This window comes from Oncorhynchus mykiss, chromosome 8 (assembly GCF_013265735.2).
Source record: "Oncorhynchus mykiss isolate Arlee chromosome 8, USDA_OmykA_1.1, whole genome shotgun sequence".
In the NCBI taxonomy this organism is placed as follows: Eukaryota; Metazoa; Chordata; class Actinopteri; order Salmoniformes; family Salmonidae; genus Oncorhynchus; species Oncorhynchus mykiss.
In genome coordinates this window covers 68,464,713-68,536,801 of record NC_048572.1, presented here as the reverse complement: position 1 = coordinate 68,536,801, position 72,089 = coordinate 68,464,713, and the positions used below count along the sequence as shown (strand labels likewise).

General features: G+C 41.8%; 1 protein-coding gene across 1 annotated transcript; it reads right to left on the bottom strand.

Moving 5' to 3' along the window:
* Nucleotides 1-30,438: 30,438 nt before the first annotated feature.
* LOC118965633 (uncharacterized protein K02A2.6-like) lies at nt 30,439-61,399 on the bottom strand. The gene is made up of 3 exons (XM_036986881.1): nt 60,256-61,399; nt 59,015-59,123; nt 30,439-30,923 (listed from the first exon to the last, which is right to left on the bottom strand). The coding sequence occupies exons 1-3, from the start codon at nt 61,321-61,323 to the stop codon at nt 30,439-30,441; spliced, it is 1,662 nt and encodes a 553-aa protein (XP_036842776.1). The 5' UTR covers nt 61,324-61,399.
* Between the last annotated feature and the right edge of the window lie 10,690 nt (nt 61,400-72,089).

The following is a 72,089-nucleotide window of genomic DNA, read 5'->3' as shown; positions in this document are numbered from 1 at the left end:
GTTTTATCCAAAAATAATATATTTTTAATCAATTACTATATTTGAGTTTAAACATAATATTTGTTGTTATGTTTGTTCTGTCTTTTCTGGTGGATTAAACTGAAATTGCAACCAGCTTTCTATGGCTTGATTTAAAAATAGCAATATTTTAGACATTATTACATTTTCTAATAACTGAAAGTTAGAGGTTGTAATCTGAATAAAGGGGAAAAGGCCATTCTTGAACACAGGTGAGCCATTCTTACTAATCTGCTAGAGAAGCAATTTGCATTTAAGTATGGCTTTTGTATGACTGAAGCCTTTAGTGAGAGGTCCAATGCTTTATTATTTAATCATTTCTGCTTTCCGAGTTCATATTCATTACAGAAATAGGCCCTTTTTATTTCGTCTGGCTTTCCATTGGAAAAATGTTGACAAATATTAATAATATTCCACCCATAAGGCCACTAGGTCATTTGACTGCAGGAAAGGTTGATCTGAGAGGACAGTTCACATCCTCCTCTAAAACCATTAGTGAAGGTAGATAGTGTCATTTTCTGTTCCATATGTTCCAGTAAAGGTACATGGTTTCAACCCACACCCAAACGTAGTAAAGGTACATGGTTCAACCCACACCCAAACATAGTAAAGGTACATGGTTCAACCCACACTCAAACGTAGTAAAGGTACATGGTTCAACCCACACCCAAACGTAGTAAAGGTACATGGTTCAACCCACACCCAAACGTAGTAAAGGTACATGGTTCAACCCACACCCAAACATAGTAAAGGTACATGGTTCAACCCACACCCAAACGTAGTAAAGGTACATGGTTCAACCCACACCCAAACGTAGTAAAGGTACATGGTTTCAACCCACACCCAAACATAGTAAAGGTACATGGTTCAACCCACACCCAAACGTAGTAAAGGTACATGGTTCAACCCAAACCCAAACATAGTAAAGGTACATGGTTCAACCCACACCCAAACATAGTAAAGGTACATGGTTTCAACCCACACCCAAACGTAGTAAAGGTACATGGTTTCAACCCACACCCAAACGTAGTAAAGGTACATGGTTCAACCCACACCCAAACGTAGTAAAGGTATATGGTTCAACCCACACCCAAACGTAGTAAAGGTACATGGTTCAACCCACACCCAAACGTAGTAAAGGTACATGGTTCAACCCACACCCAAACGTAGTAAAGGTACATGGTTCAACCCACACCCAAACGTAGTAAAGGTACATGGTTCAACCCACACCCAAACATAGTAAAGGTACATGGTTCAACCCACACCCAAACGTAGTAAAGGTACATGGTTCAACCCACACCCAAACGTAGTAAAGGTACATGGTTTCAACCCACACCCAAACGTAATAAAGGTACATGGTTCAACCCACACCCAAACGTAATAAAGGTACATGGTTCAACCCACACCCAAACGTAATAAAGGTACATGGTTCAACCCACATCCAAACGTAATAAAGGTACATGGTTCAACCCACACCCAAATGTGCTTTTCCCCCTTTCCGTGCTGTGCTGTATAGGTCCCAGTACAGGAAACCGTTCAGGATGTCTTCTCCATCGCTACTCTCATCTACAGGCACTCCTCCTCCTCTGCCCATCGGCTTAATGTACAGATCGCTCCAATAGATGGTTTCAAATCAGAGCATTACTTAAGTCCTGTTTCTTTCTTTTTTTTTTACCCCCATCGGAGGTAGGGAGAGAGGGAGGAAGGGAGGGAGAAAGAGAATAATTTGTATTCTGACGCTGCACTTCAATTTCACAACAAGGTCAAGGATTATCCCCAGTGGAATGCAGGGCAATCTCAGTTAGAGAGCCAGAGACATGTGAAGGCTGCTCCTTCACTGCTTCCATAGGCACTCCCTCCAACATACTGTAGTATATGGGTACAGCCATGGGAGTTTTATAACTGAGCCATGTCTTGTAGTCAAGCTAAAGCTGGAAACAGATCCAATTGACCAAACAACAAATAGGATATCACTCTGGTTATTTCATATATGATGATATTGGAGTTGGAGTGAGTGGCATATAATGTAGGAGTTACAGTAGTATCAATGTGTTTATGGAATTCTCATTTCCAGAAATAGGGAACAGCTCTGGGTAATGCAATAAAAGGAACATACATGGGTAATGTATTTTCTGCATTTGATTGTGTTATGATGTGCCAAAAATGCAGAAGCAAATTAAATGTAAATGAAGGAATATTTAATTTTCACATCTTATCTGACATTGAATTGATAATTATTTGCTCAAGCAATTCATGTTAATGACAGTGATGTGTTAAATATATGAGGTGTTGAAATGAATGAATGAATGACAAACCGGTTAAGAAATGCACAATAATCTATAAATATAGTTGTTTATTTGCTACTATTTTTAGCTAATGTACTTAAATACCTACTAAAACCTGGATTCATGTAATATTTGCTCTTTTTCCATTCATGAATGTGACAGTAAAGATCTGCCAACACTTTTCACTGTGTTGTCTTCGCACATTAGGACACAATATCTACCTCGTTACATGTCAAGGGATTTCTATTTAAGTTAAGTTAATTGGGCTAAGCACTAGCTCCAAATACACAGGGAAATACTGCATGCTCTCCAAAGACCATCATTTTGGTGGATTGGATGGGTCTATTACTAAGGGGTCCCCTGTATAAGCCAATACAACAACATTCAAAACCCCCTTGACCATCCTAGCTCAGCTGTAAAGAGAGAGAGAGAGAGAGAGAGAGAGAGAGAGAGAGAGAGAGAGAGAGAGAGAGAGAGAGAGAGAGAGAGAGAGAGAGAGAGAGAGAGACCCATTCTAGCTCAGCTGTAATGAGAAAGATAGAGCTACCCTGGACTATCCTAGCTCGGGTGTAGAAGAGGTACCCTTTCTCTGTCTTTGCCTCTGTCTGGATGGATGAATGAATGTCACAGCCATGGTCACAGTCACAGTGTCGTGGGTCCCAGGCTCAGAATGGTGACTGTCACGGGGTGTGCAGAATACAGAAGGAGTCAGATGCAAACCAGCTGCTAAACTATGCAGCCTGTGACCTTTGGTGGACCTAGAAATAACTTTCAACATAAAATCCAAGCCCTGCAAGCAGAATGTACTTCTTTCGGGGCACATCCCACGCCATGCCGGCGGCCCCTCCCGGTGCCATCCAATGAATAAGCAAGTGTGTTACAGCTCACCGTTCATACGTATCTAACCTGGAGCGTTACATATTTAATTTGTCTCTGTATCTACCCATTTGTTCATGAGGCATCAATCACATAGCCCGAGCCTTAGCATAACCCTGTTGTGATTCTTCATTGTTAAAACTATTCATCAAAATAGTGTGAAAACAGCCGAGGATGCTAGTCCATGGAATAATAGAGAGAATAAGAAGATAGACAGAATAAGAAGATACAAATAAGAAGATAGACAGATGTTTTAATTACTGTGTATCTACTAATTCATATGCGGTGTCACTCATTTCAGCATTGTCCTATTGGTTTGTTACAGTGCTAATTATTAGTCACAGGATCAATAACTGTGAATGCTAACCCAATGGAGTATTATAATAATCCACATGGAGTACAACTGTGTCACTGTGGTCACGAAATGGTGTGCACTGAGATGAAAACTATTAATTATATTTCTTTCATATGATGCATATCAGCCTGAGACTGTGATTTCCGGCTGTGTGTAGCTATCTGAACATTCAATGTCACTTTCTGCCGAGACCGAATAGGACTATTTCTCATCCCTGCTGCGAGTTGATATGTTTCAAACAGGACATGTAATCATAGGACACATACATACACAAACATTCATAGGGGCTTTCATGCAGACAGTGGATCAGGTTTTTTTCTGGCACTCTTGCTTTATGTTTTTTTTTCTCTCTGCAAAATATAGAAAATAGGCTTTCATCCTGTTTGTGGCCTAAAAAGATTGCCAAGTAAAAGTAACTGAATGAAGATCAGGGTTAATAATGAAGATTAAGACCCAGATGTATATTTGCTTCCCCTATGCTATCACAGGAATGTTGAATCTCTGCTGTGCAATACATTCTTGAAAAATAGGAAATCGCTAAGTTTCGTTGTGGTGTGTGAATTTATATGTGCTATTAAATGAGTAAACACTTGACATTTCATCAGAATTGCATCATTAAGGTTTTATTTCCCTATGGCTACATCCATTTAATTGCTGAAGAGAAATCACTCCCTCTCTCTCTCTCGAAGAGAAAAGTGTTTTTCAAATGTTTGTTAAAGTCTTGTCCTTTTAAGTGTGAGATTTTGTGCTGGAAGGCTAATACATTTGCTAAAGGCTATATGGCCATGGATCAATGTGCTGCTGATTATACAATGGGATGATTGTATTATTGTCTATAGCTATGGATAAAAAAAAGTGGCCAGTGGGTCAGCTTTCCTGTCTGATGGCTTTATTGTAGTTAGCCATTTTTATGGATCACTTCTGGGGTAGAGTGACCAGCTAACAGCGACACGGGAACACAACTCACCACCGCAGTCCAAAGAACTGTCCGGGTTTCATTCAACCATGGTATTATGGAAGAAATTATTTTTTTCAAAACTGTTCAACTATTGTCTTTCTCTCTATAAGTCAACTAATCACCACATGTTATACACTGCAGTGCTAGCTACCTGTATCTTGTGCTTTGAGTACTAGAGTCATTCTCTGATCCTTTGATTGGGTGGACAACATGTCAGTTCATGCTGCAAGAGCTATGCGGAAGTTGTTATAGTTGCTGTGTAAGTCTACGGAAGGGGGTTAGAACCATGAGCCTCCTAGGTTTTGTATTGAAGTCAATATACCCAGAGGAGGACGAAAGCTAGTTGTCCTCTGGCTACACAACGGTGCCACCCTTCAGAATGCTGTTGAGGCTACTGTGGACCTTCATTGCAAAAAGTGTGTTTTAATCAATTATCTGGTGTGTATATTTTGTATATTTTTATCTAAAAATAAAACGTATTTTTATGAAATTTACTGAGGAGGGTGGTCCTCCCCTTCCACCTCTGAGGAGGCTCCACTGGTGCTCATAAAAAGTTGTGAATTACAGTATAATGCCAAGAGGTTAGTGTTGAGCCAGTAACCGTAACCGAACTGAAAATCTGTCAATCTGCCCTTGAGCAGACCCAAATTGCTCCAGGGTTGTTGTCAACAATGGCTAATACCTGGCTGTGACCCCAGTCTCTGTGTGTGTCTCAGGGGGAGTGGGACATGCAAAAATACTTTTTAATTTCACACCACACAAATGTACAAATTACACACGTGTACATGTGTGAAACAGGACTGATATGAGCTCCCCCTATTGGACTTGAATGTTGAATGGTCAGTTGAATGGTCAAACTCAGCTCCAAAGTATAAACTGAATTGCCTTCATATGGTGTAAATATAGGAAAGGCTGAGGTGATACCAAAGATGGACAGACACCCAGCCAATGACACGTTGACACACAGACAGACAGACGCCTCTTCCTATACTCAGACTACACGCTGCGCATAGGGCCCTGCGGCCGGTAGGGGGCCCCTAACCAACAAAAGTTTTTAGGAACTGAGTTAGGGTCTCAACTTACTGTTGAGAGTTGGAAAAGTAGAATACACATGGTGCAATTTAGTAGCGCATCAGCAGTTTTCCACTTGTTATGTCAATCACTCAGCTAACATTTTTTGGAATGCTAGGTAAGGTAGTCTAGCCAGCTATCTAAACTTTGTTGTAGGGCTCCCTTCCCCATTGATGTCACATCTTCTCCTGCATCTCCCCTCCGACGTACGACGTCGCCAGAATACTAACCACCGGTCCTGGGATCCATCATTACGCACACCTGCCAGTCATCATTACGCGCACCTGTTAATCATTATGATTCACACCTGGACTTCATTATCTTCATTATTTCCTCCCCTTTATATGTGACTCCCATATTTTTTCTCACCAGTATTTGCTTATGCCCTTTGGCTTAGCCAATGCTCTGTCATTGTTCCAGGCATTCGTCAATGAGGTGTTCAGGGACATGCTCGGACGGCAGGTGATTGTATACATCGATGACATCCTGATCTTCTCGACCAACCTGAAAGATCACATCACCCACGTTCGAGCAGTCCTGAAACGCCTCATGGTCAATCACCTGTTCATCAAGGCGGAGAAGTGCCAATTCCACCATAGGGCTGTATCCTTCCTGGGTTACTAAATCAGCCCTCAGGGAGTGAGGATGGAGGACAAGAAGGTAGATGTGGTAAGGTCATGGCCAGTCCCAACCACCATCAAGGGGTTACAATGGTTTCTGGGGTTTGTCAACTTCTACCGCCGCTTCATCAGGAACTTCAGCGCCGTTGTCGCCCCTCTCACCTCCCTCCTCAAGGGTGGTCCTCGTAGGTTGGTGGGGTCTCCAGCAGCCGATGAGGCCTTTTGTCTCCTCAAGAGGTGTTTCACTTCTGCCTCCTTGCTAAAACACCCAGATCCCATGCTCCAAGAAACTGTCCTCCGCAGAGAGGAATTACAACATCTGTGATTGGGAGCTTCTGGAGAGGAAGTTGGTATTAGAGGAGTGAAGACACTGGCTGGAGGGCGCCAAGGAACCATTCGTCCTCCCCACCGACCATCGGAAACTAGAATACATACGGACAGCGAGGAGACTGAATCCGCACCAAGCCAGGTGGGCACTTTTCTTCACCAGGTTCAACTTCACGCTTCACGCTATCACCCAGGTTCTAAGAACATCAAGGCCGATGCTCTATCCCGCAGCTACAATTCAGGAAAGTTCCTGTCCAGAGGGCACCCATAATACTATCCTCCCGAGTCGTGGGTCCAGTGGTTTGGGACGTAGATGTGGACATCCGCAAGGCTGTAGAGAGGGAGCCTGCACGCCGGAATTGTCCTCCTGAGCACATCTACATTCCCACAGGGATAAGGGATTGGCTGCTGACCTGGGCACACAGATGTTGTCGCTGGACATCCAGGTATTTCTCGCACCATCCACTCCATCGCTGAGAAGTACTGTTGGCCCACCTTTGTGCAGGATGTCACTCGGTATGTCAACTCCTGTTCCGTATGTGCTCAAATCAAGTCCTCGGAATGTTCCAGCAGGGACGCTCCTGCCGCATCCCGTGCCTCAGCGACCTTGGTCACATCTATCCATTGACTTTGTAACTGATCTTCCCCCCTCTGATGGTTTAACCACCATTCTAGTAGTAGTGGATAGATTTTCCAAGCCATGTAGATTAATCCCTCTTCCTGGTCTCCCCACTGCTCTCCAGGTCACTGAGGCACTCTTCCAGCAGGTCTTCCGGCATTTTGGCCTTCCGGAGGAAATTGTCTCCGACCGCGGCACCCGATTCACATCACGAGTTTGGATGGCCTTCTTGGAGAAGCTCGGGGTCACGGTCAGCCTCACTTCCGGGTATCGGCCTCAGTCCAATGGGCAGGTGGGAGAGGATGAACCAGGAGCAGGGGAGGTTCCTGAGGAGTCTCTGTCAGGATCGGAAGGGTGAGTGGGCACGATTCCTTCCCTGGGTAGAGTACGCCCAGAACTCTCTACGTCACTCCTCCACTGGGTTGACACCTTCCATTGTGTTTTGAGTTTCTGCTCTGGCCCCATTGACCCAGGGCCAGACCGCAGCTCTGGCGATAGATTAGTGGTTCTGGTGCGCGGAGGAGGTGTGGAGCGATGCACACGTGAGACTCCAGCACACCGTGCATCGTCAGAAGGGACAGGCAGTAAGACCCCTGTGTTGCATCCTGGAGATTGCGTCTGGCTCTCTAACAGGAACTCTCCCACTCCACCTGCCCTGCAAGAAACTGAGCCCCCTGGTATGTGGGGCCGTTCAAGGTAATCCGAAGGGTCAACATGCAGGTTACAACTACCCAGTCACTATCGCATCTCACCTTCTTTTCATGTCTCCCTTCTCAGGCCGGTGGTTCCTGGTCCTCCAGCTGATACTATCCCCCACGACACACCCCAAACCACCCCCACGGACATTGAGGGGACCCCAACATCATCCGGGATTTTCACCTTCGCCGCCTGGACCGATCGGCTCCTCCGATCGGCTCCTCCTCTGGTCGGCATCGTCCTGCGGCTGGAGCCGAGCGTCAGGGGGAGGCACTGTCACATCTTCTTCTCCTCCCCTTCGGCGTACGACGTTGCCAGAATAATAACCACCAGTCCTGAGATTCATCATGATTACGTGCACCTGTTAATCATTATGTTTCACACATGGACTTCATTACATTCATTATTTCCTCCCCTTTATATGTCACTCCCTTACATTTTCTCACCAGTTGGTATTGTTCTTGTCTAGCCTTATGGACTTGTCTCATTACTGGTTTTGTTAAACGTTTCACCTGCACCTGCTTCCCGACTCACAGCTAAGTTATTACAATTTATTTTGTTAGTCACTCTCACACAGATGATGAATGAACATAGCATAAGTCATGGCAAAATGTGTAGAATTGCAGGAAATTAGCTTTAAAATTGCAACATTTTCTCTACTCCCCAAAGCAAAATGGCAAAAACATGGCAAAAAAACTATCCACTGCCAAGAAGGGGGCAGTACTAAAACGTTTTGCCGGTGAGGTGGGGGGGGGGGACCCCGAACATATCTCACTTAGGGCCCCCAAAAGTATAGAGGCACTGCATACAGATACAATCCCTTTTTCTGCTCTCTGGCCTCTGGGTCATAAATTCAGTAGGAAAAAAGTGGACTGATTCAATAAAACGTTAGAACACGTAGTTCATGCTAATCTGATGTTGCCCCGGTGATCATCTGAGGTGTAAAACAGATTTCCACAGTGACTGGATTTCACAGTTCCCAATCTTGGCGGACTCATCCTTCTCTAGGCCATAGTTTTTACAAATGCCTTTTCCCTTAGTTTGACCCTTTTTTACCCTCAATTCTAAGTGCAAAGTAGCATCAAATGCACTGTGGCTCATTGCTAGTGTCTACAACACTCTGTAGCTGGAACTTCACAAGCCATGTCCTTTTTATGTTGAAAGTTATGTGAATAAAAAATGTCACACATTTTCTCAGGGGGCATGTCACTTGGACTCCTTGGTTCATTTGTATTATTTCTTACTGTCTGTCGCAAAGGAGACAATATCATTGCTTTAAATCAAGTGTGTGACGGAATATGCTTGAAAAAAAACACTTAAAGTACCAGTCAAAAGTTTGGACACACCTACTCATTCAAGGGTTTTAATTTATTTGCACAATTTTCTACATTGAAGAATAATACTGAAGACATCAAAACGATCAAATAACACATATGGAATCGTGTAGTAACCAAAAAAAGTGTTAAACAAATCAAAATACATTTTATATTTGAGATTCTTAAAAAAGTAGCCACCCTTTGCCTTGAAACCAGCTTCACCTGGAATGCTTTTCCAACAGTCTTGAAGGAGTTCACACATATGCTGAGCACTTGTTGGCTGCTTTTCCTTCACTCTGCAGTCCAACTCATCCCAAACCATCTCAATTGGGTTGAGGTCAGGTGATTGTGGAGGCCAGGTCATCTGATGCAGCACTCCATCACTCTCCTTCTTTGTCAAATAGCCTTTAGCCTGAAGGTGTGTTGGGTCGTTGTCCTGTTGAAAAACAAATGATAATCCCACTAAGCGCAAACCAGATGGGATAGCGTATCGCTGCAGAATGCTGTGGTAGCCATGCTGGTTAAGTGTGTATTAAATTCTAAATAAATCATTGACAGTGTCACCAGCAAAGCACCCCCACACCATCACCATCCGCTTCATGGTGGGAAACACACATGCTGAGATCATCCGTTCACTTACTCGGCGTCTCACAAAGACATGGCGGCTGGAACCAAAAATCCTAAATGTGGACTCATCAGAACAAAAGACAGATTTCCACCTGTCAAATGTCCATTGCTCGTGTTTCTTGGCCAAAGCAAGTCTATCATCAGATATCGGATGGCCTACTTCTTCATTGCACAAATGAATAACCTCAACCAAATTCCAAAGACTGGTGACATCCAGTGGAAGCGGTAGGAACTGAAAACCAGTACCTAAGAAATATTGTTTGCCAACGAGAACCTCACTGAACAGACAGAGACCTAAAAAAAACAATCTGAACGGTTAGTCCTCGGGGTTTTGCCTGCTACATAAGTTCTGTTATACTCACAGACATGATTCAAACAGTTTTAGAAACTTCAGAGTGTTGTCTATCCAAATCTAATAATAATATGCATATCTTATATTCCTGTCATGAGTAGCAGGAAGTTGAAATTGGTTACGCTATTTATCCAAAAGTGAAAATGCGGTGAAAAAGTGAAAATGAGGTAATTAACCAAGATGACTGGGAATGTGGCCAAATACAAACAGTGTAGTTATTCCCTCCGAAAGGCAATCAAACACATCAGAACAGAGACAAAGTGGAGTCGCAATTCAACGTCTCAGACATGAGACGTATGTTGCAGGGTCTACAGACAATCACGGACTACAAAGGGAACCCCAGCAACATATCGGACACTGAGGTCTTGCTTCCGGACAAGCTAAACACCTTCTTCGTCCGCTTTGAGGATAACATAGTGCCACCAACGCAGCCTGCTACCAAGGACTGTGGACTCTCCTTCTCTATGGCCGACGTGAGTAAGACATGTAAAACTTCTTCAGGCTAGGTTCTATTTTTCTCCACTTCCTGTCTGATTGACATGCCCAAAGTAAACTGTCTGTTGCTCAGACCCTGAAGCCAGGATATGCCTATAATTGGTACCATTGGACAGAAGACACTCTGACGTTTGTATAAATGTTAAAATATTGTTGAAGACTATAACACAATAGATATGGTACGAAGAAATCCAACGAACAAACCTAACAAACCAGAATAGTTTTTTTTGAGAACCCATATTCTTACAATGGAAAGTATAGGGGCATATCCAAATACAGCTCCCATATTGCAATTCCTATGACTTCCACTAGATGTCAACAGTATTTGTTCAAGGTTTCAGGCTTGTTTCTACCAAAACGAGGAAGAATAATGAGTTTTAGTACTGATATACAGACTTGGAAATGTGTGTATGCGCGCACAACGAAGAGGACGCACACCTGCTAATATTGTTTTCCTAATGAACATACTTCTTTCCGTATTGAATATTATAGTTTAATTACATTTTAGGGTATCTGAAGATTAAATAGAACAGATTCCTTTCTCTGCAAGTTGAACAAGTGGACAGAGCTTGAGAGAGAGGCTCTGAAGACTGAAATAGAGTTATCTGTGGTGAAACTACACAGTAGAAAACAGCATCTGTACATACTTGCAGACTTGTTTACGTGTTGCTTTGTGTTTTGTGCATTTTGTTGCCAACCTTACTTTGCTACCTGACAACTTTACCGTTTATATATCCCTCACTCAACTTTTTTTTCATTCAACTTTTTCACTCCGGACGCATTATCTGGTTGTGATTCGTCAGGACCTTCAAGAGCCAAAGCTAAGTAGTAACATTAACATGATGCCTTCTAATTGCAGTCGCTGTACTCATAATATACAGGAGAACGATCGCCTTACGGCGAGGATAGCTGTGCTGCAAGTCCAGCTTCAGACGCAATCGTTAGGCAAGGGTAATTTCAGTGTAGGAAAGGATGAAACAGCGTCTGTGCCACCAGTAAGTACAGATAGTAACGTTAGTATAAATCCCCTCGCATGGTCCCCACAGCCAGACAACTTTCTCATGGCTTCTGGAGGGAAATGCTGTGGGAATGCTCAACCGGTGTCGCTCATTCAGCCGACAGAAACTTTCAACCGGTTTTCTCCTGCGAGTCGGAGTCTGAGGCCGAGCCTTCTCTTGTCTCTACTCCTCCCGTTACGGGGTCTGAGACGCAGAAGCTTCCCACCATTAGCTCTGACAAATTGAAAACCCAAGTCATTGGCGAGTCCATTACCCGCAGTATTAGACTTAAAACGAATCATCCAGCGATCATACACTGTTTACCAGGAGGCAGGGCTACTGACGTTAAGGCTAATCTGAAGATGGTGCTGGCTAAACCTAAATCTGGTGAGTGTCGAAAGCATAGAGATATTTTTATCCATGTTGGCACCAACGATGTTATGATGAAACAGTCAGAGGTCACCAAGCGTAACATAGCTTCAGCATGTAAATCAGCTAGAAAGATCTGTCGGCATCGAGTAATTGTCTCTGGGCCCATCCCAGTTAGGGGGAGTGATGAGCTCTACAGCAGAGTCTCACAACTCAATCGCTGGTGGAAAACTGTTTTCTGCCCCTCCCAAAAGATAGAATTTGTAGATAATTGGCCCTCTTTCTGGGACTCACCCACAAACAGGACCAAGCCTGGCCTGCTGACATAGAAGGGGCTCTAACTCTTCTAGCTCCTCAATGAAATAGGGTGCAGGCCAGGCAGCAGGCTGTTAGCCAGCCTGCCAGCTTAGTGGAGTCTGCCACTAGTACAGTCAGCGTAGTCAGCTCAGCCATCCCCATTGAGACCGTGTCTGTGCCTCGACCTAGGTTGGGCAAATCTAAACATGGTGTTCACCTTAGCAATCTCACTAGGATAAATACCTCCTCCAATCCTGCCATTATTATTATTATCTCAAAATAGGGCTACTTAATGTTAGATACCTTACTTCAAAGGCAGTTATAGTCAATGAACTAATCACTGATCATAATCTTGATGTGATTGGCCTGACTGAAACATGGCTTAAGCCTGATGAATTTACTGTGTTAAATGAGGCATCACCTCCTGGTTACACTAGTGACCATATCCCCCATGCATCCCGCAAAGGCGGAGGTGTTGCTAACATTTAAGATAGCAAATTTTAATTTACAAAAAAAATAATGATGTTTTTGTCTTTTGAGCTCCTAGTCATGAAATTTTTGCAGCCTACTCAATCACTTTTTATAGCTACTGTTTACAGGCCTCCTGGGCCATATACAGCGTTCCTCATTGAGTTCCCTGAATTCCTATCGGACCATGTAGTCGAAGCAGATAATATTCTAATTTTTGGTGACTTTAATATTCACATGGAAAAGTCCACAGACCCACTCCAAAGGGCTTTCGGAGCCATCATCGACTCAGTGGGTTTTGTCCAACATGTCTCTGGACCTACTCACTGTCACAGTCATACTCTGGACCTAGTTTTGTACCATGGAATAAATGTTGTGGATCTTAATGTTTTTCCTCATAATCCTGGACTATCGGACCACCATTTTATTACGTTTGCAATTGCAACAAATAATCTGCTCAGACCCCAACCAAGGAGCATCAAAAGTTGTGCTATAAATTCACAGACAACACAAAGATTCCTTGATGCCCTTCCAGACTCCCTCAGCCTACCCAAGGACATCAGAGGACAAAAATCAGTTAACCACCTAACTGAGGAACTCAATTTAACCTTGCGCAATACCCTAGATGCAGTTGCACCCCTAAAAACTAAAAACATTTCTCATAAGAAACTAGCTCCCTGGTATAAAGAAAATACCCGAGCTCTGAAGCTTCCAGAAGCTTCCAGAAAATTGGAACGGAAATGGCGCCACACCAAACTGGAAGTCTTCCGACTAGCTTGGAAAGACAGTACCGTACAGTATTGAAGAGCCCTCACTGCTGCTCGATCATCCTATTTTTCCAACTTAATTGAGGAAAATAAGAACAATCCGAAATTTATTTTTGATACTGTCGCAAAGCTAACTAAAAAGCAGCATTCCCCAAGTTAGGATGGCTTTCACTTCAGCAGTAATACATTCATGAACTTATTTGAGGAAAAGATCATGATTAGAAAGCAAATTACGGACTTCTCTTTAAATCTGTGTATTCCTTCAAAACTCAGTTGTCCTGAGTCTGCACAACTCTACCAGGACCTAGGTTCAAGAGAGACACTCAAGTGTTTTAGTACTATATCTCTTGACACAATGATGAAAATAATCATGGCCTCTAAACCTTCAAGCTACATACTGGACCCTATTCCAACTAAATTACTGAAAGAGCTGCTTCCTGTGCATGGCCCTCCATTGTTGAACATAATAAACGGCTTTCTATCCACCGGATGTGTACCAAACTCACTAAAAGCGGCAGTAATAAAGCCTCTCTTGAAAAAGCCAAACCTTGACCCAGAAAATACAAAAAACTATCGACCTATACCGAATCTTCCATTCCTCTCAAAACTTTTAGAAAAAGCTGTTGCGCAGCAACTCACTGCCTTCCTGAAGACAAACAATGTATACAAAATGTTTCAGTCTGGTTTTAGACCCCATCATAGCACTGAGACTGCACTTGTGAAGGTTTTAAATGACCTTTTAATGGCATCAGACCTTAGTGCTGCTTTTGATACCATCGATCACCACATTCTTTTGGATAGATTGGAAATCCAAATTGGTCTACACGGACAAGTTCTGGCTTGGTTTAGATCTTATCTGTCGGAAAGATAACAGTTTGTCTCTGTGAATGGTCTGTCCTCTGACAAATCATATGTAAATTTCGGTATTCCTCAAGGTTCCGTTTTAGGACCATTATTGTTTTCACTATATATTTTACCTCTTGGGGATGTCATTCAAAAACATAATGTTAACTTTCACTGCTATGCGAATGACACACAGCTGTACATTTCAATGAAACATGGTGAAGCCCCAAAATTGCCCCCGCTAGAAGCCTGTGTTTCAGACGTAAGGAAGTGGACGGCTGCAAACGTTCTACTTTTAAACTCGGACAAAACAGAGATGCTTGGTCTAGGTCCCAAGAAACAAAGAGATCTTCTGTTGAATCTGACAATTAATCTTGATGGTTGTACAGTCGTTTCAAATAAAACTGTGAAGGACCTCGGCATTACTCTGAACCCTGATCTCTCTTTTGACAAACATATCAAGACTGTTTCAAGGACAGCTTTTTTCCATCTACGTAACATTGCAAACATCAGACACTTTCTGTCCAAAAATGATGCAGAAAAAAAATTAATCCATGCTTTTGTCTAACTTCTAGGTTAGACTACTGCAATGCTCTACTTTCCGGCTACCCGGATAAAGCACTAAATAAACTTCAGTTATTGCTAAATACGGCTGCTAGAATCCTCACTAGAACCAAAAAATTTGATCATTTTACTCCAGTGCTAGCCTCTCTACACTGGCTTCCTGTTAAGGCAAGGGCTGATTTCAAGGTTTTACTGCTAACCCACAAAGCATTACATGGGCTTGCTCCTACCTATATCTCTGATTTGGTCCTGCCGTACATACATACACGTATGCTACAGTCACAAGATGCAGGCCTCCTAATTGTCCCTAGAATTTCTAAGCAAACAGCTGGAGGCAGGGCTTTCTCCTATAGAGCTCCATTTTATGGAATGGTCTGCCTACCCATGTGAGAGACGCAGACTCGGTCTCAACCTTTAAGTCTTTACTGAATACTCATCTCTTCAGTGGGTCATATGATTGACTGTAGGCTGGCCAGGAGTGTGAAGGTGAACGGAAAGGCTCTGGAGCAACGAACCACCCTTGCTGTCTTTGCCTGGCTTGTTCCCCTCTTTCCACTGGGATTCTCTGCCTCTAACCTTATTACAGGGGCTGAGTCACTGGCTTACTGGTGCTTTTTCATGCCGTCCCTAGGACGGGTGCGTCACTTGAGTGGGTTGAGTCACTGATTTGATCTTCCTGTCTGGGTTGGCGCCCCCCCCCCCCCCCCCCCCCCCATTACCAGAGAATTTCAAATCTTTTTTTTGTAATAACATAGTATATGGGATTGATTTTAGGAAATTTGGCTTAATTAAATTGATTCATATTATGGTGTTTCCATTCAGAGAAAAATTGGCAGTTTGTAAATTCAGACCGTTTCGCTCTCGGAGTGCACTCTGGATGTTCAGGCCGAGGAGAAGGGTTGATTTGAGCATTCTGGCCTTACAACGGCAGTCAACCAAACAATCTAACGTTGGCTAGCTACTTCTTGACACAAATGAGACCACTCTGACCAGTTAACTCGCCCTAGCAGAGCTGGTAATGCAGTTTTAATGTTAACCAGAGTGTTGGTGACTGTAAATGTGCTGATGGAAACAATTTAATTAAGCTTTTTTTCCAACTTTTACTGACACCGGCCATATTCAACGGGGGTTGAACGCTCGTAAAGTAATTATTCTGCGCTCTGGTACACTCAGACGAGAGTGCTCTGAAATCCGTGTAGATAGTAGGCTTTTGTGGAGCGATGGGTAATGATGCTTCAAGGGATGCTGTTGTCTATGTGTGCTGAGGGTCCCTGGTTCGAGCCCAGGTAGGGGAAAGGAGAGGGTTCCATTTTAATCAGGAGAATCTCCTCTTTGTAATTATGTAAGTTTGGGCATCAAGCTCATTTGTCATTGATCGCTAGACCAGAAATAGTCAAGTTGACATTTTTCCCCTACTTTTTCATTACGCAGACATAAGCACATTGGACACCATCGAGGAGTGGATGTTTACGTTCTACATCCGCCATGGAGCCCAGTTTCATAATATGACCATGTTTCCCAGCTGCTTGCCGTCGTGTTGAAGTAATCGCAAAAAACGGGCCTTATTTTATTGCATTTTTCACCCTGCCAGCTCCTATTAGTTCTATTGAGCACCGTGGCATCAACTCGCCTTTCGAACGTTCTATTCCCAGCTTATTGTTCCACGTCACAATGCCTGCTTCACTATTGTTGGCAATGAGATCTGATCATGTTGTTTAATAGTTCAAATGTAACAACAAACTATAAACAACAAAAATAATATTGGAACTCTGCGGTATTCCCATTGTCTCCTATGAGGGAAATATAGGCATGTCTGTCTATTTCGCCAAATATCTTGCAATGTGTATATTTAGATTTTTTTCAAGTTGGGTGTAACCGGTGTGAAATGGCTAGCTAGTTAGCAGGGTGCGCGCTAATAGTTTTTCAATCTGTGACGTCACTCGCTCTGAGACATTGAAGTAGTTGTTCCCCTCCCGCTGCTTTTGTGGAGGGATGGATAATGATACTTTGAGGGTGGTTGTTGTCTATGATTGCATTGGGTCCAAGCCCAGGTATGCCCAGGAATGCGTGCGGGGAGGGACGGAAGCAAAACTGTTACACGGGTACCATTTTAATCAGGAGAATCTCCTCTTTGTAATTATGTAAGTCTGGGCAGCGAGCTTGTTTGCCATCGATTGCTAGACCAGAAATAGTAGGCATGTCTGTGTATTTTGCCAAATATCTTGCCATAGGTATATTTAGATTTTTTGGGGGGAACGGTCATATCTCAGTTATTGTTTTTCTATCTATAAAAAATAAGCTGTTATCTTTACTTTCAGAGAGCGAGCTGACCAAGGGGTCGGAAATGTAGATTTTGCCAGATGCTCACTGTCCGAGGAACAGGCCGTGGATGCTTTATTGCTGGCAAAAGTGTCCATAACCAGAGGTAATTAAACTGTTCTGTGTTATTTTTCTCCATCTCTGCCTGTCTTGTTGTACATGAAACCTGTCTCATATGAATTCATTAAAAAACCCTTAAGATGTCAGCTGCCTATTTTCAGATTTACACCACATATATACAGAAAATATCTACTGGACTATCTGTTGCTGCCAAGTCATGATTTCCCTGGGGTTTAGCCTTGGAATAACCAAGTGGTGAGACACATAGCCATCTATATTTAAATGTTTCAGGTACACTCCGATAGGTGTCTGCGTCACATACAGTATCTTCTATTGACATTATCTTCTATTGCTTGTTCTCATGTGTCTGTCTTTCAGCATAAAGTACTCTGTAGCCACTTAGTGTGGACACCAGGTGAGACCACACACACACAATAACAGTCTCTCTTCTTCAATTCATCCCTCTCCCCCCTCTTCCTAAATCCTCTAGGTTATATCAGCTGTTTTGGTCAACCCCTCCCACATCTGAGTTGGCTGACACAGAGGGCACAGCATGATCATAGGTGAGATGTCACTTGGTCGGGTCAACAGGAAGTATTATTAAAGAGATGCTTTACATTGAAATACATACAGAGATGTAGTAGTCCCAGAGTTAATGATCCAAGGTCAGTTTAGCATTTCACCTCCTGATTTAAGATGACTGACCGTGTTAGAATAAAAAAAAAACAAGGCTTAATCATGGTCTCTCTCTATCCATTTGTCACTCGTCTGCAGGTTTGTTTTGATGTGAGACAGGGAGCCAGTCCCGTCATCGCCACCTCACCCGCTCTTAAGATAACCTTCGGGCCAACTGGGGGCCGAAGGCTGGTTAGTAGACACCGCAATTGTGATGAACTGAGAGAATATTAGGGTAGCACTGCAATTCATGAATCATATGCTGTCTGCCGCTGTTCTTACCTCTTTCCCTTTCTGTCTGCTACACCTCTCTCCCCACCTCGTCTTTCTTCCTCGTTTTATAATACACACCATATGTGCATTGAAGTACAGATTGAACTTGTATTTATAATATTACAATTATCATAATTTTAATGCATTTCTAACACCTGGATAATGAACTTCTTTCAATAAAGCGTTGCACATTCTCCACTGGTTGAAATTAAGTATCTCATTGAAATACTATCCTGTGTCCTCAGCTGAATGCAGATGAAGGGAGTTAAATATGCATAGTTTTTTTTCTGTATATATGAATTACAAATCAATCATGTTTCTAGTCTATTTCATAGTTACAATGTGTAATCATTGATGTCCCAGGAGCAGGAGTGGTAAACACTGTTGAAGTGTACAATTGTAAAACATACATGCAGACACAGCATCATTCAAATATTGGAGTTTGATATGACTGAAAAATAATGTCTCAGAGATTCAAACCTGAACCACACCTTTATTTGCCAAGGAAGAGTACATGATCAGTGAATATGTTCAATGTACAGGCTACAATGTGGGAATCTCATACGTGGTAATAACTACAATACATGTGTATATAGGACTTGCATCCTTGGCACAATAAAGTTATTGTATTCTACTCTATCCAGAGGCTTCATTAATGCCATTCAGACTTGAAGTTGATACAAGAACTATGATAGCTGAGGTTCATAGATTGGCAGTTCAGAACCTAACGTTTAGCTAGCTACACATCCATAGGCAAACAGTTATTTGTATCCTCCAATACACAATAAGCAAGTTGTCACGTTCTGACCTTCATTTTCTTTGTTTTGTCATTATTTAGTATGGTCAGGGCGTGAGTTGGGGTGGGCAGTCTGTTTGTTTTTCTATGTTTTGGGTATTTCTATGTTTCGGCCTAGTATGGTTCTCAATCAGAGGCAGGTGTCATTAGTTGTCTCTGATTGAGAATCATACTTAGGTAGCCTGGGTTTCACTGTGTGTTTGTGGGTGATTGTTCCTGTCTCTGTGTTTGCACCAGATAGGACTGTTTTAGGTTTTCTCACGTTTGGTGTTTTGTTAGTTTATTCATGTATAGTTTCTTTATTAAAGAAAAATGAATAACAACCACGCTGCGTTTTGGCCCGCCTCTCCTTCACCACAAGAAAACTGTTACACAAGTAAATAGTTAGCAAGCTATGTTACTTCAGCTGCATCGCAAGGCAAATTTACACAATTGTACATTCAATTTGCAGTAAACGCTTTAGCTAGCTAGATTCTTTAGATCCACTGTTTCACAAGATGACAGCCTGGTTTGATGGTTTTCTCAAGAGTCCCTAAAACATTAAACAACATGAATTACAAATTCATTCTCCTAACACTAGCTAGTTGGCTAATGCTGGCTTGTCAGATAACTTGCTGCATAGCGATTTTGGTAAATTAACTTTATAACAAAAAAATATGCACAAATGTTTGTCTCTACGTTAACATATTCCTCTCTTGTACATTTTTTGCTTGACTTGTTATGACGTTATAACAACTTACATCTGGTTCCACCGTAATGTTTTGTCAGCAATCTTTGTTGAAGAACGACACAAGGCAAGGGTGGCTTGCATCAAAATTCTTCATTGGAACCACTCGACATGATTGGTCATATGAAAACCTTGGGAAACAAATTCATAATGAGTGTCCTAACTCCCCCTTGTGGTGGTCTGGAGCAATGAAGCAGTGACGCTGGGTACCTCTAAGTCCCACGGTGAGATCTAGCAACTTTTAAAGGAGGAACCACTATATACTAGGAAGAAGAGGTGGAGGGTGTGTACACCTCCTGAGTCGGACTAGAATTCCACTCCGATTAACTCTTCTCTGCCGGCTGTGTTTTGGAGCAGCCTCTGGAATAAGTTAACCCTTGTGTAGTCTTAACATTATGTATACTCCCCTTGTCCTAAGGGTCAAAAATGACCCGCCATCACTAAACCCCTAAAATAAAGCCGCTTAATTGAATGAGGAATTCAACTACAAAAGACTAATCTTCTCCCATTTTTTAACCATTGCTCCCACCCACAAGGTGTATAAACAACTAAATAATATATATTTAATTTTTTATTTAACCTTTATTTAACCAGGTAAGACAGTCTGTATACAGGTACCCAGCGTCACGGCTTCTTAATAAATAAGAATAAAATAAGATAATAGAAGATAATAGACGCAAAACAAAAGCATAAAGAACATAAATCAGTCAACTCTAAATCACTCTAACTCTAATGTAGGACAGTATGCGGTGTGTGTGCAGGGACTTTGCAGATGTATTTCTCACATGTGCAGCACATAGTATTTGTTTTACAGTACTTCTTTGGGGGGCAGAATTATTATCTCCTCCTCTTGACTGCCCCAGCTGCAGCCTCAGGTGGATCAGCACAAGATTTAGCCCCCTGAACAGCTTTCACAAGTGCTGCAGAGGCTGCTGTGCGGGGGAGGCGAACCCTTCTTTGGATGTGTGGGGTTGCTGCTCCAGGAACACCCTCCTCTTGTTCTGCTTATCAGGCATCAAGGTAGGGTTGATCTTGTTCCATATCACAAAGGCATTGTATGAGTACACATCAATGATGTTAAAGTAGATGACCAGGGGCCAGCGGGAAGTCATCCTCCTGCAGCTGTAAGTTCCAATCACCTTGCCCACGCCTCCTTTGTTGTGGTTGTAATCCAAAATGATGGCTCGCTTCCTGTCCTCACGATTACTGATCTCAGCCATTTTGTGCAGTGTTCTCAGGAGGACCACATTCTTGTTCCTCTTTGGGAGGTAAGAAACTAGAGTGGTGGTGGGGGTGAAGGCAAACTTTGATGAGAAGGCCTCTCTCCCCCTTGTTGCGAGGAGTGCAGGGGGGAGCTCAGCCATGCCAACCATGGTGATCTTCCTCTTCAGGAGCTGCTGGCTGAGTACATAAGAGGTGAAGAAATTGTCACACGTGACATTGTGCCCCCTCAGTCCATCTGTCATATCAAGTTCTTCTCTGGGCCTCCACTGGTCGGCTTCCTTGTGTATACTTGCATCTCCAAGTGTAGCTGGATTGTGCATCACAGGCCACCCATATATTGATGCCATACTTTGCTGGCTTGCTGGACATATTCTGCCAAGAAGGACAGCAACCTTTTGACAAAAGAAAACAGAAAACAATCACATAAATCAATGATATTACAGCAATACATAAAACATGTACAGTGAAAATCACTTACATTTTAGCCAGCAGCATACCACCCTGAATACCACTGCTGGCTTGCTTCTGAAGCTCAGCTGGGTTGGTCCTGGTCAGTTCCTGGATGGGAGACCAGATGATGCTGGAAGTGGTGTTGGAGGGCCAGTAGGAGGCACTCTTTCCTCTGGTCTAAAATAAATATCCCAATGCCCCCAGGGCAGTGATTGGGGACACTGCCCTGTGTAGGGTGCCGTCTTTCAGATGGAACGTTAAACGGGTGTCCTGACTCTCTGAGGTCATTAAAAAGATCCCATGGCACGTATCGTAAGAGTAGGGGTGTTAACTCCGGTGTCCTGGTTAAATTCCCAATCTGGCCCTCAAAACATCACGGTCACCCAATATTCCCCAGTTTACAATTGGCTCATTCATCCCTCTCCTCTCCCCTGTATCTATTCAACACTTTGTTGCTACAAATGACAACGTGTTCTCAGTCAACTTACCTGGTAAAACAACAGATAAATAAATTACAGATAACATTATGAATTTAGAAAATAAAAATGGACCTCTGAATGGAACGAGTTGCTCATCCACTGTTACTTCAGGCCCAGGGTCATAGAGGTATGGCAGACAGTCCACCCACTTCTCCCAGACCTCTCTCATGGCCACCTGTTTGTCTCTCACACGTCTTGCAGTTCTTGACTCACGGTAATCAAATTGTAGCATTCTTGAGAAAGTATGAAAGACTTTCAGTGGCATCTTGGCAAGGGAAAATTGCCCTTCCACTCTCTGCATGATGTCCAGAGCATGGGCAACTGCATGTCCTGTCGGCCTTGGGGTCATCTTTATGACATTTTGCACTGCCATCCTGCCCTGGTTGTCAAATGTTACCCAATTCAGGAAACTAGGCGCATGTTGCAGTATTTTCACCTCCGGATGACAAGCGTGCCCAAAGTAAACTGCCTGTTACTCAGGCCCAGAAGCTAGGATATGCATATAATTGGTAGATTTAGATAAAAAACACTCTAAAGTTTCCAAAAATTGTTAAAATAATGTATGTGAGTATACAATATACAGAACTGATATGGCAGGCAAAAATCTGAGAAAAGTCCATCCAGGAAGTGGAATTATTTTCATGTTGCTGTTTTTCAACTCATTGCCTATAGAGAATCCAATGGGTTAGGAATCAGATTGCAGTTCTTATGGCTTCCACTAGATGTCAACAGTCTTTAGACATGGTTTCAGGCTTTTATTTTGAAAAATGACGAGTGAACAGCCATTTTGGTTAGAGGACAGAGGAACTTTTTAGACCTGATTCGGCGTGCTCACGGGTTATTTTTCCTTTCTATTGAAAACAGTATTGTCCGGTTGAAATATTGATTATAAAGACAATAAACAACCTGAGTATTAGTTATAAACATCGCTTGACATGTTTCAATGAACTTTACCGGTACTTTTAGTATTTATTCGTCTGCCTGTTGTGACCTCATTGGAGCCATTGGATTACTGAACAAAACGCGCCAACAAAACAGAGTTTTTGGGACATAAAGAGGGACTTTATCGAACAAAACAAACATTTACTGTGTAACTGGTAGTCTTGCGAGTGCAACCATATGAAGATCATCAAGGATAAGTGATTCATTTTATCGCTATTTCTGACTTTACTTGGCTGGAAAATGTTTGTATTTTTTTACACAGGGCGCTGTCCTCAGATAATTGCATTGTACGCTTTCGCCGTAAAGCCTTTTTGAAATCTGACACAGTGACTGGATTAACAAGAAGTTAATCTTTAAACCGATATATAACACTTGTATATTTTATGAATGCTTATTATGTGTTTTCCTGTATTTTGAATTTGGCGCACTGCAATTTTACTGGATGTTGGCCAGGTGGGATTATTTAGGGGGTTTTCTCTGCTGGGATAGGGGCTAGCAATTTCACTTTTGGATGAATAGCGTGCCCAGAGTGAACTGCCTCCTACTCTGTCCCAGATGCTAATATATGCATATTATTATTAGTATTAGATAGAAAAAACTCTGAAGTCTCTAAAACTGTTTGAATGATGTCTGTGAGTATAACAGAACTCATATGGCAGGCGAAATCCTGAGAAAAATCCAACCAGGAGGAAATCTAAGGTTTGTAGTTTTTCAAAGCTTGACCTACCGAATACACAGTGTCTATGGAGTCAAGTTGCAATTCCTAAGGCTTCCACTAGATGTCAACCGTCTTTAGACACATAATTCAAACAGTTTTAGAAACTTCAGAGTGTTTTCTATCCAATACTAATCATAATATGCATATATTAGCATCTGGGACAGAGTAGGAGGCAGTTCACTCTGGGGAGCTATTCATCCAAAAGTGAAAATGCTGCCCCCTATCCCAAAAAGGTTAACTGACTTGCCTAGTTAACTACAGGTTAAAAAAATGTATTAAAAGAAGCCCAAAAAATACAAAACAATACATTAAAACATAATAATAAGAAAATAATATTGCAAAAAGTAGTAGTTGGTTTTTATATACCTACAGGGCTCCTAAAATTCCAAATCAAATAGCTAAATGATCCATGGTATGATAATTTTAAAACAATTCCATGTGTTAGCTTAATGAAATCGCAAAGGCAAACTAGGCAATTTAGGGCAAGAAGGATTTTCGGAACAATTATAGATATACAGTATGTGATATAAAAAACTAATATATAACATGAAAATGTATTGAATATTAATTAATTACAGGCCCATTGTAAATAGTCAACATAATCCATATCTCTGCCCTATTCCGCAAATATCCATTCACATTATAGAATTCCACATTTAATGGATGGTGATGGCTTTGAGGTGGATGTATAGCCTAAAAACAACTATCCATTTCTGCATTAGTAGAAATGTGATTGAGAATCCAGCAGGACTGAATCTGGCCACACTGAAGCCACAGAGGTGTAAAGCCATGGTGTTGGTGGTTGTGGTGGTGATGACGGTGATGGCTCAGTCTTGTTACCCATGATGTTCCTTGATGCTAATACAACACCATCATTGGCACAACGCCGCAATCAATCTCACCTTATAATGACATACGAACCCCTGACTCTCCTGTCTCTCTCTTTCTATTTCTTACGCTCCCCCTCTCCCTCCATCTCTCTCTCTCCCACTCAGTGTCTGTTATCTACTTTCTGACACACATGGTTGATTAGTTTCATTGTATAGCTGTGGGTTTGGGTGGTGAAGATGAAACCGTGTTCCCGTTTCCTTGGCTCCTCATTCTACAGTGGCTAATTATGGTGATGCTTTTGTCAGACAGTTGCCAGCCATTTGACTAGCCTAATCAGTCACAGAGCAGCTACAGGTCACACCACGTCAGACATTTTGTGTCAGCAGTGCAGGTGGAAGGTGAGGCCCATATCAAAAACAAATATCAATACATTGTTAGCGATGATAAGAAAATATATTCTGTACTTGTACTGTACTGTACATTGCTGCCTATTATTCATCAACAGGGTGGTATGACATTTTGAATAGCCTACCTATTTTTTATCTAATGTTGCCTTTATGAAAAGCATGTGTTTAAATCCACTAGTCCCACTCATGTTCTTTCAACTTGAGAGTGAATAGATTTCAAAAAAATATATTTAGCAACTTTATCACTCAGGACACCCTTCTAGCATTGGGGAACATCCCGCCCCTTAAGATTTTCAATGTACCCTGTAATTACACCTAAACTAAATTGTTGTTGATCATTGAGCACACCTTTATTTAGAACGGCGTCCATGTTTACACATTATGTGAATTATTATTATACATACTGAATGTATAATATTACTGTGTGTCAGATACTTCACTGTCTATCAGATACTTATACTGCATTTGTAAATGATAATAATTGGGAGTAATTACATAGTCATGGAACAGTGTCATAATGGAGCAAGTTTTGATCTGTCCAAAAAATTGTGTTCTTGAGAAATCGAGTCAAACAGAAAATGTGTTTAAAAAAGATTATGATAATGTGCACGTGCACGTGCTCATGATCTGTTAAACGATTGATAAAAAGACACCTCCTTAAGGTACTCCAGGCTTAATTGTCTGTCTATCCATTACAGTCTAAAACAGTATTTTATTATTTGGCAGGATGAATAGATGGCTCATAAACACTTGACTTGGTCCAGTCTCGGTGGACTCCTCAACCATACGGATGCAGAGAGGTGGGGTGGGGGGGGTCTTTTGAATTTCATTTCCTTATTTCTGGCACTGGTCTCCTCAATCCCACAGTTCTGGCATCCCTAAGCATCAGGAGACAACAGTGAGGTATACTACAGTACACACTCCTCTTTGTGGTCTAGTTGGCATGGTCACTGGCCAGGAATCGTGTGGCTCCATTGGCTGTGCATGGGGAACCAACCAACCACCAACCAACCAAGTGATGTGTGTAGGGATCCGTATGTGAGATGGGGTGTATCTTTATTCCAAACAGTTTCAAAACGGAACACTAAAATTAGTTTCTATTGGACAAATTCAGGTAGGTCACTCCGTTTCATTCCGTTTGCTTCCGTTTAAGAAACATTTTGCAACAGAATTGGCATAATGAATACACCCCTTATGACTCCGTTGAGAAAGGTTCTGAGTGAACTGGATCTGCCCACGATTCACTATAAGAGGGTTCTGTGTGAGGGAGAAATCTGCAGGCAGGTGAGAGTCTAGCTATGTAAATTAATTGGCTTGCATTAGGCATTCTATGCATAGCCGCTTGCAGTAATTCAGGCCATATTGCAAAACCCTGGGCAATTGGCCATCCCGATGGCCCCGGCAGGCATATTAGTGGAACAAAAGTACCTGCATGGCAATGTTGCATAGGAAATGTCTCTGCATACAAAGGTCCTACTGGTTAAAAACATCAAACTTAAAACAATGTTCAACAACAGGCAACATAGATGGATAGTCAACGGTAAACCTGTAAACAAGGAGCTCAAGCAGGGTTTTATTTGTGGTTTATCTCTGTAATGTTTCTGTGTTTTGTCTATTTTGTTGTGATGGTGATTGATCCTGTGGACATGTGTATTGATAATGATGGATGACCTTGTGTCTTCTCACATTGCCAGACATGTGCCAGATAATTATAACCCGATAATTAAAATCCTAATGTGTGGTTTATCTTTATTACTATGGAAGAAGGACACAGTACACTTGCCATAGGAGGAGATGATAAATTGGAACTAAATGTCTAAAATGTATGACATCTGCTACATTGGAGTACAATGTGCAGTGCACTCTAAAATGTTGCTCTATGTTTAATACACACTGTAAACAACAAGGTCCCACCACAGTCATACAGGAACCAATTACTAGCCTATAATGACTAGGAGGACTTTATTTATTTATGATATGAATTTACAGCCAGAAAGATCATCTCTGCTTTATGGAGGCATTAAAACTGCAGGTCTCTGGGCTGCTGCTAAAGCTCCAGCTGTTAGACAACAGGAGAGGCAGGGATGTGAGGAGGAAGGTTCTGCTTCACTTCAGCTTCAAGGAACAATGAGATCAATTCTAATCCGGCCAGGGAGTGGTCCGAAATGGCACCCTATTCTCCATGCAATACTTTTGATGAGAGCCCGGTGTGGCATTTTGGATATAACACTGGAGCAGGCAGAAGCAGGGTTGACCATCCCTCACAGAACTCTGTGAGCATCCATATTTTATTCATATTGACATTATCGCTGGCCTGCAGTGGGTGGAATACGGACGTAGATTAATATCAATGTCTTGACAAGCAAAGTGTCTTTAGTTAAAATAGTTGGCCAGTTTGTGCTTCTGTTCTAGCTGACTGAAACACTTTCAGCTGGGAAAAGACAAAAAGTGGGGGTTATTCGTTTGGGCTCATTGGACTGGGCTCGGAAACACATGAGTAATGCTCTCCACACCCCCTTGTCCCACCCATGAAGTGGTACGAGCGATTAGAGCGCCATTATCCAAGCACAAGGGAGGTTCAGTGCTGGCCCAAACCAGATTTATGGTTTATGGTGGCCCACGCACCACTGACTGACCCTCTTCAAGCTGCCCCTTTGTGAGAGTTCACCATACAGTAGATACACTTAATGGATGAGCACAATGTGCCTCAATGGCCCTATGATGATGGATCTGGGGCATTGTGGAAAAGCACTTCAGTACAGACAAACCAAATAGTTCAGAGACCTAGCCTGACACTCAAGAACTAAGGGGTGTGGGAGGGTTCGAGGGGGGCTGTTCTAGAACATTGTTGTGGGAAAATTGGGGGGAAAATTGGGTCTCAGTATAGTTGCCACGCATTCCTGAGCAGCCCTTTAATTGAATATGAAGGGATTGTTGAGAAACAATTTGCTTTTAATCCGAGTGTGGAACCGACCCAGATGTGTCCAGAGCATATCCGCTGCACTGCATTTTCAAGCCCCCACCCATCCAAACACAATACGTATGCACACACACACACACACACACACACACACACACACACACACACACACACACACACACACACACACACACACACACACACACACACACACACACACACACACACACACACACACACAGTCATAGCGATTGTCGCATTTCAACAAAGACAATAAAGTAGATAAAATGGACTGCTGTAGTCTACTGTAGACACTTGCAGCTTTGTTAACGGACTCCATTTAATTCCTGCCCCCTCCTCCCTATCTCTCTTCCTCTCTCTATTCCTCATTCTCCCTCTCTCCCATCATCCCTATTAAAAAACATTATGACTTAACACGGAGTTGATCTCCTAAACTTTGCCTCTACTCACAATCTAATGACAGAGTGTGAGTGTCAGAGATCTCCCTTTTTCTCCCTCCCTACCTCCCTCCCTCCTTCAGCGGTGGCTGGGCAAGCAAGAAGACATGTCATGTGGTAATTATGTAAGTAGCCAGATTGGCCCCATGAATATGACACAGAACGGATGGTTGTTACTTGTCAGGGAGATTACAGTGGTGCAATGGGGCTAGCACCTAACGTTCTAACAAATGGCCTCTGTAAAAGTATGTAAAATTGGTGTGTTTTTCAGATGATTATAAGATTGTTCTATATAATTATTATTTGACACTGTAGCTTATACAGTGCACTTTACAAGTAGATTACATGCATTGTGACCATCAGTCAATATGACCATTACTGTGCAAGCAGACATGACACAACAGTATCAGACCATGGCATGTCATTTATGCAAATTAATTGGATACCTAGTACATTTCAACATCACCAACAATAGCAGAGAAACATTTAGTTTGAAAAGTTTTTCTATCTGAACCCTCACCCTCAACCTTAGTGTCCTTTTCGCTCTACACCTCTAATCATCATGTTCTGTTTGTTTATTCATTGCCATCTCTCCTAATTTCTCCAGCCATCCTTCGTGCCCACAGTATTCTAATGAACTTTGATGCCACTGGGCACAAAGAGACTGGCAGCCATCCCTCTTCTGCCGAAAGGCTGACACTAGCTAGCTTTCCATCCAAATTTTCAAAAACACGCAATGTAAAATATGTGTTTTTTTCCGCTAGTGGTGTGTTTCCACCAAACAGACTTGTTGTGGATAAAAATCACTGCGTGACAACGTAGCGCACACAACATCTATTTTTTCACCTACGTTTTCATGTACCGAATAAAAATCTGAAGTTCAATGTGTTTCCATTGCATAGTTTTGTCACAAAAACGGTTGCGTTAAATAGTAAGTATGACTACTATGATCACTATGGTCACTGGAAAGAGGAGACAGAGGGTTGTGAGACAGAGGTTTAATCCTTGATACATGAAAAGTGGGATGTATACGGAGGGTGCGTGGCAACAGAAGACGAACAGCAGAGGGGCTAAGGATCTTAGAGACGGGGTCGATTAAACAGGGGGAAAGTTTGCAGGACTTCACCCAGAGGGTCAGATCTCGAGTGGACAGCCATACCCTCTGCCCTGTGATGGTAACAGGGAGCCGGGGTCCGGTGGCGGTCCGCCTGTCGTCGATACCTGGAGGTGGTCTTGAGAGGAGCAGAAAAGGCTCTCTTCCAGGTACGGCGACAGCAGCAGACGAACATCTGGTCCGAGGGTGGGCTGACCTTTTCTTCTTGCTCAGGGAAGAGCGAGGGCTGATAACCAATCGAACATTCGAAAGGCGAGAGACCAGCGGATGAGCAGGGGAGGGTGTTTTGGGTGTATTCCACCCATATGAGTTGCTGGCTCCAGGTGGTGGGTTGGTGGAGACGAGGCAAGGAAGAGTCATCTCCAGGTCCTGATTGGCTCGATCAGACTGGCAATTAGACTGGGGATGAAACCCGGAGGACAGAATGGCCAACAACCCAATGAGTGTGCAGAGCGCCTTCCAGAACCGGGATGAGGACTGAGGACCAGGGTCGGAGACCATGTTCACCGGAAGTTCATGAATCCAAAATGTGCTGCACCATGAGCTAGGTGTTCCACCCCCTCTAACCAGTGCCTCCACTGCTCCAACCCCATCTTCACCGCGAGTACTTCTCAGTTGTCCATGTCATTATTCCTTTCCGTGGTGTTGAGACGATGGGAGATGAAAATGCAGGGATGCAGTTTCTGGTCTTGGGCAGAACACTGGGACAGGACAGACCCCACTCCGACATCCGAGGCATCGATCAACACCACGAACTGCCGGGACAGATCCGGATAGATTAGGATGGGGTGGGAGTGAATTGGTGGTTTAGGTCCAAGAACGCCCAGTCTGCAGCTGGAAACAACATGAATGGGACCTTTGGAGAGGTGATTGCTAAAGGGGGAAGCCAGGGTGCTGTATCCCCGGATGAACCGGCGGTAGAAATTGACGAACCCCAGGAAGCGTTGCAGCTGCACTCTGGAAGTGGGTTGCTGCCAATCCACCACCGCTCTCACTTTTCCAGGATCCATCTGTGTGTTGCCTGCAACTATGATGTATCGAAGGATGGAGATGGTGGAGCGATGGAATTCACATTTCTACGCTTTGACAAACAGCTGGTTCTCCAGAAGATGCTGGAGAACTTGTCAGACATAGAGGACATGTTCTTGAGCCAAGCGGGAGAAAACAAGGATGTCATCAAGGTAGATGATCACAAACTGGTTCAACATGTCAAAGAGAATGTCGTTAACCACGTCCTGGAACACAGCAGGAGCGTTGGTCAGTTCGAATGGCATCACCAGGTATTTGTCTTTCCCACTAGACATGTTACAGTTGGTCTCCCCATCCCATATCTGTAATAGATGGTAGGTTTTCCGGAGGTCCAATTTGGAGAAGATGGTAGCCTCCTGGAGAGGCTCAAATGCAAGGGTGAGGAGTGGAAGCGTGTAACATTTTTTAACTATGATTTCATTCAGGCCCCAGTAGTTGTTCCACTGGTGCAGGGTTTTGTCCTTCTTCACAGAGAAGAACCCTGAGCCGGCAGAGGAGGCAGAAGGACGGATACCCCCTGCAGCCAGGGAGTCCTCAATGTACATAGCCTTGGTCTCCAGACCCGACAGCCTCCATCTTTCTTAAATGGAAGATATTTGGAACCAACAAGACTCTTCCTAGAGCTTGCCACCTGGCCAACCTGAGCAATCGGGGAGAAGGGCCTTTGTATGGGAGGTGACCAAGAACCCGATTGTCACTCTGACAGAGCTCCAGAGTTTCTCTGTGGGGATGGGTGGAACCTTCCAGAAGGACAGCCATCTCTGCAGCACTCCACAAATCAGGCCATTATGGTAGAGTGGACAGACAGAAGCCACTCCTCAATAGAAGGCACATGACAGCCTGCTTGGAGTATGCCAAAAGGCACCTAAAGGACTCTCATACCATGAGAAACAAGATTATCTGGTCTGATGAAACCAAGATTTAACTATTTGACCAGAATGCCAAGCATCACATCTGGAGGGATCCTGGCACCATCCCTACGGTGAAGCATGGTGGTGGCAGCATCATTCTGTGGGGATGTTTTTCACCGGCAGGGACTGGGAGACTAGTCAGGACCGACGGAAAGATGAATGGAGCAAAGTATGGAGCAAAGTACAGAGATATCCTTAACCTCTACGGGATCGGTTGAGCTAACGTGCACTATTGTGATTAGCATGACGTTGTAAGTAACACGAACATTTCCCAGGACATAGACATGTCTTATATGGGCAGAAAGCTTAAATTCTGGTTAATCTAACTGCACTGTCCAATTTACAGTAGTTATAACAGTGAAAAAATACCATGCAATTGTTTGAGGATGGTGCACAACAACAAAGCTTTTATCACTGCAACTGGTTTAATACATTCACCTCTGAAGGTAAATAATGTACTTCCATTCAGTATTCTTGCTCTGATTTGTCATCCTGAGGATCCCAGAGATAAAATTTGCAGGAACTGGGTTCTACAGTTTGAACCTTTGCTGTGTCTGTACTGAACTGTAGTGTGCTCTACTGTACTGAATTCTACTGTACTGTACTGAACTACACTCTACTTTACTGTACTATACAGTACACTACAGTCCTTTACTGAACTACACTTGTCTTTAGTGTACTGTACTGAACTCTACTGTACAGTACTGAACTATAATCTACTGTACTGTACTGTACTGTACTGTACTGAACTTTACTGTACTGAGCACTACTGTACTGAACTATACTATACTATATTGTACTGAACTCTAATGTACTGTAGTGTACTGCACTGTACTGAGCTCTACTGTGCTGAAGGTTGATGTCCAAACCTTTGAAACATAAGCGTCTTTGATTTGGTATTATTTGGGGGTAGAGCTCAATAAAATAATAGCCAGTGTGTAGAATAACACCCAAATATGTAAAGGGAGATGTTGCATATTATACCTTTGTGTACACATTTAGGATACATAACCATGAAGAGAATGATATTCATATCCATAATTATGCATTTATGTGTATTACAGACCAGGGACCCATGACGAAATTCCATTACCCGCAATTCCGTTACCAGATGTAAATCCACTTTGCTTACTGTAGTTCATTAACTGTAGTTCAATAACTCAATAGTTTTTGGAAAACGTCGACACAAAAATGGAGGGAGATTTGACCAAGATTATATGACCAAATTTTGCATCTGCACAGATCTTCCAGTAAATGTGTTTTTGTACAATTTTCAGTGTAAATTGCTAAAAGTAGTCCTTGTTCATAAAGTTGTATGGTTTGTTAAACTTTGAAATCAATGTTTTTTGTTTGGCATACATTTTAAGTGAGAAGTCTTAGCCCAACTCAGTTATCGTGGAATTGCCCCACTGATATTTGAAAGCTGAAAGCTGTAAACTTGTTTTTATTATGGAAACATATTTACACTTTATGGATGTATTATCATTAAAACTTTAGCACAGTCAAGGATGAATCCACTCATGTGGAATAAATTCTGTGATCTCTGTCATCCTCACAGAGCCAGTGTTGTCCATTATCAGAATTATAAAGACAAACAAAACACATTGATGTATGTGTCTATGCCTTGACCCAAACCAAAGACGGAAGAGGAAGCTAAACACTCCCTAATTATTTCTGGTTACATTACAGTCAATGAACTCAACAGTGGATCCAGAACAGGGCTTATTGTAGACAGAAACCACGTTTCCATTCATAGTTTTTATGTGAGTAAAGTCATGAGGTATAAAACTAAATCATGACAGCTATAATGGAAACTGGAAGTTTTAGAAAAGTTTTTTGAATGCCGACAGATCATTTGTTTGTTCCACATGGAGGGAGCTTTTTGTGTCAGTAAAAATGTATTATGCAAGAAATGGATGTGGAAGCGCCTTCATGTGAAAATATTGATATAATAGCCATCATATCGAAGTAAACTTGGAGTCTCGCGATGACATGGTGTGAGGTCCTTCCAATATGACTCGGAAGTATATCAATATACTGGTGGTCCAAAATAGGTGAGGGTTGTCAACAAAAAAAATTGGAGTGGGGGTGGGGGTTGTGTGTTTTTGGGGTGGAGGCACAGGGGAGGGTAATCTTTTCCTGGTGTACATTCACTGTTTTGCAGGTTTGCTATATCATTCCATCCTAACCAAATTTCGCCATCTGCTTGCATGCGCCTTCCCTATATCAAGGTCTTTTGGTTTTTCCCTTATGCACTACAGTTTTCCGTGCGCTAACCTTTATTAAAAACCGGGTGGTTCGAGCCCTGAATGCTGATTGGCTGACAGCCGTGGTGCACCAGACCATATAACATGGGTATGACAAAACATTATTTTTACTGGTCGAATGATGTTGGTAACCAGTTTATAATAGCAATAAGGCACCATGAGGGTTTCAGCTAGGGCTGCCTCCAGGCACCCCGCATTAAGTCGTGCATAAGAACATCCCTTAGCCAAAGTATATTGGCCATATACAACACCGCCTTGAGTCGTATTGCTTAACTGCAGTGCTTTAGGAAAGTATTCAGAACAGTTTACTTTTTCTAAAAGTCTTATTCTAAAATGGATTGAATTTTAATTTTTTTCTCGCCTTATCAATCTACACACAATACCCCATAATGACAAATATCACATTTACATAAGTATTCAGACGCTTTACTCAGTACTTTTTTGAAGCACCTTCGGCATCGATTACAACCTCAAGTCTTCTTGGGTATGACGCTACAAGCTTGGTACACCTGCATTTGGAGAGTTTCTCCTCTGTCAGGTTGGATGGAGAGCGTCGCTGCACAGCTATTTTCAAGACTCTCCAAAGATGTTAGATTGTTTTTAAGTCCGGGTTCTGGATGGGCCACTAAAGGACATTCAGAAATTTGTCCCGAAGCCACTCCTGCGCTGTCTTGGCTGTGTGGTTAGGGTCGTTGTCCTGTTGGAAGGTGAACCTTCACCCCAGTCTGAGGTCCTGAGCACTCTGGAGCAGGCTTTCCTTGACTAATTTCAATATGTACCGCCTTAAAACCATCATCACGTGTTCCTACACCTTGTTTTGGCTTTGATACTTGTAAACTTTAATCTGTTGTGTGGCTGTTAGCTAGCAAGCTACTTACCAGCATGCTGGAAAAAGCACACTGCTTTGTGACTGAATGGCAGTGTAAATTTAACTTTACACTATTTTCTGATAAATGAAAGAATCCAACAGCAGTAGCTGCTTTTCATTTAGGATGAACAAGTTGCACTGAAAATAAAGATAATGTGACGGGTGTCCAGTACACATTCTGAGCAAAGTTATTATTTTACTTTCCATCTCCTTTTGTTTTTCTGCTATCATCAAGCTGTAATGATATACGTTTTAGAAAATTCAACATCTACTCTCTCTGCACAGATTCCCAGGAAACCACCGCAGGAGCTTTTACCAAAGCAAAGAAGCTGTGAAGCCTGTGAAGACAGACCCAACTTACTGTAAGTCATTGTTATTTATTCTGCGTCAATTGAGCATTTCAGGCACACAAAAACCCTGAGCATTTCCTAAAAAAGTGCACGATCAAATAATGCATATCTCAAATGTAAAAAACACTTTAGAATGAGTAGATCACTACATACAAATTGATAGCATCATAACTCAAAACACTCAATAAAAGTTAATCACTACCTATTAAACAAACGTTTCCCTTTTTAAAGACATTACAGGCTAAGTAGAAGGCTCTTGGATCGCCTCTTCAATGAGGCCACCCTTGATCCAGCACCGTATGTGGGGAAGCAGCGTGAGCTTTCCATCCCAGGACCCCTGTCTGCCCAGTGTGAGAGGCCTGGTCTGTCCATCCCAGGACCCCTGTCTGCCCAGTGTGAGAGGCCTGGTCTGTCTATCCCAGGACCCCTGTCTGCCCAGTGTGAGAGGCCTGGTCTGTCCATCCCAGGACCCTTGTCTGCCCAGTGTGAGAGGCCTGGTCTGTCCATCCCAGGACCCCTGTCTGCCCAGTGTGAGAGGCCTGGTCTGTCCATCCCAGGACCCCTGTCTGCCCAGTGTGAGAGGCCTGGTCTGTCCATCCCAGGACCCCTGTCTACCCAGTGTGAGAGGCCTGGTCTGTCCATCCCAGGACCCCTGTCTGCCCAGTGTGAGAGGCCTGACAAGGAGGGGGCCATAGCTGGATTTGTCTCCCGCTTCAATCTTGGGGGTGACTGAAGCCAAGTGGGTGACTGAAGCCTGCTTGATTGAAACAGGGTACATGGGTCAACATCCTCTCCCACTCCCCTCCCCACCATTTTCTGTAGTTAGACTAAGTAATTAAGTTTCATGTGATATGATAGCAAATGTTGTTACTTTGTAATGTTTTTTTCAAGCATTCGAACGGGAGATAAGTGTTCCAAATTGTACAAATTGGGGTCCTGCACACGTTTTATGTCAAATGATGTCTCCCCATTCTTTCTCATCTCTATTTCTCATGAGTGTTCATGTTGACCACCTTTTGTACGCTGCTGGTACTCCTGAGGAGGTTGGTGGCACCTTAATTGGAGAGGACAGGCTCATGGTAATGGCTGGAGGGGAATCGTTGGAATGGTATCCCATTTCATTGCTCCGTTCTAGCCATTATTATACCTCAGCAGCCTCCACTGTGGTACTCAGGTTAATTATCTATGCATGGTCACGTTACCCCTACCTGCATGTACATATTAGCTCATATTATCTCAACTAACCTGTACGCTCGCAAGCTGACTCGGTACTGGTACCACCTATATATAATCTCATTATTGTTATTTTCTTGTGTTTTTTTAAATACCTTAGTTAATAATAGGTTTTTAAAAATCTAATATTTTCTTAACTACTTTTTCAAAAATTCTGCATTGTTGGTTAAGGGCATGTAAATACGCATTTCAATATAAGGTCTACCTGTTGTATTTGTTTACCTTATTACCTGGCAATGACCATGTGGGTGTTTCAAAGAGCTGTCAGTCAAAGCAAGCTCATTAATATAAGCTCCCCACCCACTCAGTGTGTTTTTTCATGCTTCCTGATAGTTAGAGATGAGAAGAAAGGTACAATTTCTGTTCTGACCATTTTATAGCATCAAAATATTAAGGATGATGTTTTGGTCATTACAAAGCTATTTTTACTTGAAAATAGGATGACTGTGTGGGACCTTTAAATGTACAGAAGGCAGAACATTTTCTCCAAAACTAAATATTTGTGTTGAGCAAGTGTTGATATTAGTTGGCAGGGTTTTTTACTTCAACATGATTGTGTTTTGATGTATTTCTAATACAATATCTTTGAATCTTTTAAGACTTTTTCAACCTTTGTTCATCACTGATTTGTAGGTTTGAAAATGATTTAAACGTTTATATATCCCTTAATTTCTCAAACATATAGACTCTTAGCTTTTATTTGACACACATTTTGACATGCTCCTATGAACCTCACATGTTGGTGCTCATGGGTCCTTTTACAGGAAAATAACCTGTGGAAATTTGTTCCTTGGAAACCTTTTCCAGTCGAAGGCACAGCATCAAATAAACGTACTATCGTGTTAATCACTGTTTGTCCTCCTGCGGCTGTGCAACCACTGCCAGTAACGCTCTCTGATTTACCATACTGCTGGTTTACGGTCATCCGGGAAGGAGCGTCGGTTGGGAATGTTGGTTGCAAGAAGAATGATTGACAGGAGTGACATTCAGTTCCCAGATAATCTTAAACCTCTATTGTCAACAGTAAATGATCATGGAGTAATTAGGTCCTTCAAAATACATTAGCTCCATAAATCGACTGTGATGCTTCACATTTTAATGTTCTGGTTTGTCCTATTGTCACAGATCCCTCCCAGTACTGTTGCTCATTCCGTGCACCAGTTGTAGAGGTCTACGTCACCGGCCTCTAGGCACTGAACTGTCATTACGCACACCTGGTTCCAATTCAGCCTTTGCTCATTACTGATTTGTAGGATTGAAAATGATTGAAAATGATTGAAACATTTATATATCTCTGACAATTTCTCAAAAATATACTCTTAGCTTTTATTTGACACAATTTGACATGCTCCTATGAACCTCACTGGTTGTATGTTCCTAAATGTGCCCATTGTTTCACCATTGGGCTGTTGATTATTGTTCCAATGTCCGTCCGTTGGTCGTGTGAGTACCTATGCTGTGTGTTTTGGCTTTTGTGCCGTGTGTATTGCACAGGTGATTACGGGTCATGTCCCGTGTGGTATCATTGTGCACTTGTGTATTTATCCGAGGTACTTCTTGCTCTTTTGTTCATCAACTAGTGCTGCTGATGTAAAATTTTGGTGCACAAAAGTTGTGAGAAATAAGCTTTTTGGGTGTGTGAAACACTTTACATGTGGCGTTTATATTTTTGTTCAGTATATGTAAAACATCTCTTTAACATAGAAGGGAACAATGATTCAAGGTTGACAATAAACACCTATTTTTCAGTGTGTGAGTGTGTGTGTGGAAATCAGAGACTTGACATATGGTTGCCTGCCCATTCCCTCTTGCACAAAAATCTTTTCAGCCCTCAAACAAAAAGAATGGAGAAAAATATGACAGGGGGGATATTGTGGAAGATTGCTCTGATCAGCTAATGTTTAATACAAGTGAATGGGAATTGTGCCCTGAGGGGATAGAGAGTAACTCTTGTCTCAGAGCCTCAATGTACACTTAATTCACTATCTTACCTCCATACTCAACACTAAAATTATTCTCCTGTCAGAGCTGCTGCATTTCCTTGATTGACTCCTGTAGTGCAGAGACAAGGCTGCTAACCTCTGACCAGTCTGACTAGCACTGTTTCCTCCTTTATATGTGCGTGTCTGTGTCTGCTTGCGAGCATGCTAGTATGGATGTGTGTGTGTGTTTGTGTGCGTCTGCCTGCAAGCATATGTGTGCGTGTGCGTAAGTGTGTGCGTATTGTGTGTAGTACAGCACAGTACATGCACATTTTTTTTCATCATGAAATGAGATTCTCCAGATTTACATTACCAGTCAAAAGTTTGGACATACCTACTCATTCCAGGGTTTTTCTTTATTTATACTATTTTCTAGTTAGTTCCATTCCACCTGCATAGGAGTGGATGGACTTCAACATGAATATATGCAAAGTATTGCTGTGTTCTGCTTATGTAAAATTACACTGCTGTGGTTCTCGTAAGGATGACTGTTTCCCATAGCATGCTGTGGACACACAGTACCTGCCAAAAGTTTGGAAACACCTACTCATTCAAGGGTTTTTCTTTATTTTTTAAAACTATTTTCTACATTGTAGAATAATAGTGAAGACATAAAACTATGAAATAACACATATGGAAGCATGTAGTAACAACAAGTGTTCAAAATCTCAAAATATATTTAATATTGTAGATTCTTCAAAGTAGCCACCCATTGCCATGATGACAGCTTTGCACACTCTTGGATATTCTCTCAACCAGCTTCATGAGGTAGTCACCCGGAATGCATTTCAATTAACAGGTGTGCCTTTGTGGAATTTGTGGAATTTCTTTCCTTCATAATGCATTAGAGCAAATCAATTGTGTTGTGACAAGGTATGGGTGGTATACAGAAGATAGCCCTATTTGGTAAAAGACCAGGTCCATTTCATGGCAATAACAGCTCAAATAATCAAAGAGAAACAACAATCCATCATTACTTGAAGACATGAAGGTCAGTCAATGCATACAATTTCAAGAGCTTTGAAAGTTTCGTCAAATGCAGTCGCAAAAACCATCAAGAGCTATGAGGAAACTGGGTCTCATGAGAACCGCTACAGAAAAGTAAGAATCAGAGTTGCCTCTGTTGCAGAGGATAAGTTCATTACAATTAACTGCACCTAAATAAATGCTTCACAGAGTTCAAGTAACAGACACATCTCAATATCAACTGTTCAGAGGAGACTGCGTGAATCATGACTTCATGGTCGAATTGCTGCAAAGAAACCACTACTGAAGGACACCAATAAGAAGAGATTTTCTTGGGTCAAGAAACAAGAGCAATGGCCATTAGACCGGGGGAAATCTGTCCTTTGGTCTGATGAGTTCAAATTTGAGATTTGTGTTTCCAACCACCATGTCTTTATGAGACACAGAGTAGGTTAATGAATGATCTACAGATTTGTGGTTCCCACCGTGAAGCATGGAGGAGGAGGTGTGATGGTGTTATGCTGGTGACACTGTAAGTGATATATTTACAATTCAAGGCACACTTAACCAGCATGGCTACCACAGCATTATGCAGCAATATGCCATCCCATCTGGTTTGCGCTTAGTAGGACTATCAATTGTTTTTCAACAGGACAATGAACCAAAACAAACCTCCAGGCTGTGTAAGGGCCATTTGGCCAAGGAGAGTGATGGAGTGCTGTATCAGATGACCTTGTCTCCACAATCACCTGACCTCAACCCAATTGAGATGGATTGGGATGAGTTGGACTGCAGAGTGAAGGAAAAGCAGCCAACAAGTGCACAGCATATGTGGGAACTCCTTCAATACTGTTGGAAAAGCAAGAGTGTGCAAAGCTGTCATCAACGCAAAGGGTGGCTACTTTGAAGAATCTCAAACGTAAAATATATTTTGATTTCTTTTTGGGTTACTACATTATTCCATGTGTTATTTCATAGTTTTTATGTCTTCGCTATTATTCTATAATGTTAAACAATAGTCAAATAAAGAAAAAACCCTTGAATGAGTCGGTGTGTCCAACCTTTTGGCAGGTACTGTCCACAGCATCCTATGGGAAACACACATTCTTACGGGAACCGCAGCAGTGTAGTTTTACATAAGCAGAACACACCAATATTTTGCATATATTCATATTGAATTCCATCCACTCCTATGCAGGTGGAATGGAACTAGCTCAATGCCAAACTGTGATCACTGTGCTGGGTATGGTGTCAAGCAATGCAGATGTAGAAGCACGGTGGCTGGATAAAATTCCATAAAAAGGCAGGAACCTAGGAGGAAACCTAGAGAGGAACCAGACTGAGGGGTGGCCAGTCCCTTTCTGGTTGTGCCTGGTGGATAATATAAGAGTACATGGCCATTAAGGCCAGATTGTTCTTCAAGATGTTCAAACATTCATAGATGACCAGCAAGGTCACAGTGGTTGTAGAGGGTGCAACAGGTCAGCATCTCAGGAGGAAATGTCAGTTAGCCACCCCTATGTCTGGTTCCTCTCTAGGTTTCTTCCTAGGTTCTTGCCTTTCAGCTGGGCCTAAAGTAATGTATAAGAGATCATGTAAAAGATTTTGCTGTGACTCTTATGTGGATGGTGTTAAAAATATGTGTTGGTCTGATGTGATTAATGAGGAGCATCCAGATGCTGCACTTGAGGAATTTATGAAATTGGTCCTTCCAATTATTGATAAACATGCACGTATTAAGAAACTGACTGTTAGAACTGTTAAGGCTCCATGTATTGATGAGGAATTTGAAAACTGTATGGTTGAAAGAGATGGGGCAAAAGGAGTGGCTAATAAGTCTGGCTGCACATCTGACTGTCTTACTTACTGCAAATTGAGAAATTATGTGAATAAACTCAAATAAAAGAAGTAGAAACGGTATTATGAAGCCAAGATCAATGATATGAAGAATTATGGAAAAAAATAATTTTGGAACACTTTAAATGAAATTATGGGCAGAAAGACAAATTTAACTCCATCTTTCATCGAATCAGATGGCTTTTCATCACAAAACCATTTGATGTTGCCAATTACTTTAATTATTATTTCATTGGCAAAGTGGGCAAACATAGGCAGGAAATGCCAACAACAAACAATGAGTAATTGTATTCATGCATAAAAAAACGAATAATGAAAGAAAAGCATTGCAAGTTTGAATTTTGTAAAGTCAGTGTGGGAGAGGTGGAAAAATTATTGTTATCAATCAATAATGACCAACCTCCTGGCATTGACAACTTAGACGGAAAGCTACTGAGGATGGTAGCTGACTATAGCCACTCCTATCTGTCACATTTTTGATCTGAGCCAAGAGGAAATTCTTTGTCCTCAAACCTGGAGGAAAGCCAAAGTAATTCCACTACCCAAGAGTGGTTAAGCGGCCTTTACTGGTTGTAACAGCAAACCTATAAGCTTGCTGCCAGCTCTTAGCAAACTGTTGGGAAAAAATGGTGTTTGACCAAATACAGTGCTATTCCTCTGTAAACAAATTAAGAACAGACTTTCAGTATGCTTATAGAGAAGGGCACTCACCATGTACTGCACTGACACAAACGACTGATGATTGGTTGAAAGAAATTGATAGTAAGAAGATTGTGGGAGCTGTACTGTTAGATTTCAGTGCAGCCTTTGATATTATTGACCATAACCTGTTGTTGAAAAAATGTATGTGTTATGGCTTTTCAACCTCTGCCATATCGTGGATTCAGAGCTATCTATCTAAGATAACTCAAAAGGGTTTTCTTTAAGGGAAGCTTCTCTAATGTCAAACATCTAACGTGTGGTGTACCACAGGGCAGCTCTCTAGGCCCTCTACTCATTTATATTTTTACCAATGACCTGACACTGGAATTAAACACAGCATGTGTGTCCATGTATGCTGATGATTCAACCATATACGCACCAGCAACCACAGCTAATGAAGTCACTGAAACCCTTAACAAAGAGTTGCGGTCTGTTCTGGAATGGGTAGCCAGTAATAAACTGGTCCTGAACATCTCTAAAACAAAGAGCATTGTATTTGGTACAAATCCTTCCTTAAGTTCTAGACCTTAGCAGAATCTGATAATGAATGGTGTGGCTATTGAACAAGTTGAGGAGATTCAATTACTTGGCGTTACATTAGATTGTAAATTGTCAAGTTCAAAACATATAGATTCAAGGGTTGTAAAGATGGGGAGAGGTCTGGCCGTAATAAAGAGATGCTCTGCTTTTTTGACACCACACTCCAAAAAGCAAGTTCTGCAGGTTCTAGTTTTGTCTAATCTTGATTATTGTCCAGTCGTGTGGTCCAGTGCTGCAAGGAAAGCTGCAGCTGGCCCAGAACAGACTGGCACGTTCTTCTCTTCATTATAATCAGAGGGCTGACATAAATACTATGCATGCCAGAGGAGAGACTGAATGCATCACTTCTTCTTTTTATGAGAATCATTGTGTTGAAAATCCCAAAGTGTTTTCATGGTCAACACACAAAGCTCTGACACACACTTATCCCACCAGACATGCCACCAGGGGTTTATGCACCGTCTCCAAATCCAGAACAAATTCAAGAAACCATACAGTATTATATTGCCCTTATTGCATGGAACTTCCTTCTATCTCATATTGCTGAAATAAACAGCAAACCTGGGTTAAAAAACAGATAAAGCAACACCTAGCGGCACAACGCCTCTCCCCTATTTGATCTAGATAGTTTGTGTGTATGCATTGATATGTAGGCTACATGTGCCTTTTTTTTAAATGTATGTAGTTATTATCTCGAGCTGTTCTTGTCTATTGATGTTCTGTATTATGTCATTCTGTATTATGTTTCATGTTTTGTGTGGACCGCAGGGAGAGTAGCTGCTGCTTTTGCAACAGCTAATGGGTATCCTAATAAAATACCAAATACCAAAATAGCCGAGCATTCAGAGGTCGAGACAACAGGTGTGGTAGAGAGAAAGAGAGTTGTTGCAACAAGAAAAGGACAACCAGCAAAGAACAATCACCAACCCATATTTATTTATTTTCTCTTTTTTACTTTAACTATTTGCAAATCGTTACAATACTATTTATATAAATAATTACATTTGAAATGTCTTTATTATTTTGGAACTTCTGTGAGTGTAATGTTTACTGTACATTTTTGTTTATTTCACGGTTGTTTAATATCTAATTCACTTGCTTTGTCAATGTTAACATGTGTTTCCCATGGCTTTAAAGCCCTTGAATTGTATTGAATAGAGAGAGAGAGGGAGAGTCCCCCTGGCACATAGACCATTGAATATTTAGTAAAAACAATAGTGGTCTTAAAACAGAACCTTGATGAACACCGAAACTTTTATTTGATTTGTCAGAGGACAAACCATCCACAGAGACGAATTGATATATTTCCAAAAGGTGAGATCTTTAAAAATATTTTTTGCGTACACCAGTGAGGGTTTCCAATCTCTTCAAAAGAATGTGGTGATTGATGGTGTCAAAAGTGGCCAGATGAAGGACAGATGAAGAGCCTTTGTCTGACGCCATTAAAGGGTCATTTTCCACCTTCACAAGTGCAGTCTCAGTACTATGATTGGGTTTAAAACCAGACTGAAGAATTTTGTATGAATTATTTGTCTTCGGGATGGCAGTGTTGCCGTGCAACAGCTTTTAATTTTTTTTAAGGAATGGGAGATTTGCCATAGGCCGATAGTTTTTTACATTTTCCGGGACAAGGTTTGCCTTTTCAAGAGAGGCTTTATTACTGCCCCTTTTAATGGGTTTGGTTCACATCCAGAGGATAGGGAACTCTTCAACATGGAAGAGTCAAGCACAGGAAGTAGCTCTTTCAGTAGTTTAGGTGGAATAGGGTGCAGTATGCAGCTGGAATGTTTAGAGGACATGACTATTTTAGTGAAAGTGTCTAGAGGTACAGAATTAAGAAACTTGAGTGTCTTCATTAATCCTAGATCCTGGCAATTCTGCGCAGACTGAGCTTTGGAGAAATACAGTGCCTTGCAAAACTATTCATCCCCCTTGGCATTTTTCCTATTTTGTTGTATTACAACCTGTAATTTTAATGGATTTTTATTTGTATTTCATGTAACCACAAAATAGTCCAAATTGGTGAAGTGAAAGGAAAAAATTACTTATAAAATGACAAATTGGTGAAGAATGTATATTTTTTAAATAACTTGCTTCAATAAATACAAAACTAAATTAAAACGAAAAGTGGTGTGCGTATGTATTCACCCCCTTTGCCATGAAGCACTTAAATAAGATCTGGTGCAACCAATTTCCTTCAGAAGTCACACAATTAGTTAAAAAAAAGTCCACCTGTGTGTAATCGAAGTGTCAAATGATCTGTCACATGATCTCAGTACATATGCACCTGTTCTGAAAGGCCCCAGAGTCTGCAACACCATGAAGCAAGGGGGCACCAACCAAGCAAGCGACACCATGAAGATGTGGAGTTGTGGAGAAGTACATATCAGGGATGGGTTATAAAAAAATATCAGAAACTTTGAACATCAGAGCACAATTAAATCACAATTAAATCCATTATTAAAAATTGAAAGAATATGGCACCACAACAAACCTGCCAAGTGAGGGCCGCCCACCAAAACTCAGGGACGAGGAAAGGAGGGCATTAATCAGAGGCAACAAAGAGACCAAAGATAACCCTGAAGGAGCTGCAAAGCTCCACAGTGGAGATTGGAGTATCTGTCCATAGGACCACTTTAAGCCGTACACTCCACAGAGCTGGGCTTTACAGAAGAGTGGCCAGAAAAAAAGCCATTGCTTAAAGAAAAAAATAAGCAAACACATTTGGTGTTCGCCAAAAGGCATGTGGGAGACTCCCCAAACATATGGAATCAAGGTACTCTGGTCAGATGAAACTAAAATTGAGCTTTTTGGCCATCAATGAAAACGCTATGTCTGGTGCAAACCAAACACCTCTCATCACCCCGAGAACACCATCCCCACAGTGAAGCATGGTGGTGGCAGCATCATGCTTGTGGGGATGTTTTTCCATCGGCAGGGACTGGTCATAATTGAAGGATTGATGGATGGTGCTAAATACAGGGAAATTCTTGAGGGAAACCTATTTCAGTCTTCCGGAGATTTGAGACTGGGACAGAGGTTCACCAGCAGGACAATGACCCTAAGCATACTGATAAAGCAACACTTGAGTGGTTAAGGGGAAATGTCTTGGAATAGCCTAGTCAAATCCCAGACCTCAATCCAATTGAAAATCTGTGGTGTGACTTAAAGATTGCTGTACACCAGCAGAACCCATCCATCTTGAAGGTTCTGCAGCAGTTTTGCCTTGAGGAATGGGCAAAAATCCCAGTGGCTAGATGTACCAAGACATACCCCAATGAGACTTGCAGCTGTAATTGCTGCACAAGTTGGCACTACAAAGTATTGATTTTACGGGGGTGAATAGTTATGCACGCTCAAGTTTTCAGTTTTATTTCTTGCTTGTTCCACAATTAAACATATTTTGCATCTTCAAAGTGGTAGGCATGTGGTAATGTGGTAAAGTGGTCATTCCAAATTGTAAGGCAACAAAATAGGAAAAATGCCAAGCAAGCCACTGTACGCATATTCAAAGAGAAGTCTAATTTGCTTTTTAATGACCATGATCATTTTGTCGAAGAAGTTCATGAATTCATCACTACTGTAGTGAAAGCCATCCTCTCTTGGGGAATGCTGCTTTTTAGTTAGCTTTGAGACAGTATCCATTTGGGGGGGGGGGGGGGGTTGTTTTTATTCTCCTCAATTAGGTTGGAAAAGTAGGCTGATCGAGCAGCAGTGAGCACGCTACTGTCTTTATAACTAGTCGAAAGACTTGCAGTTTGGTGGAGCGCCATTTCCGTTCCAATTTTATTGAAGCTTGCTTCAGGGCTCTGGTATTTTCTGTAAACCAGGGAGCTGTAAACAAGGCTGCATAGGTTTCATGACTAGATGCGCAAAAGACAAAAACGCAGTCTTTTTTTTGGTACATTGAAATTTGTTGTTGTAAATGTTAGCAACACCTCCGCCTTTGCGGGATGCGTGGGGAATATGGTCACAAGTGTATCTGTCACGCTGTTGTAAAGAATTTGGAGACAGGCGCAGGAATGCACAATAAGGGGTTTTAAAACACCCAAAACAAACACGTGTACATAACACTGGGCTGTACCCAAACAAAAGAGCGAGGGTAAACCTCGTTGAACGACACGATACCCGTAATACACAATAAATAAAACACACAGCATAACAGCTGCACCAACACATAGGTACTCACACAACCAGTGGACATGGGAACAATAATCAGGACAATGGTGAACATAGGGCACACTTATACAATTACTAATCAAATGGAAATAGGGACCAGGTGTGTGTAATGACAGTTCCGGAGGGATCCGTGACAGTAACCAGGAGGAGAGGCCTCATTTAACATAGTAAATTCATCAGGCTTGAGCCATGTTTGAGCCAGGCCAATCACATCAAGGTTATGATCAGTGATTCGTTCATTGACAATGACTGCCTTGGAAGTGAGGGATCTAACATCAGGTAGCCCTATTTTGAAATGTGAGATATTATCACAAACTCTTTCAATAATGACAGGAATGGAGGAGGCCTTTATTCCAGTGAGATTGCTAAATCGAACACTGCCATGTTTAGTTTTGCCCAACCTAGATTGAGGCACAAGAAGCAGTCTCAATGGGGAAAGCTGAGCTGAATACACTGACTGTGCTAGTGGCAGACTACACTAAGCTGACAGGCTGGCTAACAGCCTGCTGCCTGGCCTGCACCCTATCTCTTTGTGGAGCTTGAGGAATTAGAGCCCTGTCTATGTTGATAGATAAAATGAGAGCACCCCTCCAGCTTGGATGGAGTCTGTCACTCCTCAGCAGGCCAGACTTGGTCCTGTTTGTGGGGGTCCCAGAAAGAGGGCCAGTTATCCACAAATTCTATATTTTGGGAGGGGCAGAAAATAGTTTTCAACAGTGATTGAGTTGTGCGAGTCTGCTGTAGAGCTCATCACTCCCCCTAACTAGGAGGGAGCCTGAGACAATTACTCGATGCTAACTCATCTTTCTAGCTAAATTACACGCTGAAGAATGTCGCTCTTGTATGTCACGCTTGTTGACCTCTGACTGTTTCATCCAAACATCGTTGGTGCCAACATGGATAAAAATATCCTTGTACCATCTACACTCCCCAGTTTTAGTCTCAGCCAGCACAATCTTCAGATTAGCCTTTACGTCGGTAGCCCTGCCCCCTGGTAAACAATGTATGATTTCTGGATGATTCTTTTAAAGTCTAATATTGCGGGTAGTGGAGTCGGCAGAGACTAGGGTTTTCAATTTGTAAGCGCTAATGGTAGGAGGCTTCGATGACTCAGACCCCGTAACCGGTGGAGGAGAGACCAAAGAAGGCTCAGCCTCTGATTCATTGCTTAATGGGAAGAAGTGGCTAAAAGTTTCTGCCGGCTGAAAGAGCGACACCGGTTGAGCATACCAACAGCATTTCTTTCTAGAAACCTTGAGAAAATTGTCTGGCTGCGGGGACAGTGAGGGTGGATTTATATTACTATCTGTACTTACTGGTGATACAGACACTGTTTCATCTTTTCCTACACTTAAATTGCCCTTGCCTAATGATTGCATCTGAAGCTGGGCTTGCAGCTCAGCTATCATCACCATAAGGCAATAGTTCTCCTGTATAGTATGAGTACAGCGACTGCAATTTGATGGCATTGCATTAATGTTTCTACATAGCTTTTTCGGCTGGTGGAATTCCTGTAGAACCATGTCCAGACAAAGCATTCGGGGTGAAAAAGTTGAATGGAAAAAGTTGAGCAAGGAAAAAATGAAGACTTTGGTAAATGTGTTAAATGCAGAGTTTTGATTAAACAGTTATTAAAAGTAGCAAACGAAAAGTTTGGCAGGTAGCAACAAACAGCACAGCAGCACGGAGACAACGTGGAAGTGTGACATCACAAACAGTCTTTTAAGAGTGTACATGTTTTATTTCTCGATTAATAATACATTTTATAGAGCATCTCTCTAAGCAGGAGCATGCTGCATGAATAATTCAGTGGAGAGGGGGAGATTCGTAATGCGTTCAAACGATGGCAAAACTTTTCCATATCAAACACACACTGATGAAGCATTTGGATGGTGGGGTGTATATGAGGACAGAGAATGATCAGAGGGGTGCGAGGACAACACATTGCCCCAATGTAATCATGTCATAATTGTAATAATGCAATAATGTCAGCTAATTCCTCACAAAGCATCACTGGGAGAGCATCGTCAGATGCTCCCTCTGTCAAATGTGTTTCTCTGTATGTGCACATAATGCCTATGTGCATGTGCTTGTGTGTACGCATGTGTGCACGCATGTGTGTGAATCTAAGATTGCGGTGCCCTATGTGCTTGTACCCTAGTAGTGTCTGTATGTCTGTCTGTGTGTGTATGCTTTCCTGTCTCCAGCATACTGATGCCTTCGCTCTTCTGTCTCACTCTCTTCCTCTCTCCATTTTCTCTCCCCTCCTTCCCCTCTCCCTCTCCTCCTCCCTCCTTCCCCTCTCCCTCACCTCCCCCCTCTCTCTCGCCCACATACCCATCCCTCTCTCCCTCCCTCCCTCTCTCTCTGCTTAGTGGAGATCAGTGGAGCGGCACAAGGGAATAGGCCTAATTAAACACAAGGCCTCAGCACTGTAGCCAGACTCTACAGTAGCCACACTACTGCATCCCGGACCTGCCTCTCTTACTGCCTGCCTCTCTGTCTCCATGTCTGCCTGTCTCCCCATCTGCCTGTCTGCTTACCTGCCTTACTGCCTGCCTGCCGTTGCCATGATCACACTAAATGCCAGGGAAGCAGCACCTAGCTTGTCGTCCTTCCACATTGCCTATATTTAGAACCAGAGAGAAGTGGAGAGGAGAGGAGATGTAGTCAGCAGCTCAGCAATTAGGTACCGGGGAACAAATGGATCGTACCTGGGCTTTTTTATGATATACTCTCCGGGAGCTAATGTGGGATTTGAGGAATGATAGGTCTTAGGTTGACAAACCTGTTGATATACTGTAGGCCTCATTTACTTTTCTTTAGCTCAGCAGTTATAAAATGTGTTAATTGTGAGAGTCAAATAAAAAAATACATAATTTAAACCTTCATTTAACTAGGCATTTTCACGTTTGGATGAAAAGTGTGCCCAGAGTAAACTGCCTGCTACTCAGAATCAATTGCTAATATATGCATATCATTGGTAGATTTGGATAGAAAAACACTGACGTTTCTAATACTGTTTGAATGATGTCTGTGAGTATAACATAACTCATATGGCAGGTGAAAACCTGAGAAAAATTAAACCAGGAAGTGGGAAATCTGAGCTGTGCAGTTTTTCAACTCTTGGCCTATCGAAAACACAGTGTCAATGGGGTCACGTTGCACTTCCTAAGGCTTCCACGAGATGTCAACGGTCTTTAGAACCTTGTTTTATGCTTCTACTGTGAAGTGGGGGCTCAAAAGGATTATTTGATTCAGTGGTCTGGTAGAGTGCCACAAGCTCATGACGCTCGTTCACGTGAGAGTTAGCTCGCGTTCCATTGCATTTCTGAAGACAGAGGAATTCTCCGGTTGGAACATTATTGAAGATTTATGAAAAACATCCTAAAAATTGATTCTATACTTCGTTTGACATGCTTCTACGGACTGTAACGGAAATGTTGGACTTTTTGTCTGCTCGTGCGTCATGAAGTTGGATTACTGGGCTGAATGCGCTAACAATTTGGATATAAATTATGAACTTTATTGAACAAATCAAACATTTATTCTGGAACTGGGATTCCTGGGAGTGCATTCTGATGAAGATCATCAAAGGTAAGTGAACATTTATAATGCTATTTCTGACTTCTGTTGACTACAACATGGCGGATATCTCTTTGGCTTGTTTTGTTGTCTGAGTGACTTACTCAGATTATTGCATGGTTTGCTTTTTCCGTAAAGTTTAAAAAAGATCTGACACAGCGGTTGCATTAAGGTGAAGTCTCTTAAATTCTGTTAGTAACACTTGTATCTTTTATCAATGTTTATTATGAGTATTTCTGTAAATTGATGTGGCTCTCTGCAAAATCACTGGATGTTTTGGAAGTAAAACATTACTGAACTTAACGCGCCAATGTAAACTGAGATTTTTGGATATAAATATGCACTTTATCGAACAAAACATACATGTATTGTGTAACATGATGTCCTATGAGTGTCATCTGATGAAGATCATCAAAGGTTAGTGATTAATTTTATCTATACTTCTGCTTTTTGTCACTCCTCTCATTGGCTGGAAAAATGGCTGTGTGTTTTTGTGACTTGGCTCTGACCTAACATAATCATATGTTGTGCTTTCGCTGTTACATGTTTCTAAAAAAATATTTTTGAATTTCGCGCACTGAATAGCCATAAGAAGCCATAAGAAGTGAAGAACAACTTCTTATTTACAATGACGGCCTAGGAACAGTGGGATAACTGCCTTGTTCAGAGGCAGAACGACAGATGTGAACCTTGTTGGCTCGGGGATTCAATCCAGCAACCTTTCGGTTACTGGCCCAACGCTCGAACCACTAGGCTACCTGCCGCACCTATTAACAAGAACAAAGTTAGTTTTTTTGCAATGTGCTGTAAATTGAAAACTGTGAATTATGTTTTTTATTTTACAGAAAGATAACCTTATGCATTCAGCCAAATGACTTAATTCTCACAATTACAAGAACACATTTACTTAAGAAAAAATACTCTTTAAAAGAGCATATATAAAAAGAGTGATTGAAGTTCATCGAGCTACTGATAACAGCCAAGTACCAATTATGTGGCTGTCTCCCACAACAAAACATGTTTACCGAGGCTCAATGCTAAACTAAGGGCAGGGGCCAAATGTTGTCAGCTTCTCAAAGGAGCCCAGGAGAGGTGATAAGGGTGGATTATTAAACAGGCCTGGAGCACAAACACCATACAAGGAGTCTGAAAGCAACAACATTTGTAGTGTATTTCAACAAAGAAAGTTAATGATAGAACATAGACCAAGGGCCAGACTCAGAAGGCTTTTGTAAGTGCAGAGCAGGGTAGTGATGTCTCTATGACTTCTTCAGCCAACTTTCTTTGACACTCCTCTGAGGCAGTCCCATCCCTTCAGTCATTTAAGAAGGAAGTGTTGAACACAAATAAATGACCAGTTTTCTGCAACTTGTACTGTACTGGACAGTATTGCACCTGCCTCCAGCAAGAGGTGTACCACACCGTGTATTCAGCTCCCTCAGGAAATCAGGTAGGGTGTGTGTTTGTTTTTGGTGTGGGTGAGGTGGTTGAAAGCAAAACAAGTCTCGACTTGTAGTCTCACTATCTGACTATTCTTTGGCCGTAGTGAAATTACAAAATGCCAACATCAGAGGCATTTCAGGTAATCTACACTAATGGTTACATCCTAATGATGACAATGAATTCCAATCCCTTAACATTGTATATTAGGCTAAACCCCTTGACCTTTATGGTAACATTTAAAGAGAAAATGCACTCAAAATGATGATGTAGCCGGTGACACCTTACATCTTGAAAGTCCAACATCTTGAAAAGTCAACATCTTGAAATGAAAAAAATACAATTATATTGTTTTTTCAAGTAAACGATACCATCTCCGGTAACAATATTCTTAAACCACTCATAGCAGGATAGGAGGACTCCATTCACATTGTGATGTGTATCTGACATTTTCCAGTGGCCCATGACTCTGTGGGCTGTGATTGCCATATTGGCAGCAGGGAATATCCCAGCAGTGTTTTCTCTCTCGCTCTCTTCTCTCTTCCCAAGACCCAGACAGACTGTGGGCACGACTTACTGGAGCGCATTCTAGAACTGGGACATAGACAGCAGCCAATAATGACAATGCACACATCTGTTTACAATCTGTGTGTGTGCTTGTTTATTTGTCCTGGTGGCGACTGCTCTCTGAATCCTGCGGCATCCTCCTTGATCCAGGACCCTACAGACCTGATATTCTGTCTCAATAAATAATTCATAACATCAAATGATTTATCCCCAAAAAGCGTGAAGCATGATGTTGATGTGAGTCTGATCATAAGGGATAGCCCTTGAATGAGTAACTGTGGACTCACACTCTCCTTCACACTGTCCAACCTTTCGAGAGTGATTAGGCAGTGATCCTACTGTCTATTCCAGGTTGCTGAGGTGACTTCACAGATTCGTTAAACCATGCATTTGAGACCACAAGCGAGCAAGAGTTGTGCTAATCACTGCCACTCCATATTCATGCAATCAGAAGAGTCCATTTTAAACATTCACTGATAGCATGGGATATGAAACACTTGCGATCTTTGGCCGCAAAGGTCTTTCAGAACTGATAAGAAACATGCATTGGCCTATTATTCACATCTCTTTCACAAACCTTTGATACATTTGCCTGAAAGTGCTGTTTGGGTTATGTATATACAGTGTAATCTGCCAACCTTTCAATGTCAATTTGATTGTCAACCAAATGAGTCAAAGAAGAATGACCAACCAATTATTTAGCATTTCTGTAAATGCAATTTTGTACACATGAAGGGGAAATGCTCAGTAGCAGCAGCATAATGGTCAGGCATGCTTTATAACCAGCCTGATGTTGGCTATTCAAGCAGGTGAGGGTGGTGCTCGTCTATTCAGGACAGATATTCCACACTAGGATTGATTTAAAAAACATACAGTGCCTTGCAAAAGTTATCATCCTCCTTGGCATTTTTCCTATTTTGTGCATTACAACCTGTAATTTGAATGGATTTTTATTTGAATTTCATGTAACCACCATACACAAAATAGTCCAAATTGGTGAAGTGAAATGAAAAAAATGACTTGTTTCACTAAATTAAAAATTAAAAATTAAAAGAAAAGTGGTGCGTGCATTTGTATTCACCCCCTTTGCTATGAAGCCCCGAAATAAGATCTGGTGCAAACAATTACCTTCAGAAGTCACATAATTAGTTAAATAAAGTCCACATGTGTGCAATCTAAGTGTCACATGATCTGTCACATGATCTCTGTATATATACACCTGTTCTGAAAGGCCCCAGAGTCTGCAACACCACAAAGTAAGGGGCACCACCAAGCAAGTGACACCATGAAGAAAAAAGAGCTCTCCAAACAGGTCAAGGACAACGTTGTGGAGAAGTACAGATCAGGGTTGGGTTATAAAAAAATATCAGAAACTTTGAACATCCCACAGAGCACCATTAAATCCATTATTAAAAAAGGGAAAGAATATGGCACCACAACAAACTTGCCAAGTGAGGGCCGCCCACCAAAACTCAAGGACCGGGCAAGGAGGGAATTAATCAGAGAGGCAACAAAGAGACCAAAGATAACCATAAAGGAGCAGCAAAGCTCCACAGTGGAGATTGGAGTATCTGTCCATTGGACCACTTTAAGCCGTACACTCCACAGAGCTGGGCTTTACAGAAGAGTGTCCAGAAAAAACATGGCAGATTTATGCCCCCTTTGGAGGAATTGGGTACCCCTAGTAAACTGAAAAAAAAATTGTCAAAAATTGCTAATATATGCATATATATGCATATATAATTATTATTGGATAGATAACACTCTAAAGCTTCTAAAACCGTTGGAATTATGTCTGTAAGTATAGCAGAACTCACAGGGCAGGCATTCTTCCAAACTAGTTTTGTGGTCATGAAAGTTGGAGCAACTTTGACGTCATCGCCCCCACCCTTCCCAACCACTTATGGATCTGGGGGACACTCGTTCAAATCGCGCGAGAATTGGCCCTATGGGAGTGATTTGAGTAAGTGCCGCGAGAAAAAACCTGTGCGTTAGGGCGCGAATTGGTCACAGCCATTCCTTTGTTCCAGTACTCTGAAAAAGGACCAGACGATGGCCGGTTGAATTTACATTTGTTTTGTGTGTTTAAAACATCATAAAGCTTGCTTCTGCACTTAGTTTGACCTGTTTAGTCGACATATAATATGTAATTTTGAAGTTTTGATGCGCAACTTTTCCGGACCAGAGGACATTTTGGGTGCATTTCAGCTGATGTTATTAGCAGTAGCTAATACAAAGACGCAAGACTTGAAACCAAACGATGTATTGGGTAAGTATGAAGCCTTCCAGAACATTCTGAACGAAGACCATCGAAGGTAAGGGAATATTTATGCTGAAATCTGTGTTTCTGTTGACTCCAACATTACGGAGAAATGTAGCTTGTATCTGAACGCCGTCTCAGCATATTGAATAGTGTGCGATTTCTGTAACGTTAAAAATAAATGTAACAAAGCGGTTGCATAAAGAAGCAGTGTATCTTTCTAACTATATGTAGAACATGTATATTTAGTCAAAGTTTATGATGTCTATTTACGTTATCTTGCCGCGCTACCTAGATTTTCTGCGGACATTTTTTGAAAATTCGTTTTTTTCAGTTTTATACACAAGACAACACAAAACAATATAAATAATATCCTCAACTTGAAAAGCGGAAGGCTACAAAGGTTAAAGGGCAATCTGTAGTACAGGGACAGAGCAAACACCTCACCATTGTGCCTGTAAGCAGTCAAGGGATAGGGGTGGAGAAATGCAACCAATCACAGACAGTCATGGCCACAGACCGACCATCCACTGGACCAATGTTTTTTTTTTACAATGCTTTAAAATAAAAAAATATATAAGCATTTTTTGTCAGCATGAACAAAATTAAATAAAAAAAAAACAGGACAAACCAGCTCACATTTTATTCACCCCCCCCCCCCCCCCCAAAAAAAAAAAAAACCACAAAGAAATGCTCATCCAACCTTAAGTCACTTCAGTCACAGGGGAGTCAAATACACACTTATTTTTGTTTTAATATGAATGCCATCAGAGGATAGACTGTTTATTAAAGTAAGACCGGAATGGAGCCCAAGCCTCATAAAAGAGTTTGGGGTTCCCACGTGTATTGAATTAAAAAAAAGTCTACTTTCAGAGAGCACAACACATCTCTAACCCAATATTTATAAAACGGGGGAGCTGCCATCTTCCAGTTCTGTAGGATTAGCCGTCTAGATAAAAGAGTTGTATAAGCAACAGTGTCCGACTGGATTCTTGATAGGGGGGTACCTATGGGCAGTACACCAAAAAGGGCTGTAAGGGGAGACGGATCTATAACAGTGTCATATATATCAGAGAAACACTTAAATATTAATTCCCAGAAACCTGACAGTTTATGACAGCCCCAAAACATATGCAACAGTGTGGCTGGTTCCTTTTTACATCTGACACAAATAATATTCTTCCAAGTTTGGCCCCGGACCAGTGGATACGGTGAACCCCCTTGAATTGAATGAGGTTGTGTCTAGTGCTAAAAGAGGACGAATGCACCCAAGGCAGCACAGATTCCCAGGTGTCTTCCCCAAGTTCCAAGGGGAAACATTCAAAATGTATTGGAGTGGCTTAGTCAAATCCCAGACCTGCTGTACACCAGCAGAACTCATCCAACTTGAAGGAGCTGGAGCAGTTTTACCATGAAGAGTGGGCAAAAATCCCAGTGGCTAGATGTGCAACATTTATTGATACATACCCCAAATTACTTGCAGCTGTAATTGCTGCACAAGGTAGCTCTACAAAGAATTGACTTTAGGGGGGTGAATAGTTATGCACCCTCAAGTTTTCAGTTTTATTGTCAAATGTCTTGCTTGTTTCACAAAGTGGTAAGCATGTTATGTAAATCAAAGTTACAAATCTCCCAAAAATAAATATTCCAGATTATAAGGCAACAAAATAGGGAAAATGCCAAGGGGGGTGAATACTTTCACAAGCCACTGTAGTAAAAACAGCTAGCTGGAGCCATCTGAGCAGTTAGTTTCTGAACCCCCACCCACTAGTGATTGACTGCTGGTTCCTCAGTCCAGGACTTCTATTCATATTAATCACCACCACATATAGTATTATAAAACTGGTTGTTTGGATCCTGATTGGACAAGCAGTGTTCCAAGCCTGGCTATATTGGCCTGTCACAGGCACACTATGGCTGCTAACAGTTCCGTCTGAAAATGATCACTGTGCCCTCATAAGAATATCATGTTCATGTTGCTGTCTGAATCATCTCTTGTATTTATCTCAACTGAAACATTTTAAAGTTTTTCTTTATTTTTACTATTTTCAACATTGCAGAATAATAGTGAAGACATACAATCTATGAAATAGCACAGGTAATCATTTAGTAACTAAATATTTTTTAAACAAATCAAAATATATTTTATATTTGAGATTCTTCAAAGTAGCCATCCTTTGCCTTGATGACAGCTTTGCACACTCTTGGCATGTTCTAATGTATATACATACATATATACACACACACACACACACACATATATGTATAACATCTCTCTGGAGATAGAGAGAAACAAATTACTCTGATATGCTAGATGTATGGCCCTATCTGGCCTGGTGGAGATCTTATCTGATCTGTGTCTGGTGCCACAGAGTCATACATCTTACTTCACAAGTGGGAACTCTGAGGACAGTCTATGAAACTTCTTGAATCTCACCATGGCTTAACAGTAGCCCTATGGAAGTGCAGCTGTAAAGTGACCACACAGGTCATTGGAATTAAGTGGTGCAGTGGTCTAAGACACTGCATCTCAGTGTAAGAGGTGTCCCTGCAGTACTGGTTCAAATCCAGGCTGCATCACATCTGGCTGTGATTGGGAGTCCTGTAGGGTGGTGCACACATGGCCCAGCATTGCCTGGGGTAGGTGAAAATAAGAATTTGTTCTTAACTGACTTGCCTGGTTAAATAAAGGTTAAATAAAACATTGTAAATAAATCTCTGAATAATAACATCTACTGTGCAACACGCATGCATTCAATGCAATATAGGCATGAGGAACATAAAGAACATGCACATGGTGTATCTGAAATATACGTAAGCTTTAGAAGTACTGTAACAAGATAATTAGGCCTAAATGTAATTGCTTGCAGTCAATCATCATAAGGTAACTAACTGTAACACCCTGATTTTTCACTTGTCTCCACCCCTGACCACGTGTCTCCAATATCACCTGTGTTGTCTGTTGCCAGTTCGTCTTGTCAAGTCTTACCACCATTTTCTCCCATTTCCAGTATCTCTAGTTTCTATTTTATAGTCCTCCTGGGTCTGACCATTTTGCATGTCTTGACCCTGAGCCTGCCTGCCATTGTGTCCCTTATTGATGCTGACTTGGATTACCAACCTCTGCCTGCTCTGGACCTGCCATTTGCCTGCTCCTTGTTTTGTAATAAACATTTGAGATTCGAACTGTCTGCCTCCTGTGTCTGCATCTGGGTCTTATCCTGAGGCGTGTTAGTATGAACTGGCCATGACTGACTCGGCAGACTCAGACCAGCTCCGCAACTCCGTCTCCTCCCAAGGAGCCACCATTAGAAAACAGGAGATACTTCAAAATCTTATGGAAGGATTCCAGACCTTGGCAGAATGCCATGACTCCACTTTCAATACATTGCTGGAGCAATTCTGTGGATTATCTATTAGGCAGCCAGCCACAACAGTAACCTCCCAGCCTCTCAGTAGTGGAGTTTCAGGAACCTGTTTGGCATTTCTCTCCCAGTGGTCCCTCATCTTCGAGCTGCAGCCATTTTCTTTTCCTTTGGACCGCACAAAGATAGTGTACCTTATAACGCTGATGTCCGGGAGGGCTCTCGCCTGGGCTACGGTGGTGTGGTAGCAACAATCCACTGTGTGCTTCAGTGTGGAGGAGTTCATGGCAGAGGTAAAATAAAAGGTGTTTGATTCTCTGTTGTCTGGGTGAGAGGCTGCTCGGAAGCTACTCTTACTACGTCAAGACTCCCGTAGTGTGGCAGACTGCAGTCCATGTCCACACGTTGTCTGCCGAGAGTGCCTGGAACCCGGAATTCCTGTTCGACACTTTCCTTCATGGATTATCGGAGGAGGTTAAAGACGCACTCGTTGTCTGGGAGCTGCCCATGGATCTCAACTCTCTCATTGCCAAGACCATACGTTTAGTGTCTTAGCTCTTATTACTTATTTATATAATAAGAAAGACTCTGAATACAAGACATTGAACTGGAGCTTCACATTTACGAAAACAAGTTAGTACCAAGAACAACACAGCGCATGACCAAGGGTGCTCCATCCTTAAAGGGGACATCAGTAATTAACAGAACATAACATTCCTTCTCTTATACAATCAGAGTTACTTTTACCAAACCACAACTGAAACATTTCCCAGAACTTGTTGTAGTTATTTAGCATCTTTTAATTTGAACTTTAACAGTTTGTTTTTGTTTGTTTGTTTATAAGTCCAGTCTGTCTGGTGGACGGTGCCTTTGTTCTGGGTAGCGCCTAGGATTGTCTGGAGGCTCCTGAACATCCTCAGTGTGTGCTTGTTCCATTATAGCTTCTGCTATAGCAGCACCTTCATCAACACGTTCCCTTCATTCAGCCTGGGGTCTCTTTACTGCCCCATCGTCCTCTACAGTTTCCTGTGTGTCACTCTCAGGAACTCTCTGTGCCTGTTCTCTCTCGATTGTTGTGCTGTTTTCCGTGGAATGCATTTGGTTAATGTGACGCCGCCACATTATGTCTGGGCTCACTTGAACCTGGTAAGTTCCCGTTTGTGTATGTACGGTCCCTCTTGTCCATTTCCCTCCTCTTCTGTAGTCTCGCACCATCACTTCCTGTCCTGTTTGGAGATGGCGTTCCCAGCTACTGGAGAGCATCTTAGCTTGTTTCTTCAGCACTTCATTACGCCTGTTTGGCTTCATGATGTCCAGATGTGTGCGGATAGGCCTCCCGAACATCAGTGCGGCTGGGCTTTCATTTGTCGTGGCATGTGGGGTGTTTCAGTAGGAGGTCAGGAACTTGGCCAGTTTTGTTTGCAAAGTCCCTTCGTCTCGTTTTGCTGCACAGTGTCCTTGCTTTAGGGTTTGCACAAAGCGTTCTGCCAGCCCATTGGTGGCAGGGTGGTACGATGCTGAGGTTGAGTGTTTGATTCTATTTACTGACATGAATCTTGTAAACTCGTCACTTACAAAAGCTTGCGCGTTGTCACTTACCAGTTGCAGCGGCAATCCGAAGCGCGCAAACGTTGTTCTGAGACACTCTATCGTCTGAGCTGAGGTGGAGGAACGCAAAACACCTCTGGCCATTTGGAATGGGCATAAACTATAACCAGAAACATGTGCTTTTCAAAAGGACCCGCGTAGTCCACATGAATTCTCTGCCATGGCTCTGTGGGCCATTCCCATGGGTGGACTGGGACAGGAGCAGGCATGTGGAGGGTTTCCAAACATCCGCTACAATTCTTTGCCATATTTTCTATCTGTTAATCCAGACCTGGCCACCAGAAGTGGCTCCTTGCGAGCAGCTTCATTTTGACAATTCCAACATGACCTTCATGTAGTTGCTGCAAAACCTGATGTTGGCATTTCTGGGGTATCATGACTCTCATTCCCCACATCAAACATCATTGGTACGTTGTAATTTTGTTTCTCCTCTGGAAGTACGGAGTCAGCTCCTTTCTGCTAGTAGCTGGCCATCCTGACCTGGTGTAGGTGTACACTTTTGACAAGGTCACATCTTTCCCTGTCTCCTGTTTGATAACTGTGTTTGTGACCGGTAGTGCCTCGAGCTGAGAGGTATGGAAAATGTCCACTGCATCCACACTCCTTTGTCTTTCTCTTGTACAGGGCAGTCTGGTAATCCATCTGCATTTGTGTGGAGGGACGACGGCTTAAACTCAATGTCATACATATGACTGGCAAGGAACAAGTCGTATCGCTGTAACCTGGCTGCTGTCATTGCCGGAATGCCTTTCTTTGGACTGAAAATGGAAAGCAACGGCTGGTGATCCGTAACCGGTGTGAAACACTTGCCATATAGGTATGCGTGGAATTTCTTTACGCCCCACACATGTACCAGTGCTTCTTTGTCGATTTGTGAGTAGTTTTTTGCTGCATCATTCAACGTTTGTGACGCAAATGCAACTGGCCTCTCTGACCCATCTTTCAGTGTGTGAAAGGACGGCCCCTAAGCCATAAGGGGACGCATCACAAGCCAACTTCACTGGCAGTTTAGGGTCGTAATGCATCAGGACCTGTTCAGATGTGAGGAGCCGTTTTGCCTCAAGAAATGCATTTTCACACTGTTCTGTCCACCGCCATGTCCTATTCTTTTCCAGGAGCTGATTGAGAGGCTGGAGTACTGCTGAAAGGTTTGGGAGGAATCTTCTGTAGTAATTGATCAGTCCCGTAAAATATCTCACTTCTGTGATATTTTGTGGTCGTGGTGCCTGTACCACTGCCTCGATTTTGTCCTGTGTTTTGTGCAATCCATTGCGGTCGATTTCATGTCCACAGAAGACAATCTTGTCTTTGAAGAACTCACACTTCTGTAAGTTTGCCTGTAGACCACACTCGTTCAGTCTTTTCAGGACCTCTTCCAGGTTAGCCAGGTGTTCTTTGTCGATGTGTCCTGTTATGATCAGGTCATCCAGGATACACTGGGTTCCTTGGATTCCTTGTAAAATCTGGTCAATAGTTTGTTGCCAAATGGCTGGGGCCGATGCAATACCAAAAACCAGGCGGTTATACCTGTATAGACCTTTGTGTGTGTTTATTGTCAGGTACTGTTTGGAGCTCTCTTCAACCGGTAGCTGCAGGTAAGCCTGTTTCAGATCGATTTTACTGAAGTGTTTCCCACCAGCTAGTGCAGCAAAGATGTCATCCAGACGTGGCAGGGAGTACTGGTCCACATACAACATTGAATTCACAGTTACGTTGAAGTCCCCACACATTCTAACAGACCCGTCTTTCTTCACAATAGGAACTATGGGTGTGGCCCATTCGCTTCTGTCCACTTTCGTCAGGATCCCTGTATCCTGCAAGCGATCGATTTCCGCTTCCACCTTTGGTCTCAGGGAGTATGGAACAGATATGGCTTTGCAGAATTTCGGGGTTGCGTCATCTCTCAGTACAAGTTTTGCTGTGAAGCCTTTTACTGTTCCCATCTGATCACTGAAAACTGTGTTGTATTTCTTCCGCAAGTGTTCCAGTGTTTGGTATGTGCTTTTCTCTTTGGACTGGAACGTGTGGAGCATTTTCAAGTTACACCAGTTCAGCTTTATTTTTGAAAGCCATTCCCTGCCAAATAATGGGGGGCCAGTTCCAGGCACCACATACAGCTGTAACTGCTGTGTTTGCCCCCCATACCGCACTCCGACCTGCAACGCCCGCATTGGGCTCAATCTCTCTCCTGAGTAGGTCTTCAGCAACACATTTGTGTTCTTCAGCTTGGTAGCCTTGAAGTGCTCAATGTAGACAGTAGTGGAAATTATAGACAATGCAGATCCTGTGTCCAGTTCCATTTTGAGGGGTTTGCCTTCAATATCTGGTGTCACCCATATTATGCTACTGCTGAGAGAAGTCACTGTGTTTAACTCCATTGTACCAATTAATCGTTCATCTGAATCACTGCCACTGTTCTCTGCTAGTGCATTCACAGACGCTTTAATTTTTTCAGTTTTCCTGTTGTGACTGAATTTTGCTCTGCATGCTCTTTGAATGTGCCCCCTTCTACTGCATTTGTGACAAATTTTGTCTTCAAAACGTCAGTCCTCTGCTCTGTGACTATCTGTTACACCTGTTGCATTTTTCGGCCACACGGGGGCACTGTCGGCTGCGTGAACTTGTGCAGGGAAGTTTGTGATAGGTCAGTATTTCTTTTACTTTGCAACTCAAATGCATCTTTAGTCGAGATTTCCATAGCTACAGCAATTTCAACCGCCTTTGCAAAAGTGAGATCTGATTCTGTGAGCAAACATTTCTGAATGTGTTCATGTTTCAGTCCTCAACAAATCTATCCCTTAATGTGTCATTTAGGTTCTTTCCAAACGGGCAATGCTCAGACAGTTTCTTCAACTCGGCTACATATGTACTAACACCCTCCCCTCATTCTGATCTCTCTTGTGGAAACAAAAACGTTCCGCGATGAGGAGTGGTTTAGGTGATTTTGCAATATCTCCACAATCTCTGTGAATGTTTTATTGGAGGGCTTCAGAGGGGCAGTCAGATCTCTTAGCAAACTGTACGTTTTTGGGCCAATTAAACTCGACAACGCTAGTTCTCTCTTGTTATCAGCAATGTCGTTTGCAATGAAGTACTGTTCCAGTCGTTCAATGTAAGTTGCCCAGTTATCTTGCTTGTCATCAAACACATATATTTTCCCGATGCTAGCCATTCTCTTTACCTCTGGCTCCACGGGTCTTTGATATGCCGCCTCGTCGTCACTGCTTGCTAGCTGTTGTGCTACAGGGTCAAAATCTTCCTCTCTTACAGGGTCAAAATCTTCCTCTCTTCCTACGAGCTCTATTTGCATTCGTGATGCACATTGCAGGTAATCATCCTTGTCGCCATTGTAGTGTCTTAGCTCTTATTACTTATTTATATAATAAGAAAGACTCTGAATACAAGAAATTGAACTGGAGTTTCACATTTACTAAAACGAGTTAGTACCAGAATAACATAGAACAACACTGCGCATGACCAAGGGTGCTCCATCCTTAAAGGGGACATCCATAATTAACAGAACATAACAATACGGATAGATGGGCAGCTACAGGAATGTATGACGGAGAGGAGGTCTGCTCCCTGTCACACTCGCTCATCCAAGGATCCCATCTCGCCTCAGAGGAATCCCGGAGGTCCCCAGCATCTACATTACCGAGGTAATCCGAGGTTACCCGAGTTCCCCCGGGAATCAAAAAGTTCTGCCAACTCACCTCCTCCAGAGCCTATGCAACATGACTGAGCTAGATTGTCTCCTGCCGTACGTTTTCGCAGACTGAACACCAAGAGATGTCTGTATTGTGGTTCTACCGGTCATTTAATTTCTACCTGTCCATTAAAAGACCAGGCTCATCAGTAGGTGTGCTCGTGGGCCATTCAGAGAATTTGCAATCTCCCAGTACCCATGCCATCCTACTGTGGGATGACCTGCCAGTACTCCTTGACTCTGGGGCTGACGAGAGTTTTATGGACACTACTCTGGTGTCAGAGCTGGGAATCCCCACTCAACCCCTCTCCATTCCCATGGACGCCAGAGCGCTGGATGGGCGCTCTATTGGCAGTGTCACCCACACCCCAGGGGTGGCCCCGGTTAACTTCTTGAGTGTAGGGGGCAGGATTTTCGTTTTTGGCTAAACAACGTACCCATTTGAAACTGCCTATTTCTCAGGCCCAGAAACTAGAATATGCATATAATTGTCAGAATAGGATAGAAACGGTCCAAATATTGTCATAGAGTGTAACAGAACTGATATTGCAGGCGAAAACCTGAGGAAAATCCAACAAGGAAGTGTTGTTTTTCCTGAAAGCTCTCTGTTCCATTGGATGTCTTGCCTCCATTTAAAGGGATATGAACCAGATTCCTTTTCCTATGACTTCTTCAAGGTGTCAACAGTCTTTAGACATAGTTGCAGGCTTTTATTTTGAAAAATTAGTGAGAAAGTTAACATCTGTACCTGTACCCTCTGTACCTGCGTCGCTTCCTCTTGCAAATAACGGGGATGTCGGCCCTGTTGGGTGTTTGGAGAATGTCCTGTGCGTCCTCCTTGTTGGAGAAAACATACAATCATATAAACATCTTCATATGGAAGTGTGTGTGTGTGTGTGTGTGTGTGTGTGTGGTGGTTACAAAGTGTATATTAATGGGCTTCAACATCAAGTTCTGACAGGACAACACTATAGTGGGCGGATCTTAGTGAATCAACATAATTTACTAGAGGGTGAGGGCATGTCCAACCAATCGTTCAGACGAACCCCAGCTAGCCATTTTTACAAACATGTTGCATCTACCTTCCTTTGTTGAAAATGATGATACAGTTCAAATTAAATACTGTGTTTGCACACAACAAAAGACTATAAAATGAAAAAGTTCAGATGTAGTCTTGCCAATGCAGCTGGATCATTTCATCAAATGTTGCAGTTCCACTAAAGGTAACATTAAGAACTATTGCATTAAATGTGAATAACAGAAAGGAGGACGTAACAACAAAAACGTTTCTATTTTTAGTAGTATTCCTCCGTCATGGCTGCATGATATCCTGTCAGTGGTAAGTGGCCAGAGGTCGGTGTTTTTCATTATTCACTAATCACTACCACTAATCACTAATCACTAATCACTACCATATGTATTACAGTCTGGGAGAAAAACAGGTCTGGTCACCCTTACAACATGCCACAGAAACAGCATTTTGGCCATTTTTTAAACAATTCTGTTAAAGGTTCCAGTTAATATTGCTCAGTGGTGTAAAGTATTTATGTAAAAATACTTTGAAGTACTACTTAAGTAGTTTTTGGGGGTATCTGTACTTTACTATTTGTATTTTTGACAACTTTTACTTTTACTCCACTACGTTCCGAAAGAAGATAATATACTTTTTAGTCCATGCATTTTCCCTGACAACCAAAAGTACTCGTTCCACTTTGAATGCTTTTAACAGGACAGGAAAAATGGTCCAATTAACACACTTTTAGCAAGAGAACGTCCCTGGTTGTCCCTACTGCCTCTGATCTGGTGGACTCACTAAACACAAATGCTTCATTTGTAAATGATGGTTGAGTGTTGGAGTTTACCCCTGGCTATCATAAAAATTAAAAATAAATTGTGCTGCTTGGATTGCCTAATAGAAGTGATTCACTGAAGCAACACAAAGATTGGCACAGACACATGCATACACACACGATAACATATACACTATACATACACAAGGATTTAGTACTGTAGATATGTGGTAGTGGTGGAGTAGGGGCCTGAGGGCACACAGTGTGTTGTGAAATCTGTGAATGTATTGTAATGTTTTTTAAATCGTATAAACTGACTTAATTTTGCTGGACCCCAGGAAGAGTAGCTGCTGCTTTGGCACAAATACAATTGGAAATAATTTATACTTTTACTTTGATATTTATATTATATATTGTATATTTTTGAAATGACATTAACTTTTGATACTTAAGCATATTTAAAACAAAATACTTTTATACTTTTACTCAAGTAGTATTTTACTGGGTGACTTTCACTTTTACTTGAGTCATTTTATATTAAGGCATCTTTACTCTTACTCAAGTATGACAATTGGGTACTGTCACGCCCTGACCATAGAGAGCCTTTTATTCTCTATGTTGGTTAGGTCGGCATGTGACTAGGGTGGGTTATCTAGGTGATTATATGTCTATGTTGGCCTGGTATGGTTCCCAATCAGAGACAACGATAAACAGCTGCCTCTGATTGGGAACCATACGATCACATTTAGCCAGTCTTTTCCCACTGGGTTTTTGTGGGAACTTGTTTGTGTGTAGTTGCCAGTGTGCACTGCATTTGACATCACGTTTCATTTTGGTTCTGTATTGTTTTGGTGAGTTTCTTTAATTAAACATGTGGAACTCTATGCACGCTGCGCCTTGGTCCGTTAATTCTACAAACGACCATGACAGGTACTTTTTCCATCCACTGATATTGCTCATCTTCTAGGAGGTGATAAGGACTTTTATATTCACAAAGAGAGGCTTACCGGAGGTGAAACATCAATTACGGGAATGTATCATTACAAGACTGGCAGTCATACACACACATACATCTATATATTTATGTTATAATAATGCTGAATGGTATTAATTAATAATAGAATTACATGAGTAAAATATTTTACATTTTGAGACTCATGATGCCATAATTTGACACTTAATATGCATTTACTAGGAAATGTAAATAGAACTTATCCCCAGTACACTAGACCTCATTGAGAAAGAACTGCTAGACTTGTTGTTATTCTGACTCACTATGTATATTATTGGATATAATTTTTTTCTTCTTCTTTTGGCTCTATACTCTGCACTTTAATAACTTCTCTAGGGTAGGGGGCACTATTTTCACCTCCGGATGAAAAGCTGGCACAAGGTAAACTACCTTCTACTCAGGCCCAGAAGCTAGGATATGCATATATTTGGTAGATTTGGATAGAAAACACTCTAAAGTTTCCAAAAATGTAAAAATAATGTCTGTGTATAACATAACTGATTTGGCAGGCGAAAACCTGAGAAAAACCCATCAAGGAAGTAGGATTTATTTTGTTTGTAGTTTTTTATTCAATGCCATTACAGTATCCATTGACTTAGGACTCAAATTGCAGTTCCTATGCTTTCCACTAGATGTCAAGTCTTTAGAAATTGTTTCAGGCTTGTATTCTGAAAAATGAGGGAGTAAGACCAGTCTGAATGACTGGACCCTAAAGTGTCACAGAGCTTTTTCATGCGCAATCCCGAGAGCGCGCCTTTCTTGTTTCCCTTTTATATTGACGACGTTATTGTCCGGTTGAAATATTACCGATTTATTTAGGCTAAAAGCAAGCTGAGGATTGAACATAAACATAGTTGGACATGTTTCTATGAACTTTACGGATACAATTTGGATTTTTGGTCTGCCTGTTGTGACTGCGTTTGAGCATGTGGATTACTGAAGAAAACGTGGAAGGTTTTTGGAAATAAAGAGAGACTGTATCGAATAAAACAAACATTTATTGAGTAAATGAATGTCTTCTGAGTGCAACCATATGAAGATCAAAGGTAAGTGATTCATTTTATCTCTATTTATGACTTGGCTGGTTACTGTTTGTAATGATTTGTCTGCTGGGCGACGTACTCAAATAATCGCATGGTATGCGTTCGACGCAACGCCTTTTTGAAATCTGACACCGTGGTTGGATTCAGAGGAAGTTAGGTTTAAATACTATGTATAACACTTGTATGTTTCCTGAATTTTTATAATCAGTATTTCTGTTTTTGAATTTGGCGCTCTGCAATTTCACTGGATATTGGTCGGGTGGGATGCTACCGTCCCATGTACTCTAGAGAGGTTTTAACCTCATGGACATTGTTTGATTTCATATCAAAGTTTTGAATGATAGAGCCAAAATAATAAAACATGATTAATATGAGGCAACTCTTCATAATATACTTTCAATATATACTGTACCAGTCAAAAGTTTGGACACACCTACTCATTCCAGGTTTTTCCTTTATTTGGACTATTTTCTACATTGTATAATAGTAGTGAAGACATCAAAACTATGAAAGAACACATATGGAATCATGCAGTAACCAAAAAAGTCTTAAACATATCAAAATAAATTGTATATTTGAGATTCCTCAAAGTAGTCATCCTTTGCCTTGATGAAAGCTTTGTACACTCTTACTTTGTACTGTACTTTGATATGCATTGATGAATTGCACTCAATTCAATTCAATGGGCTTCTCTCTAGCACTGTTTATGATTAACATTCCCCTTACCTGAGAATACATGACTTCAAGAACTACATCCATGGCTAAAATATGTAGTGCAGGAGTCATATTCAAACTAAAAGGAAGATACACTGATTCCTATTGGTCTTAAAAAACATTGGTTTGTATGATTATCTGCAATTTCATGAAGGTATATTCCAGAAAGTTGCATATTGTCGATAACTTTTATAAAAGGCCTTGCTGTCAGTTTTTTGTGAAAGCAGAACAACAATAACATACCTCTTTCCTGAGCTAATGAAAGAGCATTATTAATTATGTGTACATAGCCTATAGGTATCATGTCTACCATGTTCATAGATGCTGTAGGGTTCTAACTTGAAATATACTTATTCTTGCCAATATATGAGGCCTTATGGATTATGTTACTTGCATAATGAATGTACATGTTGTGTGTCAATGAATGGTGAAGAGGAACTTTGAACATGGAAAGTTACTGTGAGAGAAAAGTGGAATGAACTCTGTCCATATTCTGTTGAGTAAGGTGAACAGAAAGTCACTTGTAAACATCATGGAGAAGTGACCGAATGAAGAAAAACTGCTACCAGACCGCTTGACCGTGAAGACAACAGGTCAGCATTTAGGCAGTTTTGGGAAACAGATGGAGAGGTGAGAAGTTACACCACTAATCTCATCTTGACATATAAATGCCTGTTTGATAATGTGCAAGGTGTGTTTGTAGCTGAGGCACCAGGTTGGTTGAATAAACTTGGGTTCAGCTTTTTCTAGTCATCCGTTTGAGTTTTTACTCTCTATGTTCAGAACCTAACAATACTTATAACATACATATTATATTGACTGTTGCTCAATACTATACTAATGATTCATTAAACAGTTCATTAAAAAATAATTTTAAAAGTTTTTAAGCAAAAAACACAACTTCTTAACCCTAACCCTATCCAAAATAGGATCAAAGATTTGCATCAAAGCCAAATCTTTGATGCAGGATGGCGCTAGTACAGAGACAGGAAAACAACACCTCTCAAGACATAGTACTAGAACACATGTTCTGCTTCCAAAACAAACAGCACGCATTTCCTACACTGAGCTCTTCAAGAGTCCAAACAGAGGGTAAAGATTTAAGACATATTACACATTAGTCCTGAATGTGGACTTTGCTTCAGTTTAGCCTTATTGTTGTTTGTCTACAGACATCTTCTCTTCTCTAATGCATTAACGCCTTGGCTCGCGTATGTTATATAATATATGTTATGTCCTGCATCTTGAGAATCAATCTGTTGTGATTGTCAACAAGACACTTTTAAAAGGCATGTCCATTGTGAAACAAGGAATCGATTTGTGATCTCATTCTACCTCACAACCTCTAACTTTAAAGCGCAACTGAAGCCAATAAACAACTTCTCTGATAGAAAATGGCCTATGTGGCTTCGATATTAGTCAGAAACATTTATTCTAGTGTCAAAATGTGCTACAAAGTATAAATAGGATCATTTCTGTCATAAAGTCATTCTCGTCCAAACCAGAGTTTTGTACGGTTATTGCTGGGATTTATCGCCCCCCTGCTGCCATGGTGGATGCTCTTGGGAAGGGAAAGGGAGGTGCAGGGGGCTGCCTTAATCTAAATCCACATATTGTGCTATATTTGAGTGTGTAATACCTTTTCAGTCCTCGGAGTTGGTGATTTTAGGGCATTTGAATCTGGATTGCCTCTCCCTGGCCTCAGATCCATTTAAGAGTATATTAATTAATTTTGATCTGACTCAATTGATCTTTTAAATCAAATCAAATTGTATTCGTCACATGCGCCGAATACAACAGGTGTAGGTAGACCTTACAGTGAAATGCTTACTTTCAAGCCCTTAACAAACAATGCATTTTAAGAAAATACCTAAAAAAAGAGGTAAAAGTAACAAATAATTAAAGCAGTTAAAATAACAATAGCAAGGCTATATACAGGGGGTATTGGTACAGAGTCAAAGTGCGGGGGCGCCTGTGTCGAGGTATTGAGGTAATATGTACATGTAGGTAGAGTTATTAAAGTGACTATGCATAGATAATAACAGAGAGTAGCAGCAGCGTAGAAGAAGGGGGGGGGGGGCAATGATTAGATGTTCAGGAGTCTTATGGCTTGGGGGTAGAAGCTGTTAAGAAGCCACTTAGACCAAGACTTGGTGCTCCGGTACCGCTTGCCATGCGGTAGAAGAAAGAACAGTCTATGACTAGCGTGCCTGGAGTCTTTGACAATTTTTAAGGCCTTCCTCTGACACCGCCTGGTATAGAGGTCCTGGATGGCAGGAAGCTTGGCCCCAGTGATGTACTGGGCCGTACGCACTACCCTCTGTAGTGCCTTGCGGTCAGAGGCCGAGCAGTTGCCATACCAGACAGTGATGCAATCCCTCAGGATGCTCTCGAAGGTGCAGCTGCAAAACCTTTTGAGGATCTGAGGACCCATGTCAAATCTTTTCAGTCCCCTGAGGGGGAATAGGTTTTGTCGTGCCCTCTTCACGACTGTCTTGGTGTGCTTGGACCATGTTAGTTAGTTGGTGATGTGAATGTCATTGAACTTAAACATCTTAAAACCCACACGTTGAAATGTGAAAAACCCTGTTAACTCCTCAATGATTTATTTAATTCTTACTAATAAATACTTGTCTAGTGGAGTATTTGCATATGATTTCAGTGATCATTGTCCCATAGTATGTACAGTGCATTCGAAATGTATTCAGACCCCTTGACTTTTTCCACATATTGTTTTGGTTAAAGCCTTATTCTAAAAGTGATGAAATAAAACATTGTCCTCATCAATCTGCACACAATAACCGATAATGACAAAGCGAAAACAGGTTTTTAGAGATGTTTGCAAATGTATTAAAAATAAAAGGTATTTAGACCCTTTGCTCGAAAATGAGCCAAGATGCATCCTGTTTCCATTATTCATCCTTGAGATGTTTCTACAACTTGATTGGAGTCCACGGTGGTAAATTCAATTGATTTGACACGATTTGGAAAGGCACACACCTGTCTATATGAGGTTCCACAGTTGACAGTGCATGTCAGAGCAAAAAACAAGCCACAAGGTCAAAGGAAAAGGGTGAAAGGATTTGTGTCGAGGCAGATCTGGAGAAGGCAGCATTGAAGGTAACCAAGAACACAGTGGCTATCCATCATTCTTAAATGGAAGAAGTTTGGAACCACCAAGACTGTTCCTAGAGCTGACCACCTGGCCAAACTGAGCAATCGGGGGAGAAGGGAGGCGAACAAGAACCCAATGGTCACTCTGACAGAGCTCCAGACTACCTCTGTGAAGATGGGAGTACCTTCCAGAAGGACAACCATCTCTGCAGCACTCTACCAATCAGACCTTTATGGTAGAATGGCCAGACGGAAGCCACTTCTCAATAAAAAGGCACTTGACAGCCTGCTTGGGGTTTGCCAAAAGGCCCCTGAAGGACTCTCAGACCATGAGAAACAAGATTCTCTGGTCTGATGAAACCAAGATTGAACTATTTGGCCTGAATACCAAGCGTCACGTCTGTAGGAATCCTGGCACCATCCCTACGGTGAAGCATGGTGGTGGCTGCATCATGCTGTGGGGATGTTTTTCAGCGGCAGGAACTGGGAGAGTAGTCAGGATTGAGGGAAAGATGAACAGCGCAAAGGGAGAAACTCCCCAAATACAGGTGTGCCAAGCTTGTAGCATCATACCTTAGAAGACTCAAGGCTGTAATCGTTGCCAAAGGTGCTTCAACAAAGTCCTGAGTAAAGGGTCTGCAATACTTCTGTAAATGTGATATTTCAGTTTTTTTTTATACATTTCAACAATTTTAAAAAATCAGTTTTGCTTTGTCATTATAGGGCATTGTGTGTAGATTGATTAGAATTGTTTCATTCATTTTAGAATAAGACTAACGTAACAAAATGTGGAAAAAGTCAAGGGTTTTGAACACTTTCCAAATGCACTGTACTAGGAGATATGAAACCATACAATACAATACTCTTGTTTAATTAAGAAGAGACATTTTAAATAGTTTCTCCCCAAGGGTTTTTACATGACATGTTCTTCTCTGATTTAGCCACTGTCTCCTGTATTACTAAACCTGAGTTGGCTCAAAAAAATGTATCCTCCATATTTATTCCTCTGGCAGCAAAACACGCCCGGTCTAAACAATTCAGAGTCAAAGATTGATCTAAACCTAGATTTTGTCGGAGCTATCTGAGCTCATTCAGATGAGATGGACTGAAGCGTACAAATTCCTGTTCTTCCCTGCCTAAGCAAGTTTTGTCTGACTGGCATCATAACTGAAAAGAATGGGAAAGTGATGCATTTAATCATAATTTTATCTCAGCAGGCTTAATATTTATTCAATCAACTGCTCTTGCTTCTGCCAGCCTCTAGCTGACGTGATGGTTAACCTGTCAACATCTAGTGAATCTTTGTTTAATACATTTCAACAATTTACTATCTGTGATGTGATAGATGCTTTGCTTAACATTGATGTAAAAAAGAAACTGGGGCTGCTATGCTTGATCCATTTTTGCTGCAGCTGATTGCTGAATTCTTAACCCATATTTGTAACCTGCTGATTATATCTGGTACTATCCCCAAAGTTTGGCAACCCATGTACTCCTCCTTCACAAAGGTGATGACCATTGTGACCGAAATAATTATCGCCCTATTTCTAAACTTTCTTGCTTATTGTAGCTAAAATATTGGAATCCTTGATTAATTCTCAGTTAAGATCTTTCTTATCTTTGAAATGTGTTCTAAATGTACATCAGTCGGGTTTTAGACCAGGTCATAACACTATGTTTGCTGCAT

Excerpts from the sequence above, each read along its gene's own strand:
- LOC118965633 (XM_036986881.1), bottom strand. The coding sequence starts at position 61,323 with ATGGAACTGGACACAGGATCTGCATTGTCTATAATTTCCACTACTGTC. Across the intron at positions 59,124-60,255 it reads AGGACAAAATCGAGGCAGTG|TTTATGCCCATTCCAAATGG; the intron begins GTACAGGCACCA and ends TTCTGGTTATAG. Across the intron at positions 30,924-59,014 it reads TCGGATTGCCGCTGCAACTG|AAAGATGGAGGCTGTCGGGT; the intron begins GTAAGTGACAAC and ends CTTCCATTTAAG.